Here is a 63,533-nt window from a genome sequence, read left to right on the forward strand (position 1 = left end):
TGGAGGAAAGTGTTTTTCCTATCTGGACAGCTCTGCTAATAACCATCTGATCAGGTGCAGATAGGCTGATTTCACTTGAAAAAATATATAATTAATTCTACTCATATTAAAGATACTTTAAAAATCAATTAATATGCTGTAATACATCTATCTTCAATTTCTTTTCTAATGGTAACTTGTTTTAATTTTATTATTTCTCTCTCTCCTAATTGCTTTTTTCTATCCCAGTAGTTGGACAGCATACACGTTCTTCAGCGTTTTGAACCTCTGGAAAGTATGTATAATCCAGTAATGTTCAGCAATATTTGAATCAGGTTTGAATCAGCAACATTTGAATCAGAATTATCTAATATCCACTTTCTTCTTTAATCAATTTTTAGTGGTTCAAAGAGGAAAGATTGTCCTATAGAAACTAAGAGAATTATTTTGTGTAATTTTATTTATTTGTAAATCAGATAATCATCAGATCTTATATATTATTTGGTCCTACACTTAGTCCTTCTCTCCACCCCCATCATTCACCTTTTATAGATGAGGGGGAAAAAAGAGCAGAAAAACTAAATGACTTAGCAAGAGAAAAGCAGAATCTCGATTTACTGAATTCCAGTCCATGATCCTTGCTTTGGAAGTAGGAAAAATGAGGACAGTCAACATGAAGCTTGTCCTTTATCAGTAAAGCATTCCTGACCCTTAAAGTAACAACTCTACACATTAGTTGGGCTACAGCATAAAGCTTTTAACTCTTCTTGGCCCTTTTTCTATTTGCAAGTTGCAATGATATTGATCATCTTACCACAGTTCACAAACTGACTATTTCATGATGCAAAGTATAATCTCATTAAAATATTTTTATAAGTCAAGTTTTCTGAATACAGGTATTATATAAAACATGATCAGTCTTACTCCGTATGGTTTCCATCTTTGTTGTTATGTGAAAAAAAACATCTTTAAACCATTTTGCCCTGAGCTTAAAATAAATGTTTTAAATTCTAAAGGACTTATATACTTATAAGGGTTATAAAATATTTTGATGTTTGAATCAATTGTGTATGTTTCAAATAAAATTTTTAAAACGCTGTTTTTCTTTATACCCTAAGAAATGCTGCACAAATACTTCTTGAGGACCATTTTCACTACTTCTAATTTAAGATGACTTTCTCATTTTGTTTTTTAATGATGGCAGGTTTTGAAACTAGTTATAGATACCATGCTAAAAACAACCTGGACAAGATAGCTTACATTGTAACTGAAGACAGAGGCAGCCAGCTTTATTCAGAATGATGCTGAGACACATTAGCGGCTGTCCACCTACTATTCCTTCATGAAACAGGATCTAACAACCCCACAGGAATTCCATCTGACACAGACAAAATTCCATTTCACCCCTACTACACAATTAAAGACATTCTAGGTGCCTTACTACTAATCGAGTTGAGGCTCTCAGGTCATTGACTGTATGGACCAGAAGTCATGACAATGCAAGAGACCTTTCAGATGCACCAACTTCTGTTGTCCCTGCCCCAGGCAAGAAGTCAGAGAATGGAAGTCTAATCCATTGTTTCTTCCTGATCCAACTCCTTATCGCATGGCTATGCTCCTTCCAAAACTACAGAGGAGGGGATTTCCTACTGGCTCTGCCAGTCAGAATGGAAGATTGGTGGGGAGGGGGAAACCAAATTATTTCACCTAAGAAAAATCACAAAGGGCTTTTTCTTATGGGTTCATGCTCTTCAATGGTAATTGGTGGGTCAAGCACAGATTAGGGTTGTTTAGTCAGTGACCACAATTCTATCAGTTGTGTCTACTGAATTAGAAATTTACCTATCACCTAGAACAGAAGTCACACACATTTATCTAAATGTCTCTTTGGATCCCTAGATAAGGTGTTGCTAAGCATACACTTATGCTTTTAGAATTAGAAGAGATTTTAGATAACTTTACACTACCCATCACAACCCAGTGTCTTGCTACAGATAAAGAAACAGTGGTTCAGAAAGATTTAAGTGCCTGATGACGGTGTTACGTTCAGCTGGTGGCAGTGCTGGAACTAGAAAGCAGATGTTCTGGGTTACAGTTTGTTACTCTTCTACAACCTGTGCAGCTCTAGGAAAATTGTTTGCTGCAGGGAGAAGAAAAGCAGCTTTAAATAGAGACCAACCAGAATTTTGAATTCTATGTATGTTACCTACTTAAATGTGTACAGTCTACTTAACCTCTTTGGGGCTCAGTGTTCTTATACATAAAATACATATAATAATACCCCACAGAATTACTTTTAAAAGACATATTATGTTAAGTATGAGTGTTTACTAAATATTAATGTATTAATGTAAATATATATTAATTTATACATTTACATTAATTAATATATTTACATTAATACATTAACATTTAGTAAATGCTGATACTTAATAATTATGGGTTTTTTTTAATTTATTTATTTAATTTATTTATTTTTGTCTCTGTTGGGTCTTCGTTGCTGTGCACAGGCTTTCTCTAGTTGCAGCGAGCGGGGGCTACTCTTCGTTGAGGTGTGCAGGCTTCTCATTGCAGTGACTTCTCTTGTTGCAGAGCACGGGCTCTAGGCACGTGGGCTTCAGTAATTGTGGCACACGGGCTCTAGAGCGCAGGCTCAGTAGTTGTGGCGCACGGGCTTAGTTGCTCCTCGGCATGTGGGATCTTCCTGGACCAGGGCTCGAACCCATGTCCCCTGCATTGGCAGGCGGATTCTTAACCACTGCGCCACCAGGGAAGCCCAATAATTAAGTGTTTGGATTGTCTATAGAATGGAGATAATAATAGTACATATCACCTGGATTTTTTTGAAGATTAAATAGTAAATAAATGTAAACTGCTCAGAACAGCACCTGGCACATAGTACAGTGCTCAAAAAATGTCAGTTGTTATTTCCAGGTATTATACTTTATCATTACTGTTTTTGTAATAATAACCTTGTATTTAGCATGAATCTTCACTTCTAATCCTTGATTCTTTTGGATATTCTAGGAATATCCAAAAGATATTTGCTTCATATTCATGGCTTGGTTTTCTTCTCATATCCTGTAAGTGCAGCCTCCTAAGATTAAAGTAAGCCGTGATGTAGTAAAGCTAATCAAAATGACAAGCCTACTCAATTTATGGAACATTTATCCCATGATAGATTTTTTTCTGATTTCTCTAGTTTTACTTGTATTCGTGGTGTGTGTGTGTGTGTGTGTGTGTGTTTAGTTCTGTGAAGTTGTATCACTTGTGTAGATTCCTGTATCCACCACCACAATACAGATACCCAACAGTTCAGCACTACAAAAATTCCCTTTTATAACCACACCCACAATAAAATTAGAAAGGGAACTGGCTGTTTTATAGCAGGTGGTAATCAAGCTTCCTCTGTGTCCTAAAGGAAAATGTGGCCCCATCCTTCAAAGTTCCTCCCTGCAAAGACATTCTTGAAGAGTAGGAGTGAAGTGCCAGAGATCCATGGAGGACTATCTCTCCCAACAACAGTTTCCCTAGTTCTTCAGTGAGTTAAGAAACACATCTAGGTGGTGTGTATGTGTACATGTATAAATGTAGCATCTTCGCCTCTGTCACTGCTTCATTTACAGCTGGAGGTGCAGTGTCCTGGCATCACCACTGGCTTTGTCATGGAACACTGGAACCTGTGAAGGGTGGTGTACAGCATCCAAAAAGAGAAGAAAGAAAATGTGATGTGAGTGCATGGGCCATGCTCCACCTACAGCTGTGGTTCGGATTCTGTTTTTGAGGTAACCTAATGTTAAAATAATGTATTTAGAATTTTCTCTACCTGGGGTAACCAACTTCAGAATGATATTGTTTCAGTCCACTATCTCATGTTAAGTGAATTGAGGTTTATAATATCACTGATAAAATGAATATAGTAGTATGGTGAAAGAGTTAACCAGCTGACATCAAAATATTTTCAAAGATTGCTAATGGATTGCATGGTATTTTTCCAAAATGTGAGCTCTTTTTTTGATGATTTCAGCAGTTGATAAAGGTAAAAAGAGTAATAACTCATTAAAAACCTTATGAGAGAAATAACCTGACCTAATCTATTTTTTTAGTACAGGTAAAACTCATAATAGGTCATATTATAGCATTTTTTCAGTAAAAAAAACCCAACATTGCCTTTATTTCAGTGGCTACAAATAATTCCTTATTGTCTAACAAATTTGACAAAAGAAATTCACAGAAATATTTCCTGGATTTTTTTAAAGATTCCTTTCTGAATGCCTTACAATCCAGCTAAGTTCATCATGTACATCCAGTAAACTTTTCGAGTTCCCATTTTATTTCACCGTATCATCAGGCATTGCTTATGTGATAAAAAGGCCATTGTAGCAAAAAGAAAATGTGGATAAACTGAAGTGTGGGGAGAAAAGAGTGTATTATTCCCATGACCAAGTGACATTAGCACATTTACCCTATAGCACGTGCCAGGGTCCCCCTTTTAGAAGGAGAGTCTTTTTGGTGTCCTAGGATACCTTAAAGAAGACAGTGAATTTAGCCTACAGAAGCTTATGTGATTATATGGATTGTGTGAAGTGCACAGCACCATACATACCTCCTTGCTTTTTCATGTGGCTTCCTGAACTGGAGGAGTTTTCCTCCCAATCCCCAGTCCTCATCCTTTGCTATGTTGAAAAGAATTTAGGAATTAGTTCACATCATACCTCTTGACACAAGTTCCCCCTAATGCTTCATTTAAGGATGAAGAAAGAGCATTGCCTGGTAATTTTAAGATGTTGTCCAGCTTAGCTCTTAACTAGTTGCATAGTACCTAACCTTTCCTAACTCTTAACCCTTTCTTCATTTGAAATTACATAACTTCTATATCCTTTTCATGCACTGTTTTTATGCTATCTCAATATAAACTGCTTCTAATTAGAAGATTAAAACATGTATTTTAACACTTTTCAATCATCACAAAGTCTCATTCTTGTCTTTCTAGGTCAAATCACTCAATGGTGTATCCAACGTGGGCAGTGTTACTCAGAAGTGGAATGGTGTGTTATCTGCAATGAGCGATGCTGACCACTTTGAAGTTCACTTCCCATTAGACCTGGATGTGATGATGAAAGCCATCTTTTCTGGAGCTTGCTTCCTCACGGTAAGTCTGTCACTTTTGAGTTATCTTGAAAATGTTATCCTTTCTGATGGGAAGTAGTACAGGGTGCTGGGAAGGGAATAAATGTGACAACTAGGATATCTCCTGACTCCGCCACTCACTAGGTACATGACTTGTGACAAGATTCAATTGAAAAGGTCAGTCAGTAAATTTTAGTTATTTATTAACCTACACCGAAGCCAAGGGCGTGTCTAGTACATCTGAAATGCTCAATTAATGTTGAATAAATGAATGACAGAATGAATAAAAGTCCTGTTGTTTGTAAGACATTGCTAGGTATTTAAGGAGATTCAAAGATGAACAGAATAGTACTCTATCCCTCAGCAAGTGTAAAGCAAGAATATATAATTAAAGTATGAAACTCACCAAGAGTTATTGATATAAAATAATTAATCAGTTTATACATGTGTGTCATATGATTCTCAAAACTACATCATGAGACAGGTATCAGTTAACTGTCCTTTTTAGAGACAAAGCTGAAATTTCATTAGGAGTTCATAGTAGGCAGATGGGGTGCTGAGGAATCTCTTCCCTCAGATGTAATTGTAAGAAAGGGAGTTGGAAAGAAAGGGAAAAACATGAAAGGTCCTGGAAGAGGGGATGCAGAACAGGTAGAATTTAGCTGATACAAGAGCTGTTGAGCTTATGAGTCTCAAAGTTCCAACAGAAACTTGGTGAGGCAGCCTGCTGTCCTAACCCTGTTTGCCCAGTCCCCCGATAGGCTGGTGGTCATTGTCACTGGTGTGTGTGGCAGAGCAGGGGGAGGTGCTGGGATGACTGTGGCTCATCCACTCTTGAGGTTAAAGCTGTATTCAGTTTACTCAGCCTTGTGTGTATCTTAGAGCGTCTATCCATGTAACATTTTCTGGATTCTACGGAACCAAAATATGTGTGCCCTAACATAACACATTATAAGGCAAATGATTTATGCTGGAAACCTATATATAAGTGTAGCTTTAAAAAAATAAATAGTAAGTTCTAAATGCATTATATAATTAGATAGCTTAATAGTTGCCCATTACATTTTCCTGTGGTTCTTAGTTCTGCTGCTTCTCAACAAAGACCAGTCATGTGAAATCAAATAATTTTTCTATATATAGTTGTTAGGTTTACCTTAAAACTTAATTGCAGGCCAGATGGATATGCATCTGGGTAAATATGGAGGAAAAAAATCCTAATGATGAAATAGGTGGGATACTGTAACCGATTACCTATAACAACAGTGATGCTAATGATGATAAGAGCAGCTAGCCCTTTTTAGTGCTTGCTATATTCTAGGCATGGTTCTGGTTCTAACTACTTTCCATATAGTAATTAATTTAATTCTTATATGTTAGATAAAGTACTATAATAATTCTCATTTTAAAGATGAGAAAACTGAGGTTAGGTATCTTGTTCAAAGTCATCCAGTTAGCTAAATGTCCGAAAGCCACTATCGAAGGTGGTTCCAGAGGCTACACCCTAAACCACTGTGCCATGTGCCTTTTTCATCTCTGTGTGATATTTGGTTTCTTTCTGTGTTAGGAAGAAAAGTAGAGTAAAATGGTGGCATGTTGCCTCTAGAAGCCCATGAGTCTCCAAGCAGGTCTTGTCTGAGGTTACACTCTATGAGCAGTTTGCTTTTCCTTCTGCTGGTGTCCCAGTGGTGCAGCCAATTGAAGACCACTTTTTATGTTATTCTGTCAGTTTGATGCTTCCCAATTTCTGTATGTGTTTTAAATATGAACCCCTAAACAACAAGTGCAAATCTTGATTATGAATTCTCAGTGGACAGTTTTTTCCCTACCTCTGGCACAGGCCAGTGCAGTCAAGCTTTTTATTAATCCTCATTTGCCGGTGGGTAAATTTTTTGTAGTCTATCCTTTATACCGGATTGTGTCCCTTTGAGTGTTCCCACTTTGTTGGGGCATCTCTATTACAATACATTTATTGCTCAGGCCCACTGCCTTGCCACAATTGATGAAATCAAATCACCTTGCTAAGGAAGATTGGCAACTCTTAGGAGCCAAAGAAAATGTCTTTGTAACACTCGAATTTTCAGACTTTTCCTTACTTTTTGCCGCACAGATTTCTCTAACTTCCCTAGGTGTTTGGCTTTGCATGGAAATAGGTTTTAATTATACAGTTGTCCCTTGAACAACAAGGGTTTGAACTGCAGGTCCACTTGTATGCAAATTTTTTCAAGAAATATGTGGTATAGTACTACATGATCCACACTTGGTTGAATCCACGAATGCAGAACTGTAAAGTTATATGTGGGTTTTTGACTGCACAGAGGATCAGTGCTCCCACTGCCTGCATTGTTCAGGGGTCATCTGTACTTTAGTCAGCACATTTAGATTTTCACAGTATCTACTTTGCACATTGCCAGAAATGGAAGTGACAGTTGTGAAAAGGGGACATAGATTTTAGTGCCAAAAACATAGGAAGAATGTTCAAGCTTCAACATAACAATTAAAATAATTTTCTTCTTGTGAATTATTAATTGTTGGCAATGACTAAAAAAGATACTCCTTTGTTTTCTGTTTGAGATGACAAATATGATGTTTCTGCCATATGGAATTTCAAATCATCTGAAAAGGTTTGTTTCTACTACTGTTTTTTAGATAAAACATTATTCAGTTAATATGGTAGCAACTGGGTGGGGGGTGCCTTCAAGATGGCAGAAGAGTAAGACATGGAGATCACCTTCCTCCCCACAAATACATCAGAACTACATCTACATGTGGAACAACTCCTACAGAACACCTACTGAACTCTGGCAGAAGACCTCAGACTTCCCAAAAGCTTTCCTTTTGCCATTTGACCTAGGGTTCTGACTGGTTGTTTTTTGTTTTTTTTGCTTTTTTCTTTTAGTATAGTTTTTACCGCTTGTTATCATTGGTGGATTTGTTTTTTAGTTTGGTTGCTCTATTCTTTTTTTTTAATTACTTTTTAATTTTTAATAATTTTTCCATTTTAATAAATTTATTTTATTTTATTTATTTATTTTTTCTTTCTTTCTTTTTCTCACTTTTCTTCTGAGCCATGTGGCTGACCCTTTTCTTCTGAGCCATGTGGTGCTCAGGACGGGTGTCAGGCCTGAGCCTATGAGGTGGGAGAGCTGCGCTCAGGGCATTGGTCCACCAGAGACCTCCTGGCCCCACGTAATATCATTTGGCGAGAGCTCTCCCAGAGATCTCCATCTCAACACTAAGACCCATCTCCACTCAATGACCAGCAAGCTACAGTGCTGGACACCCTATTCCAAACAACTAGCAAGACAGGAACACAAACCAAACCATTAACAGAGAGGCTGGCTAAATTAATAATAAGTTCACAGACACCCCAAAACACACCACCAGATGCGGTCCTACCCACCAGAAAGACAAGATCTAGCCTCATCCACCAGAACAAAGGCACCAGTCTCCTCCACCAGGAAGCCTACACAACCCACTGGACCAACCCTACCCACTGGGAGCACACATCAAAAACAACAGGAACTACAAACCTGCAGCGTGCGAACATGAGACCCCAAACACAGTAAGTTAAGCAAAATGAGAAGACACAGAAATACACAGCAGATGGAAGATCAAGGTAAAAACCCACCAGACCAAACAAAAGAAGAGGAAATAGGCAGTTAACCTGAAAAAGATTTCAGAGTAATGATACTAAAGATGATCCAAAATCCTGGAAGTAGAATGGAGAAGATACAAGAAACATTCAACAAGGACCTAGAAGAACTAAAGAGCAAACAAACAATGATGAACAATACAATAAATGAAATTTTAAATTCTTTACAAGGAATCAATAGCAGAATTACTGAAGCAGAAGAACGATAAGTGATCTGGAAGATAAATAGGGGAAATAACTGCCACAGAGCAGAATAAAAAAATAAAGAATGAAAAGAATTGAAGACAATCTCAGAGACCTCTGGGACAACATTAAACGCACCAGCATCCGAATTATAGGGGTCCCAGAAGAAGAAGATTAAAAAAAGGGACTGAGAAAATATTTGAAGAGATTATAGTTGAAAACTTCCCTAATATGGGTAAGGAAATAGTCAGTCAGGTCCAGGAAGCACAGAGTCCCATGCAGGATAAATCCTAGGAGAAACATGCCAGGACACATATTAATCAAACTATTAAAAATTAAATTCAAAGAAAAAATATTAAAAACAGCAACAGAAAAGCAACAATTAACATACAAGGGAATCCCTGTAAGGTTAAGAGTTGATCTTTCAGCAGAAACTCTGCAAGCCAGAAGGGACTGGCAGGACATATTTAAAGTGATGAAAGGGAAGAATCTACAACCAAGATTACTCTGTCCAGCAAGGATCGCATTCAGATTCGATGGAGAAATTAAAACCTTTACAGACAACCGAAAGCTAAAAGAATTCAGCACCACCAAACCAACTTTACAACAAATGATAAAGGAACTTCTCTAGGCAGGAAACACAAGAGAAGGAAAAGACCTACAATAACAAACCCAAAACATTTAAGAAAATGGTAATAGGAACATACATATCAATAACTACCTTAAATGTAAATGGATTAAATGCCTCAACCAAAAGACATAGACTGGCTGAATGGATGCAAAAACAAGACCCATATATATGCTGTCTACAAGAGACCCACTTCAGACCTAGGGACACATACAGACTGAAAGTGAGGGGATGGAAAAGGATATTCCATGCAAATGGAAATCAAAAGAAAGCTGGAGTAGCAATTCTCATATCAGACAAAATAGACTTTAAAATAAAGACTATTAGAAGAGACAAAGAAGGACAGTATATAATGATCAAGGGATCAATCCAAGAAGAAGATATAACAATTGTAAATATTTATGCACCCAACAGAGGAGCACCTCAAAACATAAGGCAAATGTTAACATCCATAAAAGGGGAAATCGACAGTAACATAATCATACTAGGGGACGATAACACCCCACTTTCACCAATGGACAGATCATCCAAAATGAAAATAAATAAAGAAACACAAGCTTTAAATGATACATTAAACAAGACGGATTTATTTGATATTTATAGGACATTCCATCCAAAAACAGCAGATTACACTTTCTTCTCAAGTGCTCATGGAACATTCTCCAGGATAGATGATATCTTGGGTCACAAATCAAGCCTTGGTAAATTTAAGAAAATTGAAATTGTATCAAGTATCTTTTCCGACCACAAGGCTATGAGACTAGATATTAATTACAGGAAAAAAAATATGAAAAAAATACAAACACATGGAGGCTAAACAATACACTACTAAATAACCAAGAGACCACTGAAGAAGTCAAAGAGGAAATAGAGAAATGCCTAGTAACAAATGACAATGAAAACATGACAATGCAAAACCTATGGAAAGCAACAAAAGCAGTTCTAAGAGGGAAGTTTATAACAACACAATCCACCTCAAGAAACAGGAAACATCTCAAATAAACAACTTAATCTTACACCTAAAGCAATTAGAGAAAGAAGAACAAAATAACCCCAAAGTTAGCTGAAGGAAAGAAATCATAAAGATCAGATCAGAAATAAATGAAAAAGAAACAAAGGAAATGATAGCAAAATCAATAAAACTAAAAGGTGGTTCTTGAGAAGATAAGCAAAATTGATAAACTATTAGCCAGACTCATCACGGAAAAAAGGGAGAAGACTCAAATCAATAGAGCTAGAAATGAAAAAGAAGTAATAGCTGACACTGCAGAAATACAAAGGATCGTGAGAGATTACCACAAGCCACTATATGCCAATAAAATGGACAACCTGGAAGAAATGGACAAATCTTAGAAAATCAGAGTCATCTGAGACTGAACCAGGAAGAAATAGAAAATATGAACAGACCAATCACAAGCACTGAAATTGAAACTGTGATTAAAAATCTTCCAACAAACAAAAGCCCAGGACCAGATGGCTTCACAGGCGAATTCTGTCAAACATGTAGAGAAGAGCTAACACCTATCCTTCTCAGACTCTTCCAAAATATAGCAGGAGGAACACTCCCAAACTCATTCTACGAGGCAACCATCACCCTGATAGCAAAACCAGGCAAAGATGCTACAAAAAAAGAAAACTACAGAACAATATCACTGATGAACATAGATACAAAAATCCTCAATAAAATACTAGTAAACAGAATTCAACACCACATTAAAAGGATCATACACCATGATCAAGTGGGGTTTATCCCAGGAATGCAAGGATTCTTCAATATGCACAAAATCAATCAATGTGATAAACCATATTAAGAAATTGAAGGAGAAAAACCATATGATCATCTCAAGAGATGCAGAGAAAGCTTGTGACAAAATTCAACACCCATTTATGATAAAAACCCTGTAGAAAGTAGACATAAAGGGAACTTACCTCAACATAATAAAGGCTATATATGACAAACCCACAGCCAACATCATTCTCAATTGTGAAAAACTGAAACCATTTCCACTAAGATCAGGAACAACACAAGGTTGCCCACCCTCACCACTATTATTCAACATAGTTTTGGAAGTTTTAGCCATAGCAGTCAGAGAAGGAAAAGAAATAAAAGGAATCAAAATCTGAAAAGAAGTAAAACTGTCACTGTTTGCAGATTACATGATACTATACATAGAGAATCCTAAAGATGCTACCAGAAAGCTACTAGAGCTAATCAATGAATTTGGTAAAGTAGCAGGATACAAAATTAATGCACAGAAGTCTCTTGCATTCCTATACACTAATGATGAAAAATCTGAAAGAGAAATTAAGGAAACACTCCCATTTACCACTGCAACAAGAAGAATTAAATACCGAGGAATAAACCTACCTAAGGAGACAGAGACCTGTATGCAGAAAACTATAAGACAGTGATGAAAGAAATTAAAGATGGTACAGACAGATGGAGAGATATACCATGTTCTTGGATTGGAAGAATCAACATTGTGAAAATGACTACCCAAGGCAATCTACAGATTCAATGCAATCCCTATCAAACTACCAATGGCATTTTTCACAAAACTAGAACAAAAAATTTCACAATTTGTATGGAAAAACAAAAGACCCAGAATAGCCAAAGCAATCTTGAGAAAGAAAAACAGAGCTGGAGGAGTCAGGCTCCCTGACTTCAGTCTATACTACGAAGCTACAGTAATCAATACAGTATGGTACTGGCACAAAAACAGCAATATAGATCAGTGGAACAGGATAGAAAGCCCAGAGCTAAAACCATGCACATATGGTCACCTTATCGTTGATAAAGGAGGCAAGAATATACAATGGAGAAAGGGCAGCCTCTTCAATATGTGGCACTGGGAAAACTGGACAGCTACATGTAAACGAATGAAAGTAGAACACTCCCTAACACCATACACAAAAAGAAACTCAAAATGGATTAAAAACCTAAATGTAAGGCCAGACACTATAAAACTCTCAGAGGAAAACATAGGCAGAACACTCCATGATGAAAATCACAGCAAGATCATTTTTGACCCACCTCTTAGAGAAATGGAAATAAAACCAAAAATAAGTGGGACCGAATGAAAGTTAAAATTTTTGCACAGCAAAGGAAACCATAAACAAGACGAAAAGACAACCCTCAGAATGGGAGTAAATATTTGCAAACGAAGCAACTGACAAGGGATTAATCTCCAAAATATACAGGCAGCTCAAGCAGCTCAATATCAAAAAAACAAACAACCCAATCCAAAAATGGGCAGAAGACCTAAATAGACATTTCTCCAAGAAGATATACAGATTGTCAACAAACACATGAAAAGATGCTCAACATCACTAATCATTAGAGAAGTGCAAATCAAAACTGCAATGAGGTATCACCTCACACCAGGCAGAATGGCCAGCATCAAAAAATCTACAAAGAATAAATGCTGGGGAGGGTGTGGAGTAAAGGGATCCCTCTTGTGCTGTTGGTGGGAATGTAAATTGATGCAGCCACTATGGAAAACAGTATGGAGGTTCCTCAGAAACCTAAAATAGAACTACCATACGACCCAGCAATCTCACTACTGGACATATACCCTGAGAAAACCATAATTCAGAAAGAGTCATGTACCAAAATGTTCGTTGCAGCTCTATTTATATTAGCCAGGACATGGAAACAACCTAAGTGTCCATTGACAGATGAATGGATAAAGAAGATGGGGTACATATATTCAATGGAATATTACTTGGCCATAAAAAGAAGTGAAATTGAGTTATTTGTAGTGAAGTGGATGGACCTAGAGACTGTCATACAGAGTGAAGTAAGTCTGAAAGAGAAAAACAAATACCATATGCTAACACATATATATGGAATCTAAAAAAAAAGGTTCTGAAGAAACTAGGGGCAGGACAGGAGTAAAGACGCAGACATAGAGAATGAAGTTGAGGATATGGGGAGGGGGAAGGGTAAGCTGGGACGAAGTAAGAGAGTGGCATGGACATATATACACTACCAAATATAAAATAGATAGCTAGTGGGAAGCAGCCACGTAGCACAGGGAGATCAGCTCGGTGCTTTGTGTCCACCTAGAGGGTTTGGATAGGGAGGGTGGGAGGGAGATGCCCGAGGGAGGAGATATGGGGATGTATGTATATGTATAGCTGATTCACTTTGTTATACAGCAGAAACTAACACACCATTGTTAATCAATTATACTCCAATAAAAATGTTTAAAAAATATATATGGTAGCAACTCTTTTATGATCCAGGACACAGAAGAATTTATTTTGGAAGAATTGCTGAAACCATGTTTTTCCTGAAAATTTCAGGAGCATGTTTGCTCAGTTGTCTACACTAACAATCACTGAACATTATTTACTCTTTTTTTGTTAAAAATAAGCAAAACAGATTGAGAAAATAAACAATTTTAGAAACTCTTGCTTATGCAAGTTTAGGCAGATGAGGGATGCCAGAGAAAATAATTAAAATGAAAACATATTTGTCTAGTTTTTTAAAAAATTATTGCTGCTGGAAGCCTTTTCCACCTTCTCCGCTATAAAACTGAATGAAACAAGCCTACAAAATGGGGCAGCACTAACTCATAGCTTTCTTTACTAAAATATACTCATTTTCTTAGCCAAAATTATGTCAGTTCTAATTAGAACATTTTAATGAATAGAAGCAAAGAATTTTAAAGTTAGAAGGAACATTAAGGACTGTCTACATTCTAATGTACAAATAGGAAGCTGAAAAGCTCTAGTTTGTGTATCCAAAGTTACACTGGGAATTAGTAATAGAACCAGAACTATGACTACGCACTCCCCCTTTCTGTCCAGTATTTTTGGAACCACACCAAAAATTTGATTTAAATCATTTCAAGGTACTTTCATAACAATGACATTTTAATTAATAATTATTCTAAATTAATTCTAAATGATTTTTAAGCACATGCAAATAGAGCCCATTTCAATAATCCAGACTGATCTCACAGCAATCCTCTAACTATGAAGGAAGAAGCAAATTACTGTTACAAAAAAAAAAAACTTTAAAAATGTCTATATCATGGATGACATAGAGATTTATTTTATTTCAAACATTGATACACTTGTATCTTTATTGTCATGCCTACCATTCACATCTGAGTTTAATTTCTTTTATTAATATAGCTACTTTTAGATTTTTTTGTAAAAGGATATTTAGCATTTGACAGATTCACTTGTACTGAGGTAGTTTAATTATTGGTGGCACAATATAAGATGAGACCAGACAGAATCAAACTATTACCTTGATTAGGAGAAGGGAAATGTATCTATTTAATGGGCAATGCCCAGATGTGACCTAGCCTTCCTGCTGGCCTGACAAAAGACTTAACTGGGGATGTGGGAATATCTTATTCAGGGGTCTAGCAGATTCATAGTCAGCTATGACCTGGGGACTGCTACACTGTTTCCTTTATTTTTACAACAACTGTAATATTTCCATTTTTTCTTTTTTTTTATGTTTGTATATTTCTCTCTGTTCTGTATGTCTTTGTATGTTTCTGTCTACATGTAATCCATGCCACTAATTTGAGATATGGCTATGGCACCTGTCTGGACATGGATATCAGGGAGAGATTGTGCTGTTTTCTTCGCTGATAGCTTTATAATGTTCTAAGAGAGAACATGTTCATATTTTTTGCATTTCGAGAGGTCACTTTATACTATCACTGTTCTTTGTCAGTGAATAAAATCAATTGAGAGACATAGGAGTGAGAAACATGTTATCTTTATCCTGACAAAGGTGTTGAGAGGGCATGGTTATGTTCTTTGGGAACATAGTAAGTCCCCTACATACGAACCTTCAAGTTGCAAACTTTCAAAGATGTGAACGTGCATCTGGTTCCAGCAAGGAGCCATAACCTGTGCCATCAATGTCAGGCGTGAGTGAAATTGCAGCTTGCCCTCTGTCTCCTATCACTGACAATCCTTCAGCTCTACCATCTCCCACCTCCTCTCCCTCCTCGAGTCAGTAACTCTTCTTGCCTGTTCACTCGATGCCAACCCCTGTATGCCAGCTGTTACACTGTACTACTGTACTTTTCAAGGCACTGTATTGTAAGATTAAAAAGGTTTTCTTTATTTTCTGTGTTTGTTTGTTTTTTATATAGTACTTGTGTGAAAAGTATTATAAACCTATTACAGTACAGTACTATATAGCCAACTGTGTTAGTTGGGTACCTAGGCTAACTTAGTTGGACTTATGAACAAATTGTACTTACGAATGTGCTCTTGGAATGAAACTCGTTCGTATGTAGGGGACTTACTACAATAGACTTGTAGAAGGATGCAGATTGAGATTTACTCTTCTTGTCTCAGGCAGAGCCAAAAATCCACAGTCCTTTCTTATGGAGGCCTGCCACTATAAACTTTACTCCATGGAGGAGCTAGGAATGTATTCTCCCTGCAGACAGGCTGCCTCTCCAAAGAGAGTCAAAGATAAACAGGGCTGAACTCCTACCCAGCTTCTTTCAATCTCACCAGACCAATAAGTCATCCCTATTCCCTGAGGCAAGCAAATGAGGTGACAGAAAAGGTCAGGTGTGTTCTCTAGAGTCACTGTCTCTACATGGAAATTTCAGGAGTGGAGAGTAATTGTGGTAGAGGTGAGCTTGTCCCTTAAGTCTTTTCTCTTTTTTCATAATATCATAACCTGTGATTTCATTGATTTCACATGAAAACTTGGAATAAAGAGAAAATTTCCCATCCTACTATGCAGCTAGGTGTGATGACTTAGCAAAATTTGGGCCTACTAGATGTGAATTGTAGCAACTGTTTTAAAAGATAATTGGCACACACCATTTGCCTCTCTTTGAGTCTTTCCTGATTCCAGGGAACACCTTTCCTCATTTCAGGGAGTATCTTTTCTGGGACACCAGCTGATTTGGGGAATGAAAACCATGAATAGTTGAGCCACAGGGTAGGAAAAGCCTGGGTTCCTAAGAACTCCTTAGGGCTAATAGAGCTAACCTAAAGATATTATATGATTCCTGGACTGCCCAATGGCAGACTTTCATGTAACTTGTATCTTGTTCTGGGTCTCTGTTACTTGCACCTAAACATAATACTAAAAGATACATCTCTTAAAAAAATCAATTAGGTTATTCTATTTTAAATAATTGCTCAGTTAAATTCATCAATTCTTGGACAATTTTTATAATAGTCCATGACACATGATTTTCACTCATGATTTTCAAAAGAAAACACATGTTTTCTAAGTATGTAAATCATGAGTCATGGACTATTATAAAAATTGCCAAGAATTGATGAATTTAACTGAGCAATTAGGTTAATTGATTTTTTGAAATTGTTTTCCTAGGGCATATTCTTGTCAGAGTATAAGCAGACTAGGTTATTTGCAAATAGCTTCCTATAAGGTGGCATGTTGTTATACTTAACTGTAGGTAGGAAGTAATATCCTTCATACTGGTAGTTCCCAGTCCTCCATTTCTCTCCCTTTTTCTTGATTCTTAAATGAACTAAGTCTTTCACCATTTTCCCAAAATGTAAGGAAACCTCCTATGCACTGTGATCAAAACTTAATAAAATATGTAAAATTATTATCTTTTTAACTGGCTTAAGAAACATTTTTGAAGAGATTTGACTATTTAAAATTTATTTATCTGAATCAAGTAGGATGTTCAGTCTTCCTATGTTTCCAGTAAAATGTAATTACTCCTAGTCACATTGTCACATCTAAACTAAAATTCCTGTGGAGTCAGGAACAAGGCAAGATGTCCCCTCTCACCACTCATTTTCAGCATCGTGTTGGAAGTCCTAGCAAATGCAATAAGACAGGAAAAATAAGATCATCTATGTAGAAAATCTGAAAGGATCAACAACAAAAACTCCTGGAACTAATAAGGGATTATAGCAAGGTTGCAGGATACAAGGTTAATAGGCAAAAATCAATCACGTTCCCATACACCACCAATGAACACATGGAATTTGAAATTTGAAACACATTACCATTTACATTAGTACCCCCAATAAATGAAATACTTAGGTATAAATCTACCAAAATGTGTCCAAGACCTATATGAGGAAAACTACAGAACTCTAATAAAAGAAATCAAAGAACTAAATAAATGAAGAGATATTTCAAGTTCTTGGATAGAAAGACTCAATGTTGTCAAGATGTTAGTTCTTCCCAACTTGTGTATAAAATCAATGTGGTCTCAATCAAAATCCAGCAAGTTCTTTTGTGGATATAGGCAAACTGATTCTAAAGTTTATATGGAGAGGCAAAAGACACAAAATAGCCAACATAATTTTGAAAAAAGAAGAACAAAGTTGGAGGACTGACACTACCATACTTCAAGACCTACTGTAAAGTTATAGTAATCAAGAAAGTGTGGCACTGGTGAAAGAACAGACATATAGGTCAGTAGAACAGAATAGAGAGCCCAGGAATAGACCCACATGAATATGGTCAACTGATCTTTGATGATGAAGTGAAGATAGTCTTTTCAACAAATAGTGCCAGAGCAGCTGGACATTCACATGCAAAAATGAATCTAGACACAGACCTTAAACCCTTCACAAAAATTAACTCAAAATGGACCACAGACCTAAATGTAAAGTGCAAAACTATAAAACTCCTAGAAGATAACAGAGGAGAAAATCTAGGTGTCCATGGATTTGGCAATGAATTTTTAGATATAACACCAAAAGCATGATCCATGAGTGAAATAATTGATAGGCTGGACTTCATTAAATTTAAAAACTTCTGCTCTTTGGAAGAGAATGTCAACAGAATGAAAGACAAGCCACAGATTGGGAGAAAATATTTGCAGAAGACATATCTGATAAAGGACTATTACAAAAAATATACAAAGAACTCTTAAAATTCAACAATAAGAAGAAAACCAAAATAAAAAAATGGGCCTAAGACCTTAACAGATGCCTCACCAAAAGAAGATATACAGATGGTAAAATGGCATATGAAAAGGTGCTCCACATCATACGTCATCAGGGAAATGCAAATTAAAACAGCAGTGAGATACTACCATATACCTATTAGAATGGTCAAAATCCAGAATACTGACAACACCAAATGCTGGTGAGGATGTGGAATGACAGGAACTCTCATTAATTGCTAGTGGAAATACAAAGTGGTGCAGCCACTTTTAAAAACACTTCGGCAGTTTATTACAAAACTAAACATTCTTACTGCATGATCCAGCAAACCTGCTCCTTGGTATTTACCCAAAGAAGCTGAAAACATCTCCACCTAAAAACCTGCAATAAAGTATTACATGCAGACAATGGAGTATCATTCAGTGAAAAAAAAAAGACACAGAGGAAACTTAGATGTATAATAACTAAGTGAAGGAAATCAGCCTTGAGACGCTTCTTACTATATGATTTCAACTATGTGATATTCTGGCAAATATCAAAAAAGGCAAAACTATGGAAATAATAAAAAGATCAGTGGTTGCTAGGCAGGGGTTGGAAGGGATGGAGAAATGAACAGGCAGAGCATAGGATTTTTAGGGCAGTGAAACTACTCTGTATGACATTATGACGGTGAATGCATGTCATTATAAATTTGTCCACACCCATAGAATGTAAAACACCACGAGTGAACCCTAATGTAAACTATGGACTTTGTATGATGATGATAATGTCAGTGTAGGTTCATCAGTTTTTACAAATGTACTACTCTGATAGGGGATGTTGATGATGGCAAAGCTATGCATGTGTGGGAACAGTGGGTAAATGGTAAATCTCTACCTTCTGCTTAATATTGCTGTGAACCTAAAGCCGCTCTATAAAGTAGTCTATTAAAAACAAACAAAATTCTTATAGAGGCCTTGTAAATGACATTAATGAGTGAGGAATAATTACCGGGGATTGTTGCAAACTGGAGACCCCATCTAAAGGGGGAAGCTGATTGTTACCATCAGCAGATTGAGTCATCAGAGCATGTGAGAGTAATATGGACAGATTATCAGTCAGGGTAGTCTAGGTTATGCTGTGGTGACAACTCCTAAGTCTTAGTGGCTTATAAGAAAAAAGGTTTGTTCCTTGCTTACCCCATATGTCCAGTGCAAGTTATCAGAACACCTCTGCTCATCAGAGTTTCTCAAGGACATATGCTGGTAAGACTCCATATTGATTCAATCTTTCATAATTGCCAGGGTGTGAGGAGGTGTACAGTGCAACTCACAGACGGGATCTTAAAGTTTCTGCCCAGAAGTGAAGTACCTCACCTGAAGTCACAATTCATTGGTTAGCGCAAGCCATGTAGATACAACCAACTTAAATGAGTAAAAAAAAAAATGCAATCTTTTATACCTGGAAGGAAAGAAAAGAGTTTGTAAATAACGTTAATGACTACCCCACAGATGTTCTGGTTTTTTGTTTTTGTTTTCTTTTTCTTCAGAAGAGCTTATATGAAATCACTTCATATATAAATGTGGGCAAATAGTTACATTTTAAAAACACATCGTTAGGTTGATGATGCTTGTTGGCTTCTAGTTTTTCACTTTTATCAACTAACATCTTAGTAGAAGCTAGGATAAATTTGGCAGCTGAGTAAAGGCAGTGAAAGGCCCTAGGGATAAGGAAAATGAGAAAAATAGAGGGAAGCTTCTTGACTGGACACAGGCAGTGGTATCAAAGCTATACTTTCTCTCACTTCGAAGTTTGCCTGACCTGAATGCTTAAAATTAAAAAGACTAACAAGACCAAGTGTTGGTGAGAGTAGAGAGCAACTGGAACTCTCATAAATTGGTTTGCCATTTTGGAAAGCCATTTGGAAGTAGCTAATAAAACTAGACATATACTTTATTATTCAGCTATTTAACTTTTAGGTATATACTCAAGAAAAGTGAGTGCAAATGTTTACCAAAGGTCATGTACAATAATGTTTCTAGCAGCTATTTTCATAGCACCAAATTCAAAGATCCCAAAATATCCATCAATAGGAGAATAAAGTGTATTGTATTCACACAATGGAGTACCACAGTAATAAAAGGGAGAAACTGCGACGTACAACACAACATGGCAGATGGAAAAATCTCAGAAGGTGTCTGTATTAGGGTTCTCCAGAGAACCAAGAGAATGTATATATGGAATTGGCTCATTGGGTTTTGGAGACTAAGTCCCACAATCTGCAGTTGGGAAGCTGGAGACACAGGTGAGCTAATGGTATAATTCTAGTACAAGTCCAAGGCAGGAGAAAACTGATGTCCCAGCTCAGACAAAGAGAGAGTAAATTCTCCCTTACTCCACGTTCTCTATTCAGGCATCCAGCTGATCAGAAGAGAATCAACCATGTTGGGGAGGGCAATCTGCTTTGCTCAGTCTACTGACTCAAATATTAATGTCATCCAGAAACACCCTCACAGACTCACCCAGAATGTCTAACTCTATATTTGGGCACCCCATGGCCCTGTCAAATTGACACAGAAAACTAACCATCACAAGTCCACTCCTTGTCAATTTGGTATCCATACATATCTCCTTAAACCATACTTAATCTTTGAACACAGATAATAACAAGTTGATAATTCCACCTGACATGATAGGGCTATACTTCCTACAGTTGAAAACACACTGGGACTTCCCTGGTGGCACAGTGATTAAGAATCCACCTGCCAATGTAGGGTACACGGGTTCGAGCCCTGGTCTGGGAAGATCCCACATGCCGCGGTGCAACTAAGCCCATGCGCCACAACTACTGAGCCTGCGCTCTAGAGCCCGTGCTCTGCAACAGGAGAAGCCACTGCAGTGAGAAGCCTGTGCACCACAGCAAAGAGTAGCCCCCGCTCACCACAACTGGAGAAAGCCCGCACACAACAATGAAGACCCAATGCAGCCAAAATTTAATTAATTAATTAATTTAAAAAAGAGAAAAAAGAAAACACACTAACCTCTTCCCTAGAAGAGAAAGTCCTTGGGTGATGTTTACTCTTCTCCTGATATCCAGTAACTTATATACTATGATATAAAATTAATATGTAAATACCATGATAATAAGTCAATATATCTTATGTTACATGATAAGGGAATAGGAGAGGAAAACAAAGATATTTGCTCTACACACAACGTATAACAGAGTAAGGAATACTCAGTTGTAATTCTCAATTCTGTAACAGGTCACATGGTCATAGCTGGCATTTGTAATTGCCTTCTCCCACTATTTATTACCTTTGCCTTCAGACAGCACTTCAGCTGGTTGTGGTTTTCTACCTGGTGGAATTATCCAAACCTTCATTCCTAAATGTCATGGGACATTAGTAGTCCTGTCTGGATTGGGTTATTGTAGTTTTCCATTGACATTAACACAGGGCATAGTAATACCAAGAGATGCCCTAAAGGATCTCCTGTATTCCAGAATATTCTTCCTTACCTCCATTGTTGACTAGCCATCCAATATCCCCTTAGTAATCAGGATCAATCACCTCATCCAGTATAGTTACACCCTTCTTTGCCTGTTGACTCAAAGGCATGAAGAGTCCAAAGTGCCAGGGTGACCGTCTTCACTTTCAGAGTAAAGGAATCACTGTTTTGCCTCCTAGTGTGAGAATTCCTCACTCTGGTACTAAGGCTTCTAGGCCAGCAGAGCATAAGGTCACAGGAACAGGAAACATAAGTTTTGCTAATGGGTGATAGTGGTGCTGCTCCCATTTCCACCCCTAGATTCCTGGATTCCTGAATACTGGCTATCGAAGAAACAGCATTGTACTTTGGTTGCTGATTCAGAGCATATGTAACCTCCTGGAGAACCTTGCCCCAGCCTTGCAAGGCATTGCCACTTACTTGGTGCTGTAGCCAAATCTTCAAAAAGCTGTTTCACCATTATATCAATCCAGCTTCTTCAAGATGGTGAGGAACATGGTAACACCAGTGAATTCCATGAGCATAGGCCCATTGCCACACTTCTTTTGCTGTAATGTGTGTTCCTCAGTCAGAAGGAATGCTGTGTGAAATATCATGGTGAATAAGGCATTCTATAAGTCCACAGATGGTAGTTTTGGCAGAAGTCTTGCATGCAAGGAAGGCAAATTCATATCAGAGTAAGCGTCTATTCCAATAAGAACAAAACGCTGCCCTTCCATGATGTAAGAGTCCAATGCAGTCAACCTACCACCAGATAGCTGGCTGATTACCTCATGGAGTGATGCTATACCGGGGACTCAGTGTTAGTCTCTGCTGCTGGCAAATTGGCTACTCAGCCATGGCCATAGCCCAGTCATCCTTGGGGAGGGGAAGTTCTTGTTGCTGAGCCCATGTTGACCTCTATCCCTGCCACCATGGCCACTTTTTCCATGAATCCAATGGGCAGTGATGTGTGGCTGGGAAAGGAGTTGGCTAGTAGAGCAGAATGTCTCATCCTAGTTGCATGATTATTAAAATCCTCCTCTGCTAAGGTCACCCTTTGATGAGCATTCACATGGGACACAAATAATGTCATGTTTTTTTGTCCATTCAAAGAAGTCTACCCACATACCTCTTTCTCAAATTTCCTTGTCACCAATTTTCCAACCGTGTTCATTCCAAGTCTCTAACCATCTAGCCAAATGGTCATCCAGCCATTGACCATAGCCCATGAATCAGTATCACGCATCTGGCTTTTTATCCTTGCAAGCAAAGTGAACAACCATGTGTCCTGCCCAAAGCTCTGCTAACTGGAAGGATTTTCTTGACCACTGTCCTTCAGGGCTGTCCCAGAAAGGGGCTGTAGTGTTGCAGCTGTCCACGTCCAAGTGGCGCCTGCATATCATGGGGAACCATCTGTAAATCAAGCCTGAGTCTTCTCCTCCTCTGTGAGCTGATGGTAGGTGCAATCTGGGAGAGAGAGAGAGAGAGAGAGAGAGAGAGAGGGCGATGTGGCAGGAGTGGGGACCATGGACATTTGGGCCATTTTTTTCAAAACAACTAGTTACTCATTCTTATACTGTCTGACAGGTAATTCGTATGATTACTACTCATTTAAGGGAGGAGGATTTCTTGGGTGTTCTTCTTTATGTCACCAACCTCCAGGTAAAGCTCTGCTAAAAAATAAGCAAACAAATCTCTTCTTGCTTCTGATTTGTGTGTGTGTGTGTATGCCATTACTTTTAATGAGGTCTAATCATTTTTATGATAAAGTATAATTGTGAAGTATTTTAAGCTATGTGATAGCAAAGTTTTAATAAGTATTAGTTGTACAGTAATAGTAAATAATCTAAAGAAGGGGAAGGCCAATCAAAACAAAAGTGAGCTTGTATTTTGTAAATAAGTTTTTCTAAGTTGTGCATAAAGTAAAAAGCAGGACAACTTTTACCAGATTCCTTTGTTCTTCCCTCTGTTGTAAAATCATATCTAGGTACTGACTCTCCAGTTTTATCATATGTGGTATTTTTATGACACCCTCTTTAAGAATGTGGGAAGGAAATAGGTTTTGAAGGGTAAAAAACTGGGAGCAACAGAAACACAAAATTGAACCAGTAATTATTTTATTACATTTTCTTTTCTTACTGAAAATATGGATGTGTGTTATTTAAGCAATCACTTCCTTAAGAGAAAGAATTGACTTATCACTCTTTGTTAATTTATATAGTGTTCCAGGATATAAAATAATGTAGAGCTTCTCATCTGGTCAAATTGTGGAACAAAACTTGGAATTCTGCCAAATGATCAGGCCGATAGTATTCCAGGCTTCTGACACCATGAGACCACAGTGTCACTGGCTTTCAAAAACACATCCGTGCAGCCCATTTAACTAATGGTTGTCATTTTTGTTTCCTCCTTAGTTTTTGGCACTGTCCTATTTTATTGTACAGGTCATAGACCTCCACATCTGGAACTGATCTAGTTTTTTTTTTTTTTTAACTGAAATAGTGCTAAGTTCATATCCATGCCTCAAAGTTTCATGGGAGTTGGTATTTTGAGGATTATTAGCCAAACCACTTTTCCAATAGCATCTTGATTTCATCCATCCTTAGGGAATTATGAGCAAGTGCTAGATAATTAAATTCAGTCATATTATCAGACATAAAAAATATATAAAATTATGTCATTTTTGCTTCAGAAATCCAAATATGACCAGGGTTTGATTTCCTGGCTCTGTCCTTTTTGGACAAAATCCTCGATGAAGCCTCTGTTAGCCTTGATAAGTAAAGGTAATAATTCCCTCTTTTTAGGATTTTTGTTATGATTAAATAAGCATGTTTTACCATTATTATTTTATTTATATTATTAATACACCCTTGATTCTCACCTATAAACATTTTTATGGCTTTCAGATGATGCATAAGTACTCAAAGTGGGAGATAAATTTCTCAGAAAAATAATGAGAAAGTAAAGTTTTACTAATTCTAAATATTGGATATATCTAATCTAGCATTTTCCACACTGAGGAATTAGATGCTCTCCTACAATACTGGTGTATATTTGTAACGTATTTTTGATTTTTGATACTCAATTCAAATAACAACTATAATTATTTACATGTGTATTTATGTAAATAAGCCATACATTCTACAGATTAGTTTTCCAACAATATTTTCCAAATTTTAGTTTTTGTGAAGACTTGTTGAAGACTTGTTCTAAGTTGAGAATCCATAATTCAGTTTAACTTTTACCTCTCAAAATATGTGATGACTTTCCTTCAGAGTACAGCAAGGAGAATTCGAGAGCATTTATACAATCACAGGATTTATAACTAGAAGAAACTTTAGTATTCTTTAATAGGTAAAATATTGTTTTACAGAGAGTATTATTTTATAGATAAGAAAACTGAGGCTCCAGTATTAGTTAATTAATGTTCACTGACACTGTGGACAGGTGTGAGGTATTACTTTTATACCCACAGTCTTTCACAGGATTTCCAATTCTCTTCCCTTTGTTCAAGGGGACGTAAAAGTGTCCAGGACAATTGTGTTGTCCGTAGGTCCATGGATGAAGTGAGCGGAGGGGGTCATGCACAAGGGCAGCTCCTCCATAGCATCCCTAACACTACACTTCTAGGTCTCATGTGTTCACAATTTCTCTCTCTTTTTTATTTTTAATATCATTTTCACTCCTGTTTCGAATTAGTATGGTCTTCCTTTTTATTTTATTGAACCTTGTACAAAATAGAATATTCTGATTCACATTACATGTAGTGTGTCTCTCTTTTTCATACATATAATTGAGGGTGATGCTTCTCAATACTGTGCTCTCACACAAGGTTCCAGAAAGTAATCCAGTCCAACAGTGGACTGGATTACAATGCTCTGAAACCATTTTATGGGCCACAGTGTAATTCTTCATTATCTTATCTTACCATTAACTTAGATAATTATATAATTTTACTGAATAAGTGCTTTTTTAATGAAATATAGTTGATTTACAAAGTTGTGTTATTTTCAGATGTACAACAAAGTGATTCAGTTATATATATATATATTCTTTTTCAGATTATTTTCCAATATAGGTTATAACAAGATACTGGATATTGTTCCCTGTGTTACACAGTAAGTCCTTGTTGCTTAGCTGTTTTATGTAGAGTTGTGTATCTGTTAATCCCATACTCCTAATTTATTCCTCCTCACCTTCCCTTCCTCTTAGGTAAAAATAAGTTTGTTTTCCAGGTCCATGAGTCTGTTTCTGTTTTGTAAATATATTCCCTTATATTATTCCTTAGACTTCTCATATAAGTGATATCATAAAATATTTGTCTCTCTCTGTCTGACTTACTTCACTCAGTATGAAATTTCCAGGTCCATCCATGTTGCTGCAGGTGGCCATATTTCATTCTTTTTTATGGCTGAGTACTGTTCCATTGGCCATCTGTATGTCTTTTTTGGAGAAATGTCAATTTAGGTCTTCTGCCTGTTTTTTGATTGAGTGTTTTGTTGTTGTTTTACTGAGTTGTATGAGCTGTCTGTATATTTTGGATATTAACCCCTTGTCAGTCGCATCATATGCAAATAGTTTCTCCCATTCTGTAGGTTGTCTTTTCGTTTTGTTGATGGTTTCCTTTGCAGTGCAAAAGATTTTAAGTTTGATTAGGTCCCATTTGTTTATTTTTGCTTTTATTTATTTTGCATTGGGAGACTGATCTAAGAAAGTATTGCTACCATTTATGTCAGAGAATGTTTTGACTTTCTGTCTGATGTTCTGATTGGGTGATTTCCATTATTCTGTCTTTCACATCCCTTATTTGTTCTTCTGCATTATTTAGAATGCTGCTCATTGCTTTTAGCTTGGTTTTTATTTTGGCAATTGAGTTGTCTAATTTTGATTGGTTCCTCTTTATAGTTTCTACTTCCTTGTTACAGTGATCTGCATTTCTATTGATAATCTTTCTTAATTCCTTTACCTTTTTTTTTTTTTTTTTTTTTGCGGTATGCGGGCCTCTCACTGTTGTGGCCTCTCCCATTGCGGAACACAGGCTCCGGACGCGCAGGCTCAGCGGCCACGGCTCACGGGCCCAGCCGCTCCGCGGAATGTGGGACCTTCGCGGACCGGGACACGAACCCGTGTCCCCTGCATCGGCAGGTGGACTCTCAACCACTGCGCCACCAGGGAAGCCCCCTTTAGCATTTTTATTACCTCCTTTTTTGAATGGGGTCTAGTAGACTGGAGAGATCTGTTTCATTGTTTGTTCTTTCAGAGGATTTCTCTTGTTCTTTTAATTGGGAGTAGTTCCTCTGCTTTTTCATTTTACTCAAGTTTCTCTGTCTCTGTGTATTTAGGAGAAACAGTTATATACTGTGGTCATGAAGGGCTGTTTTTATGTGGGAGAGTCACTGTGTAGACTGTGTGAGTCTACTATTTTTGGTGCCAGGGCTGTTTCTGGTATGGATGCCTGCCATAACTTTCCTCAGAGTGTGCTGGCTATTATTCCTTGATAGGGGGTGTGTTTGGTTTTGTAGGGACCAGAGCCTGCACTGGAAGTTGGGTGGGGCCTCCTCTTTGATCTGTGGCTGTCACAACCCTGTCAGGGGCAGGTCTGCTCCCCAGTTGTTGGAGTAGAAGCCCTGAGATTTGGGTTCAATAAAACTCTGTTGCCCTTAGTGTGTGCTCTGTGCCTAAAGAGGTGAGTGCTGAAGCAAGTGAGGCCTGTGTGGTCACAGTGAACCTATGTGCCACCTATGCTGGTGTCCTTGGTTTTTCTCAGAAGTAGCCCAAGGTCACATCCCTTTCTCCATTGTGTTCATCCCAGACCTAGTGTTAGGCTGGCGCAGGGGGCCGGAGTGCTGTGGCTGCAGGAATCAAAGTGGTTGTACTGCTGCCTAGAACCTGACCTGCCTCTGTGGTAGGCATCTCTTAGGGCCCATCCACCCCAGATCCAGCTCCAAGATGCAGTGTGATATAGGTGGGAATGGAATGCTCCTGCTGGGAAAGGAACCACTCCATACTCCTCCCCAGGGGCTGTCCTCCAAGGACTTGCGATTCTGTGATGCCATCCACCACCTGATGTGCAGGCTAACAAACACTGCTGCTGCTGGGCCTGCCCCCTGGACACACCCCTGCTCTGGGAGAGTTAATAATCACTCTGCCCCTGCCCTCAAGTCACAAAGCTTGCAGCCTCTGGAGCCACACCCCACCATGGCATGCTGACAATGAGGCTCCCATGGCATACCCACACCCTGGCCTGCACATGCTAATACTGGAACTCCTATGGCATACCCGCCCCCCACCCTGCATGCACTAGGCAGCCCGGACCACACACCAGGCCCTTCAGACTGTCTGTGTGCAGCTAGACTTAGTCCTCTCCCAGGGTCCATCCACTGAAGCCCTAGTTTCAGTGTCTAGGCACTGCACATACTAGCAGCCCCACCTGGCACACATTTCGGGCTGGGAAGGGCAGGGACATGAAAGCCATCAGCTCCTGTCTCTCTCTGCCCTGATTGCTAGGCAGGCAGATACCATGCCCCTTCAACTCTCTATCTGTCATAGTGAACCTCCCAGCCAACAAAGGGGGTTCCCAGGGCAAGGGAAACTTTTCTCTTTCACAGCTCCCTCCCAGGAGCACCAGTCCCATCCCAATGCCTTTTTTTTCTTCCATCTTGCCCAGTTACATGGGGATCTTTCTTGCAGCTTTGATTGTATAAGAGGTCTTCTGCCAGTTTTCAGTTGATGTTTTGTGAGAATTGTTCCACATGTACAAACATGATGTGTTAGTAAAGGGAAGTGAGCTCCACATCCTTCTATTCCACCATCTTGATCTCTGCCTTTAACAGCTTTTTCCTACTGCATAATTTCTTATACATTGAAATTACATCCATTTATGACAGCACTTATCACAGCTTGAATGTAGGCAGGGCCTATGACTTGCTTCTAAAATAATAGAATATGAAAATGAGATGGGATATCTCTTCCTTGATTAGGTTAATTATATGACAAAAGTCACAAGATGTCACTCTTAGCTGACTAGAGACTTTTCTCTATTGCTGGCTTGAGGAAGCAAGCTGCCAGTTTGTTTGTGAACCCAGGGAAAGGTCCAGGTGGCAAGGAACTGCAGATGGCCTTCAGCTGACAGCCAGCAATAAAATAGACATTTCAGTCACACAGCAGCAAAGAAGTGAGTTATGTCAACAAACTGAAACCTTTGTATCATCAGAAAAGACAGAGAGAGGGGGGCTGAAAGGGTATTAAAAAATAATGGCTGAAAACTCCCTAAATTTGATGAAAGATATAAATTCACAGATGCAAGTAGATGACAGGTATATCTACATAGAAAATCCCAAGAAATCTACATAACAAATTAAGAAAATTTTTTTTCCTACAATTTTTTTTTCTTTAATAGATCTTCATTGGAGTATAATTGCTTCAGAATATTGTTAGTTTCTGTTGTACAACAAAGTGAATCAGCCATATGCATACATATATCCCCATATCCCTTCCCTCTTGAGCCTCCCTCCCACCCTCCCTGTCCACCTCTCAAGGTGGTCACAAATCACTGAGCTGATCTCCCTGTGCTATGCTGCTGCTTCCCAATAGCTAACTAATTTGCATTCAGTAGTGTATATATGTTGATGCTACTCTCACTTCACCCCAGCTTCCCCCTCCCCTCTGTGTCCTCAAGCTCATTCTCTATGTCTTCATCTTTATTCCTGCCCTGTCACTAGGTTCATCATTACAATTTTTCTTTTTAGATTTCATATACATGTGTTAACATATGGTATTTGTTTTTCTCTTTCTGATTCACTTAACTCTATATGACAGGTTCTAGGTCCATCCACCTCAATACAAATAACTTAATTTAGTTACTTTTTACGGCTGAGTAATATTCCATTGTATATATGTGCCACATCTTCTTTATCAATTCATCAGTCCATGTCCTGGCTATTGTAAATACTGCTGCAATGAACATTGTGGTACATGTCTCTTTTTGAATTATGGTTTTCTCAGAGTATATGCCCAGTAGTGGGATTGCTGGGTCATGTGATAGTTCTATTTTTACTTTCTTAAGGAACCTGCGACTATTCTCCATAGTGGTTGTATCAATTCACATTCCCACCAATAGTGCAAGAGGGTTCCCTTTTCACCACACCCTTTCCAGCATTTATTCTTTCTAAATTTGTTTGTTTGTTTGAATTTTATTTTATTTTTTTATACAGCATGTTCTTATTAGTCATCCATTTTATACACATCAGTGTATACATGTCAATCCCAATCGCCCAGTTCATCACACCACTACCCCCACCCACCACTGCTTTCCCCCATTGGTGTCCAGACGTTTGTTCTCTAGATCTGTGTCTCAATTTCTGCCCTGCAAACCAGTTCATCTGTACAATTTTTCTAGGTTTCACATATATGCGTTAATATACGATATTTGTTTTTCTCTTTCTGAATTACTTCAGTTTGTATGACAGTCTCTAGATTCATCCACGTCTCTACAAATGACCCAATTCTGTTCCTTTTTATGGTGGAGTAATATTCCATTGTATATATGTACCACATCTTCTTTATCCATTCGTCTGTCAGTGGGCATTTAGGTTGCTTCCATGACCTGGCTATTGTAAATAGTGCTGCAATGAACATTGGGGTGCATGTGTCTTTTTGAATTATGGTTTTCTCTGGGTATATGCTCAGTAGTGGGATTGCTGGGTCATACGGTAATTCTATTTTTAGCTTTTTAAAGAACTTCAATACTGTTCTCCACAGTGGCTGTATCAATTTACATTCCTACCAACAGTGCAAGAGGGTTTCCTTTTCTCTACACCCTCTCCAGCATTTGTTGCTTGTAGATTTTCCAATGATGCCCATTCTAATTGGTGTGAGGTGATACCTGATTGTAGTTTTGATTTGCATTTCTCTAATAATTAGTGATGTTGAGAAGCTTTTCATGTGCTTCTTGGCCATCTGTATCTTCTATTTGGAGAAATGTCTGTTTAGTTCTTCTGCCCACTTTTTTTGAGGTACACGGGCCTCTCACTGTTGTGGCCTCTACTGCTGTGGAGCACAGGCTCCAGACGTGCAGGCCCAGCAGCCATGGCCCACGGGCCCAGCCGCTCCGCGGCATATGGGATCCTCCCAGACCAGAGCACGAACCCATGTCCCCTGCATCAGCAGGTGGACTCTCAACCACTGCGCCACCAGGGAAGCCCCCCATTTTTTGATTGGATTGTTTTTTTACTATTGAGCTGCATGAGCTGTTTATATATTTTGGAGATCAATCCTTTGTCCATTGATTCGTTTGCAAATATTTTTTCCTATTCGGAGGGTTGTCTTTTCGTCTTGTTGGTAGTTTCCTTTGCTTTGGAAAAGCTTTTAAGTTTCATTAGGTCCCATTTGTTTATTTTTGGTTTTATTTCCATTACTCTAGGAGGTGGATCAAAAAAGATCTTGCTGTGAGTTATGTCAAAGAATGTTCTTCCTATGTTTTCCTCTAAGAGTTTTATGGTGTCCAATCTTACATTTAGGTCTCTAACCCATTTTGAGTTTATTTTTGTGTATGGTGTTACGGAGTGTTCTAATTTCATTCTTTTACATGTAGCTGTCCAGTTTTCCCAGCACCACTTATTGAAGAGACTGTCTTTTCTCCATTGTATATCCTTGCCTCCTTTGCCATAGATTAGTTGACCATAGGTGCGTCGGTTTATCTCTGGGCTTTCTATCCTTTTCCATTGATCTATATTTCTGTTTTTGTGCCAGTACCATATTGTCTTGATTACTGTAGCTTTGTAGTATAGTCTGGAGTCAGGGAGTCTGATTCCTCCAGTTCCATTTTTTTCCCTCAAGACTATTTTGTCTATTCGGGGTCGTTTGTGTCTCCATATAAATTTTAAGATATTTTGTTCTAGTTCTGAAAAAAATGCCATTGGTAATTTGATAGGGATTGCATGGAATCTGTCGATTGCTTTGGGTAGTATAGTCATTTTCACAATATTGATTCTTCCAATCCAAGACCATGGTATATCTCTCCATCTGTTGGTATCATCTTTAATTTCTTTCAAAAGTGTCTTATAGTTTTCTGCATACAGGTCTTTTGTCTCCGTAGGTAGGTTTATTCCTAGGTATTTTATTCTTTTTGTTGCAATGGTAAATGGGAGTGTTTCCTTAATTTCTCTTTCAGATTTTTCATCATTAGTGTATAGGAATGCAAGAGATTTCTGTCCATTAATTTTGTACCCTTCAACTTCACCAAATTCATTGATTAGCTCTAGTAGTTTCTGGTGACATCTTTAGGATTCTCTATGTATAGTATCCTGTCATCTGCAAATAGTGACAGTTTTACTTCTTCTTTCCAATTTGTATTTCTTTTTCTTCTCTGATTGCTGTGGCTAGGACTTGCAAACTATGTTGAATAATAGTGGCAAGAGTGGACATCCTTGTCTTGTTCCTGTTCTTAGAGAAAATGCTTTCAGTTTTTCACCATTGAGAATGATGTCTGCTGTGGGTTTGTCGTATATGGCCTTTATTATGTTGAGGTAGGTTCCCTCTGTGGGTTTGTCATATATAGCCTTTATTATGTTGAGGTAGGTTCTCTCTATGCCCACTTTCTGGAAAGTTTTTTTATCATAAATGGGTGTTGAATTTTGTCAAAAGCTTTTTCTTCATCTATTGAGATGATCATATGGTTTTCCTTCTTCAATTTTTTAATATGGTGTATCACATTGATTGATTTGCATATATTGAAGAATTCTTGCATCCCTGGGATAAATCCCAGTTGATCATGGTGTATGATGCTTTTAATGTGCTGTTGTATTCTGTTTGCTAGTATTTTGTTAAGGATTTTTGCATCTAGGTTCATCAGTGATATTGGCCTGTAGTTTTCTTTCTTTGTGACATCCTTATCTGGTTTTGGTATCAGGGTGATGGTGGCCTTGTAGAATGAGTTTGGGAGTGTTCCTCCCTCTGCTATATTTTGGAAGAGTTTGAGAAGGATAGGTTTTAGCTCTTCTCTAATTGTTTGAAAGAATTCACCTTTGAACCCATCTGGTCCTGGGCTTTTATTTGTTGGAAGATTTTTCATCACAGTTTCAATTTCAGTGCTTGTGATTGGTCTGTTCATATTTTCTATTTCTTCCTGGTTCAGTCTTGGAAGGTTATACCTTTCTAAGAATTTGTCCATTTCTTCCAGGTTGTCCAATTTATTGACATAGGGTTGCTTGTAGTAGTCTCTTAGGATGCTTTGTATTTCTGCAGTGTCTGTTGTAACTTCTCCTTTTTCATTTCTAATTTTATTGATTTGAGACCTCTCCCTCTTTTTCTTGATGAGTCTGGCTAACAGTTTATCAATTTTGTTTATCTTCTCAAAGAACCAGCTTTTAGTTTTATTGATCTTTGCTATTGTTTTCTTTGTTTCTATTTCATTTATTTCTTCTCTGATGTTTATGATTTCTTTCCTTCTGCTAACTTTGGGTTTTGTTTTTCTTTTTTCTCTATTTCCTTTAGATGTAAGGTTAGATTGTTTATTTGAGATTTTTCTTGTTCTTGAGGTCGGCTTGTATAGCTATAAACTTCCCTCTTAGAACTCCTTTTGCTGCATCCCATAGGTTTTTGATCTTCGTGCTTTCATTATCATTTGTCACTAGATATTTTTTGATTTCCTCTTTGATTTCTTCAGTGATCTCTTGGTTATTTAGTAACGTATTGTTTAACCTCCATGTGTTTGTGTTTTTTGCGTTTTTTTCCCCTGTAATTGATTTCTAATCTCATAGCGTTGTGGTCAGAAAAAAATGCTTGATATGATTTCAATTTTCTTAAAGTTACTGAGGCTTGATTTGTGACCCAAGATGTGATCTATCCTGGAGAATGTTCCATGTGCACTTGAGAAGAAAGTGTAATCTGCTGTTTTTGGAAGAATGTCCTATAAATATCAATTAAATTTATCTGGTCTATTGTGTCCTTTAAAGCTTGTGTTTCCTTCTTTATCTTCTGTTTGGAGGATCTGTCCATTGGTGTAAGTTGGTGTTAAAGTCCCCCACTATTATTGTGTTACTGTCGATTTCCTCTTTTATAGCTGTTAGCAGTTGCCTTATGTATTGAGGTGCTTCTGTGTTTGGTGCATATATATTTATAATTGTTATATCTTCCTCTTGGATTGATCCCTTGATCATTATGTAGGGTCCTTCCTTGTCTCTTGTAACATTCTTTATTTTAAAGTCTATTTTATCTGATATGAGTATTGCTACTCCAGCTTTCTTTTTATTTCCATTTGCATGTAATATCTTTTTCCATCCCTTCACTTTCAGTCTGAATGTGTCCCTAGGTCTGAAGTGGGTCTCTTGTAGGCAGTATATATATGGGTCTTGTTTTTGTATCCATTCAGCAAGCCTCTGTCTTTTGGTTGGAGCATTTAATCCATTTATGTTTAAGGTAATTATCGATATGTATGTTTCTATTACCATTTTCTTAATTGTTTTGGGTTTGTTTTTGTAGGTCCTTTTCTTCTCCTGTGTTTCCCACTTAGAGAAGACCCTTTACCATTTGTTGTAAAGCTTGTTTGTTGGCGCTGAATTCTCTTAGCTTTTGCTTGTCTGTAAAGCTTTTGATTTCTCCATCGAATCTGAATGAGATCCTTGCCAGGTAGAGTAATCTTGGTTGTAGTTTCTTCCCTTTCACCATTTTAAGTATATCATGCCACTGCCTTCTGGCTTGTAGAGTTTATGCTGAGAAATCAGCTGTTAACCTTATGGGAGTTCCCTTGTATGTTATTTGTCATTTTCCCTTGCTGCTTTCAATAATTTTTCTTTATCTTTAATTTTTGCCAATTTGATTACTATGTGTCTCGGTGTGTTTCTCCTTGCATTTATCCTGTATGGGACTCTCTGCACTTCCTGGACTTCGGTGGCTATTTCCTTTCCCATGTTAGGGAAGTTTTCAACTATAATCTCTTCAAATATTGTCTCGGGTTCTTTCTCTCCCTATTCTCCTTCTGGAACCCCTATAATGCGAATGTTTTTGCGTTTAATGTTGTCCCAGAGGTCTCTTAGGATGTCTTCATTTCTTTTCATTCTTTTTTCTTTATTTTGTTCCATAGCAGTGAGTTCCACCAATCTGTCTTCCAGGTCACTTAATCCGTTCTTCAGCCTCAGTTATTCTGCTATTGATTCCTTCTAGTGTATTTTTCATTTCTGTTGTGTTGTTCATCTCTGTTTGTTTGTTCTTTAATTCTTCTAGATCTTTGTTAAACATTTCTTGCATTTTATTGATCTTTGCCTCCATTGTTTTTCTGAGGTCCTGGATCATCTTCACTATCATTATTCTGAGTTCTTTTTCTAGAAGGTTTCCTATCTCCACTTCATGTAGTTGTTTTTCTGGGGTTTTATCTTTTTCCTTCCTCTGGTACATAGCCCTCTGCCTTTTCATCTTGTCTATCTTTCTGTGAATGTGGTTTTTGTTCCACAGGCTGCAGGATTGTAGTTATCTAGATTTTTTGATAATGGCCATTCTGACTGTTGTGAGGTGATACCTCATTGTGGTTTTGATTTGCATTTCTCTAATTAGCGATGTTGAGCATCTTTTCATGTGTTTGTTGGCCATCTGTATGTCTTCTTTGGTGAAATGTCTATTTAGTTCTTCTGCCCATTTTTTAATTGGGTTTTTTGCTTTTTGATATTGAGCTCCATGAGCTGGTTGTATATTTTGGAGATTAATCTTTTGTCCGTTGTTTCATCTTCAAATATTTTCTCCCATTCTGAGAATTGTCTTTTCATCTTGTTTATGGTTTTCTTTGCTGTGCAAAAGCTTTTAAGTTTAAATGGGCCCCCATTTGTTTATTTTTGTTTTGATTTCAGTTACTCTAGGAGGTGGGTCAAAAAAAAGATCTTGCTGTTGTTTATGTCAAAGGGTGTTTTTCCTATGTTTTCCTCTAAGAGTTTTATAATATCTGGTCTTACATTTAGGTCTTTAATACATTTGGAGTTTATTTTTGTGTATGGTGTTTGGGAATGTTCTAATTTCATGATTTTACATGTAGCTGTCCAGTTTTCCCAGCACCACTTATTGAAGAGGCTGTCTTTTTTCCATTGTATGTTCTTGCCTCCTTTGTTCTAAATTAAGTGACCATATGTGCATGGGTTTATCCTGGGCTTTCTATCCTGTACCATAGATCTATATTTCTGTTTTTGTGCTAGTACCATTGTGTCTTGATTACTGTAGGCTTGTAGTATAGTTTGAGGTCTGGGAGCCGGATTCCTCCAGCTCTGTTTTTTTCCTCAAGATTGCTTTGGCTATTCGGGGTCTTTTCCATTTCCATACAAATTGCGAAATTTTTTCTTCTAATTCTGTGAAGAATGCCATTGGTAATTTGATCGAAATTGCACTGAATCTGTAGATTGCTTTGGATAGTAGAGTCATTTTCACAATATGGATTCTTCCAATCCAAGAACATGGTATATTTCTCCATCTGTTTATGTCAACTTTTATTTCTTTCATCAGTGTTTTATAGTTTTCTGAGTACAAATCTTTCGCCTCCTTAGGTAGGTTTATTCCTAGGTATTTTATACTTTTTGTTGCGATGGTAAATGGGATTGTTTCCATAATTTCCCTTTCTGATTTTTTGTTGTCAGTGTATAGGAATGCAAGAGATTTCTGTCCATTAATTTTGTATCCTGAAACCTTACCAAATTCATTGATTAATTCTAGTAGTGTTCTGGTGGCATCTTTAGGATTTTCTATGTATAGTATCATGTCATCTGCAAACAGTGACAGTTTTACTACTTATTTTCCAATCTGTATTCCTTTCATTTCTTTTTCTTCTCTGATTGCATGGCTAGGACTTCCAAAACTATGTTGAATAATAGTGGCGACAGTGGACATCCTTGTCTTGCTCCTTATCTGAGTGGAAATGATTTCAGTTTTTCAACTTTGAGTATGATGTTTCCTGTTGGCTTGTCATATATGGCCTTTATTATGTTGAGGTAGTTTCTCTCTATGTCCATTTTCTACAGAGTTTTTATTGTACATGGGTGTTGAATTTTATCAAAAGCTTTTTCTGAATCTACTGAGATGATCGTATGGTTTTTACTCCTTGTTAATATGGTGTATCACATTGATTGATTTGTGTATATTGAAGAATCCTTGCATCCCTGGGGTAAATCCCACTTGATCATGGTGTATGATCCTTTTAATATGTTGTTGGATTCTGTTTGCTATTATTTTGTTTAGGATTGCATCTATGTCCATCAGTGATATTGGTCTATAATTTTCTTTCTTTATGATATCTTTTTCTTGTTTTTGTATCAGGGTGATGTGATCTCATAGAATGAATTTGGGAGTGTTCGTCCCTCTGCAATTTTTTGGAAGAATTTGAGAAAGATCTGTGTTAGCTCTTCTCTAAATGTTTAATAAAATTCACTTCTGAAGCCATCTGGTCCTGGACTTTTGCTTGTTGGAATATTTTTAATTACAGTTTCAATTTCATTACTGTTGATACGTCTGTTTATATTTTCTAATCCTTCCTGGTTCAGTCTTGGAAAATTATACCTCTCCAAGAATTTGTCCATTTCTTCATGGTTGTCCATTTTATTGGCATATAGTTGTTTGTAGTAGTCTCTTATAATCCTTTGTATTTCTGCAGTGCCAGTTGTGATTTCTTATTTTCATTTCTAATTTTATTGATTTGCGTCCTCTCCCTTTTTTTCTTGATGAGTCTGGCTAATGTTTTATCAATTTTGTTTATCTTCTCAGATAACCAGCTTTTAGTTTTATTGTTCTTTGCTATTGTTTTCTTTGTTTCTCTTTCATTTATTTCTTCTCTGATCTTTATGATTTCTTTCCTTGTACTGACTTTGGGTTTTGTTTGTTCTTCTTTCTCTAATTCTTCTAGGTATAGGGTTAGATTGTTTATTTGAGATTTTTCTTGTTTCTTCAGGTGAGATTGAATTGCTGTAATCTTCCCTCTTAGAACTGCTTTTGCTGTGTCCCATAGTTTGGGTTGTTGTATTTTCATTTGTTTCTGTGTATTTAGAAATTTCTCCTTTGATTTCTTCAGTGGTCTCTTGGTTATTTAGAAGTGCACTGTTTAGACTCCATGTATTTGTGGGTTTTACAGTGTTTTTCCTGTAACTGATTTCCAATCTCATAGAGTTGTGGTCAGAAAAGATACTTGACATGATATCAATTTTCTTATATTTTCCGGGGCTTGATTTGTGACCCAAGATGTGATCTATCCTGAAGAATGTTCCGTGTGCACTTGAGAAGAAAATGTATTCTGCCACTTTCGGGTGGAATGTTCTATAAATATCAGTTAAATCTATCTGGTCTGTTGTGTCATTTAAAGCTTGTGTTTCCTTCTTTATTTTCTGTTTGGATGATCTGTCCATTGGTGTAAGTGAAGTGTTAAAGTCCCCCACTATTACTGTGTTACTGTCGATTTCCTCTTTTATAGCTGTTAGCAGTTGCCTTATGTAGTGAGGTGTTCCTGTGTTGGGTGCATAAATATTTATAATTGTTATATCTTCTTCTTGGATTGATCCCTTGATCATTATGTAGCATCCTTCCTTATCTCTTGTGACAGTCTTTATTTTAAAGTCTATTTTATCTGATACAAATATTGCTACTCCAGCTTTGTTTTCATTTCCATTTGCATGGAATAGCTTTTTCCATCCCTTCACTTCCAGTCTGTATGTGTCCCTAGGTCTGAAGTGGGTCTCTTTTAGACAGCATATATATGGGTCTTGTTTTTGTATCCATTCAGCCAGTCTGTGTGTTTTGGTTGGGGCATTTAAACCATTTACATTCAAGGTTATTATCGATATGTATGTTCCTATTACCATTTTCTTAATTGTTTTGGGTTTGTTTTTATGGGCCTTTTTCTTCTCTTGTGTTTCCCACCTAGAGAAGCTTCTTTAGCATTTGTTGTGAAGATCGTTTGGTGGTGCTGAATTCTCTTAGCTTTGCTTATCTGGAAAGCTTTTGATTTCTCTGCCGAATTTGAATGAGATCCTTGCTGGGTAGAGTAATCTTGGTTGTAGGTTTTTCTCTTTCATCACTTTAAGTATATCCTGCCACTCCTTTCTGGCCTGCAGAGTTTCTGCTGAAAAATCAGCTGATAACCTTATGGGGATTCCTTTGCATGTTATTTTTTGTTTTTCCCTTGCTGCTTTAATATTTTTCCCTAAATTTAATTTTTGTTAGTTTGATTAACATGCATCTTGGTGTGTGTTTCTCCTAGGGTTTTTCCTGTATGGGACTCTCTGTGCTTCCTGGACTTGGGTGACTATTTCCTTTTCCATCTTAGGGAAGTTTTCCACTATAATCTCTTCAAATATTTCCTCAGACCCTTTCTTTTTGTCTTCTTCTTCTGGGTCCCCTATAATTTGAATGTTGGTGTGTTTAATGTTGTCCCAGAGGTCTCTGAGATTGCCTTCAGTTCTTTTCATTCTGTTTTTCTTTATTCTGCTCCTCAGCAGTTATTTCCACCATTTTGTCTTCCAGCTCATTTATTCGTTCTTCTGCCTCAGTTATTCTGTTATTTCCTTCTAATGTATTTTTCATTTCAGTTATTGTGTTGTTCATTTCTGTTTGTTTGTTCTTTAGTTCTTCTAGGTCTTTGTTAAACACTTCTTGTATCTTTTCAGTCATGCCTCCATTCTATTCTCAAGATTCTGGATCATCTTTACTATCATTACTCTGAATTCTTTTTCAGGTAGATTGCCTATTTCCTCTTCATTTATTTCGTCTTGTAGGTTTTTACCTTGCTCCTTCATCTGTGACATGTTTTTTTGACATCTCATTTTTTTTTTCTTTTTTGTGAGTGGGATAGTGTTCCTGTTTTATGGTTGTTTGGTGTGAGGCTTCCAACACGAGTTTGTAGGCTGTTGGGTAGAGCTGGGTCTTGGTGCTGACATGAGGACCTCCAGGAGACCTCACTCCAATGAATATTCCCTTGGGTCTGAGGTTCTCTGTTAGTCCACTGGCTTGGACTCAGAGCTCCCACCTCAGGAGCTTTGGCTGGACCTCTTGCTTGTGAGCCAAAATCCCACAAGCTGCGTGGGGTGGCAAAAATAAAAAAGAAGAAGAATAATAATGAAGTAAAAAATAAAATTAGACTAGGAAACTAATAGCTATGTTAGAAAAAATATAAAAATAAAAATATAGATGAAATAACAACCAGAAGGTAAAACAGAACCAGAATAGTAAAAAAGAGAACAAAAAAAGAAAAAGTGGAAAAGGCCTTGGCTGTGGAGAGCAAGGCCTAAGCAGGGGCGAGGTTTGGGTGGTGGGTGGGGCCTATGCTTAGGCCCCACGGGGCTGGAAATGGCTCTGGGGGTTTGGGGATGGGGCTTAGGCCCAACAGAACAGAAGGGGCCCAGGCGTGCCTCCCACCTCTGATCTCAGAGGGTGGGGCACTCCACCTGGGTGCCCAGCAGACTTCCTGGGCTCGAGTGGGCAGGGCATACAGCCTCCTGCTCCTCTGGTCCTGGGGTTCCCCTCCAACCTGCCTCTCCTGATCTCCCTGGCCTCCCTTCTATTCCCCCAGTAACCACATGGCCTGGAGTGGGCTTTGGAGGGCAGGGGATCAGCCTTGGAGCTTAGCAGGCTTCCTGAGCCTGAGAGGTGGGGAAAATGCCCTCTGCTCCTCTCTGGCTCCTCTGGTTCCAGAGGGCCTCTCCCACCTGCCTCTCCTGTTCTCTCCCGGCCTCCCTCCTACGCCCCCAGGACCAACCCAGCCCAGAGGGGACCTCTGAGGGCATAGGACCCAGCCCAAGAGCTGGGCAGACTTCCCTGGCTAATTGGGCAGGGGAAACTCTGACCATGCTCCCCCCCAATCCAAGCTCCTGAGGGTCTCCCCAGGCATGGGAACCCCTACCTCTCTCAGCCACCCCTCAGGGGCTCCAGTCCTGTCTGCCCTCCACTTCTCCTCCCCCATCAGTCCCCCCATGTCCTTCCTACAAGTTCGCTTGGGGGTTCTTCCCATCTCCTTAAGCGCTAGGGTCCCCCGCCAGCATCTGGCAGGCACCCTAGTTGTGGGGAGATGCGAAGTCCGTGTCTTCCCACACCACCATCTTGACTCTGTCCCCAGTCCTACCATTTCTACTGAACTTTGTACTGGAGCTATAAGCTGATTGCAGTAAGGCAATGAAAATACTTAAAAGGCCTAAAGTTCAAAAATAAACAAAACTCTCTCTATTGGTAGATGACATAATTTTTAACATAGTAAAAACTAAGGAAACTATAATAAAGATACTAAAAATAATAAATGAGCTAGCAAGCTCACAGATTATAATTAAAAATCAATTGTATTTTCATACACTAACAGGAAAAAAATTTGGTAAATGAAATTACAGAAATAATTCCATTTATAATGGCATCAAAAATCATAAAATATTTAGAAATTTAACAAAGGCTATGAAAGACATTCACACTGGAAACTACTATACATTGATGGAAGATAATAAAGGAGACCTAAATAAATGGAATCAATTTACTGGGTTTTATTGGTTTGAAGACCTGAAATTGTTAAGGCATCAATTCACTCCACAGCGATCTATAGATTTAGGGCAATCCTAACACAATCACGATAATAATAATAATATTATATATTAATTATATATATAATATTACATATTAATAATATAATCAGTCTAGGACTGATAAACAAATTACAGAATAGAGAGTAACAGAATAGAGTTCAGAAATACAATCATATATTAATGGTAGTTTTGACAGAGGTGCCCCTGAACTCCAAAAGGGATAGGAATGTCTTCAACAAATGATCCAGAAAAGGTGGATATCCATATGGGAATAATTAATTTCAAACACTATCTAATGCCATACAGAAAAATTAACTCAAGCTGTAACATAAACTAAAATATAGTAGGTAAATCTGTAAAGCTTTAGAAAAATAATCATAGCATAATATCTTTGAAATGTGGATTTAAGCAAAAGTTTTGTAGACAAAACTAAGAAAGCAATAACTATAGTAGAAAAAATGTAAGTTAGACTTTATGAAAAGTAAAAACTTCTGTCATCAAAAGACATTAAAAAAATTAATAGGTAACCCAAAGACAGGGAAGAAACTTTACAAACATATCTGACAAAAGACTGCTATGTACAATATATATATTTTAAAACCCTATAACTCAATAATTAACAGACAAAAGAAAATCTATTAAATATGAGAAAAATATTTCAACAGAAATTTGACAAAAGGAGAGATATAAATGACCAATAAGCACATGAAAAACTGCTCAGTATTGCTTGTGACAGGAAGATGTCTAATACATTCACATGAAGATTTCTACACATCTCATCAGAATGGTTAAAATGAAAAAGAATGACCTAACTAAATGTTGGGAAGAATGTGAAGCACTTGTAACTCTCATACATTTTTAACTGGTGTGTAATATCGTACAACCAAATTGGAAAAAGCTCTGGCAATTTTTTATGAAACTAAGCATATGTTTATATTTTGACACTGTAATTCAAATCCTACGTGTTTATTCAAGAGAAATAAAAACACATGTTCACAAAAACACTTGTATAAAAATATTCATAGCAGTCTTTATTTGTAATAGCCAAAGCCTGGAAATAGCTCATGATTCCATTGAGGACAATGGATAAAGAAGGTGGGATCCAGATGGTGGAGTTGGAGGACATTGAGTTCACCTTCCCTCATCATGAACACGTACATCAAAACTACAACTACATAGGGAACAACTCTCTCTGAAATTGACCTGAAGACTAGCAGAACATCTCTTATACCACCAAGGCTATAAAGAAAGATCCACATGGAGTCTGGTAGGTAGGGAAGAGGAGCGCTCTAGTCTGGACCCACACCCCTAGCTGGGGACCCAGAAGATAGGGAGATATCACAGGCTTGGGAAGTCCCTCTGGGGAGTGAGGTGTTCAAGTCACATAATAGGCACCCCAGCCCTGGGGTCTGACATTAGGAAGATGAGCCCTCTTAGCTGGTTTGAAAATCACTGAGGCTTGGGACTTCCCTGGTGGTGCAGTGGTTAAGAATCTGCCTGCCAGTGCAGTGGACATGGGTTTGAGTCCTGGTCTGGGAAGATCTCACATGCTGCAGAGCAACTAAGCGTGTGCACCACAACAACTGAAGCCCATGCACCTACAGCCTGTGCTCCACAACAAGAAAAGCCACCACAATGAGAAGCACGTGCACCACAATGAAGAGTAGCTCCCACACACCGCAACGAGAGAAAGCTCGTGCACAGCAATGAAGACCCAATGCAGCCAAGTAATAATAAATAAATAAATAAATTTTAAAAAAAGAAAAAAGAAAATCAGTGAAGCTTACCAGAGGGCTGTAAGAAACTGAGACTCTGCCCTTCAAGAGTATACACACAAACTTGCTTACTCCCAGTCACAGCATGGTGACAGCCAATTGAAAACTGCCTGGTGTTCTGGCTGGCTTGCCAGGACCACCACTAGCATACCCCCCAGCTCTCACTGGGCTCCTGCTCGGGCCCCTTTTGCTCTGATGCTGCTCCCAACTAAGACAGAGGCAGCCATTGCAAATGAGGATGTGCACACTAAGAGGGAACATAGCTGGCTTGGGCCCTGGCACTGCCTTTGACCAGGACAGAGGCAGCCATTGCAGATATACGCATGTGTGCACACATTTAGGAGGACATAAAACCAGCTCCAGGGAGAAGACCAGCATTTCTGGCACAAACATCCATGTTTACACTTGGGAGGGAATGAAACCTACTCAGTAGTATGGCCCCAACCTCTCTGGCCCCACCCAAGCCTAAAACTAGGGCACGCACACTGGGGGAAAATGTCAAACAAGCACAGAAGTACAGCTCCAAGTCCTTGGGCCTTGGTGACACCCCCAACCAAGATGGAGACTGCCATCACACCCATGAGAGACCCAACTCCCTCACAGCTCCTGCCCACCCCTTGGGTCCTACCCTTACCCCTGATAAGGTGGTGACTGCCATTGAGCATAGGAGGAGCCCTGACTCATACTTGGCTCTAGCTCTAGATCCTCCCACTCCAGCCCTACATCCCACCAATGCATTGCTTGCCACTGTACCCCTGGAGAAGACATAGCCTGTGCTCACTTCAGATCCATCTCTCCCACCAAAGCCAGTGGGCACACACAAACTGCATAGGGATGCTCCCACACAGGACACGCCTTTAATACTGGGATAGGTAACTGTTTCATCTAATCTACAAAGACAGAGAAAGTTAAACAAAATGAAAAGACAAATATGTTTCAAAAGAAAAAAGGGAAAAAAATCTCTGAAAAAACCCTAATGACACAGACACAAATAATTTACTTGATAAAGTGTTCAAAGCAATAGTAATAAGAATGCTAACTGAACTTGGGAAAAGGTGACCATAGTGAAAATGTCAACAAAGAACAAGAAAATGTAAAGAAGAACCAATCAGAGCTAAAAACAAAAATAATAATAACAGAAATGAAAAGTACACTAGAAGGAATTAGCAGATTCAGTGATACATAAGTAATCTGGAAGACAGAATAATGGAAATTACCCAATCAGAATACCAAAAAGGAATGCAAATTTTAAAATATGAGGATAGGGCTTCCCTGGTGGTGCAGTGGTTGAGAATCTGCCTGCCAATGCAGAGGACACGGGTTCGAGCCCTGGGCTGGGAAGATCCCACATGCTGCGGAGCAACTAGGCCCGTGAGCCACAACTACTGAGCCTGCACATCTGGAGCTTGTGCTCAGCAACAAGAGAGACTGTGACAGTGAGAGGCCCGCACACCACGATGAAGAGTGGCCCCCGCTCGCCACGACTAGAGAAAGCCCATGCACAGAAGTGAAGACCCAACACAGCCAAAAATAAATAGATAAATAAATAAATTATAAAATATGAGGATAGTTTAATGGACTTCTAACATAACATCAAGCATACTAATATTTGCATTACAAAGGTCCTAGAAGGAGAAGAGAGAGAGAAAGGGGTAGAAAATTTGTTTGATAAAATTATGACTGAAAAATTCCCTAAGCTGGAGAAGGTAAGAGACATCTGGGAATAAGAAGCACAGAGTCCCAAACAAGATGAACCCCAATAGACCCACACCAAGACATGTCATAATTAAAATGGTGAAAGTTAGATATAAAGAGAGAAATTTAAGGCAACAAGAGAAAAAGAGTTACATATAAGGGTATCAGCTGATTTTTCTACAGAAACAGAAGTTTATAGCAATACAGGCCTTCCTCAAGAAACAACAAAAATCTCAAATAAATAACCTAACCTACCATCTAAAGCAATTACAAAAATAAGAAAAATAAATCCTAAAGTCAGCAGAAGGAAGGAAATAATAAAAGTCAGAACATAAATAAATTTCATAGAAACAAAAAAATAGAAAAGGTCAATGAAACCAAGAGCTGCGTTTTGAAAAGATAAATAAAATTGATAAGCCTTTAGTTACACTCATTAAGAAAAGAACAGGCCCAAATAAACAAAGTAAGAAATGAAAGAGGAGAAATTACAATTGATATCACAGAAATAAAAGCAATCATAAGAGAATAATATGCCAAAAAATTGGACAACCTAGAAGAAATGGATATATTCCTAGAAACATACAATCTTCCAAGACTGAATCAAGAAGAAATAGATAATTTGAACAGACAGATTATTAGAATTAAAATTGAATCAGCAATCATAAAACTCCCCCAAAACAAAAGCTTAGGACCAGACCACTTCAGAGGGGAATTCTACTAAACATAAAGAAGTGTTAATACCTATCTGTCTCAAACTATTCCAAAAATTTCAAAAGGAGGGAACATTCGAAAACTCATTATATGAGGCCACCATTACCCTGATACGAAAACCAGACAAAGACACTACAAAACAAGAAAATTACAGGCCAATATCTCTAATGAATATAGATGCAAAAATCCTCCACAAAATATTAGCAAACTGAATTCAGCTATATTTTATAAAAGGATCATACACTATCAAGTGGGATTTATTCCAGGGAAGCAAGCATGGTTCAATATTCACAAATCAATCAATGTGATGCACCACATTAACAAAAGCAGGATAAAAATCACATGATCATCTCAGTAGATGCAGAAAAAGCATTTTACAAAATTCAGCATCTATTCATGACAAAAACTCTCATCAAAGTGGGCATAGAGGGAACGCATCTCAACATAATAAAGGCCATCTATGACAAACCCACTGCTAACATCATACTCACTAGTGAAAACTAAAAGCTTTTCCTCTAAAATCAGGAACAAGACAAGGATCCACATTCTTGCTGTTTCTATTTAACATGTTATTGTAAGTCTATCCACAACAATAAGACAAGAAAAAGAAATAAAAGGTATCCAAGTTGGAGTGGAAAAAGTAAAACTTTCACTATTTATAGATGACATAACACTACATGTAAAAAACCCTAACGTCTCCACACACAAAAAACTATTAGAACTAATAAATGAATTCAGTAAAGTTGCAGCATACAAGATTAATTACAGAAATCCCTGCTTTTCTATACACTAATAATGAAATATTAAAATTTTAATTTTAAAATTGCATCAAAAAGAATAAAACACCTAGGAATAAACTTAACCAAGGAGGTGAAAGGCCTGTACTCTGAAAACTATAAAACATTTATGAAGCAAACTGAAGATGATAAAAAGAAATGGAAAGATATTCCATGCTCTTGGATTGGAAGAATTAATATTATTAAAATGGCCATACTTCTCAAAGCAATCTATAGATTTAATGCAAACCCTATCAAAATACCTATGACATTATTCACAGAACTATAAAAAGTAATTCTAAACTTTTTGGAACCACAAAGAACCCTAAATAACCAAAGCAATCTTGAGAAAAACGGACAAAGCCAGAGGTATCATGCTCCCTGACTTCTGACATACTACAAAGCTACAGTAATCAAAACAGCATGGCATTTGCAGAAAAACAGACATATAGATCAATAGAACAGAACAGAGAGCCCAGAAATAAACCTATGCTCATGTGGTCAATTAATCTATGACAAAGGAGGCAAAAATATTCAATAAGGAAAAGATAGTCTCTTCAATATGTAGTGTTGGGAAAATTGGACAGCTACATGTAAAAGAATGAAATTAGAACTTTTTCTTACAATATATACAAACATAAACTCAAAATGGATTGAAGACCTAAATTTGAGACCAGAAACCAAAAAACTCCAAGAAGAAAACATAGGCAGTACTTTCTTTGACAGAAATTCTAGCAATATTTTTTGGATCTGTCTCCTCAGGCAAGGGAATCAAAAGCAAAAATAAACAAATGGGACCAAATCAAACTTAAAAGCTTTTGCACATCAGAGGAAACCATCAACAAAATGAAAAGACAACCTACTGAATGGGAGAAGATGTTTGCAAATGATATATCTGCTAGGGTGTTAATATCTAAAATATATAAAGGCTCATACAACACAATATCAAAAAACAAACAAAAACCTGACCAAAAACTGAGCAGAAAACCTGAAGAGACATTTTTCCAAAAAAGACACACAGATAGCCAACAGGCACATGAAAAGATGGTCATCATCACTAATAATCAGAGAAATGTAAGTCAAAACCACAATATCACCTCACACCTGTCAGAATGGCTATCATCAAAATGTCTACAAATAACAAGTGTTGGCAAGGATATGGAGAAAAGGGAACACTTGTGAACTATTGGTGGGAATGTAAACTGGTAGAGCCACTATGGAAAACAGTATGGAGTTTCCTCAAAAAATTAAAAACATAACTACCATATGATCCAGCAATACCACTTCTGGATATTGTATTCAAAGGAAACAAAAACAGTAACACTAATGTTCATAGCAGCATTATTTACAATTGCCAAGATATGGAAGCAACCTAAGTTTCCATCAACAGAGGAATGAATAAAGAAGATGTGGTATAGGGAGTTCCCTGGCGGTCCAGTGGTTGGGACTCAGTGCTCTCACTGTGGTGGCCCAGGTTCGACCCCTGGTCTGGGAACTAGGATCCCACAAGCCACGCGATGCAACTGAAAAAAAAAAAAAAAGGAAGAAGAAGGAGTTGTGGTATATATATACATATAAACAATGAAATATTACTCAGCCATAAAAGGAATGAAGTTTTTCCATTTGCATTGCAATAACATAGATGGATCTGGAAGGTGTTATGCTTAGTGAAGTACGTCAGAGAGAGACAAATAGTGTATATTTTAACTTATATGTTGAATCTAAAAAAAAAAATGAATATAACAGAACAAAAACAGATTCACAGTTACAGAGAACAAACTAGTGGTTACCAGTGGGGAGATGGGTAGGTGAGGGGCACGATGGGGAAGGGGATTAAGAGGTACAAACCGGGCTTCCCTGGTGGCGCAGTGGTTGAGAGTCCGCTTGCCGATGCAGGGGACACGGGTTCGTGCCCCGGTCCGGGAAGATCCCACATGCCGCGGAGCGGCTGGGCCCGTGAGCCATGGCCGCTGAGCCTGCGCGTCCGGAGCCTGTGCTCCGCAACGGGAGAGGCCACAACAGTGAGAGGCCCGCGCACCGCAAAAAAAAAAAAAAAAAGGTACAAACCACTAAATATAAAATAAATAAGCTACAAGGATATAATGTACAGCACAGGGAATATGGCCAATATTTTATAGTAACTTTAAATGGAGTATAATCTATAAAAATATCAAATCACTATTTCGTACACCGGAAACATAAAATAAATAAACTATACTTCAATAAAAAATATTTTAAAATAAATAAGTAAAAGGATCTGGGTCAGAAAAAAAGGATAAGGAATAAAGAAATTGTAATATATTCATAAACGGAAAACTTCATAGCAATAAAATGAATGAACTACTGGTATATACAACAGCATGGACTAGTCTCATAAATATTCTGCTGAGCGAAAAAAGCTGCACACCTAGAGTACATACTGATTCCGTTTATAGCATCTATAAACAGGCAAAAATTTCTATGGTAAGAAAAAGATCAGAACAGTTGTTGCCTATAATGAGTGGAGTGGGGGTTTGCTTGAAAGGGGCATGAGGAAGCTTTCTGGACTGCGGCTAGTATTTAACATCTTGATAATGGGTTAGGTTACCATGTGGCACTCCAAGCAACTGCACTTTCTCTGAGGCCCTTGAGGCCAGCCCTGGCCAGCGGGCAGTATCACTTTACATATTGAAGCAAGCTAAATATTTTCCATTTCTGTCTGGTACTGGAAATTATTGGTTTACAGTGTTGCAGATGCAGATGTGAGTCCTAGCTCTGTCACATATCACCTGTTGGATTTGGGGCAAGTTATTTTCAGTTTCCTCTCCGAAATGTGGCCATGCAAATTAAATTTCCATTGCGAGTTCCAGCATCGCATATGAATTACACATGTGAATTTTATTCTAGTGAATTTACAAATAACTGAATGTATTATAAACGTTATAAAAATTAGTGACTTTAAAATCTTGCTATTAATGTTAGAAACAAGAATTACATTAATTAAAACAATCTTTTGCTTTTCTCCCCCACAATCCTTGGGGTCCCTTTTCCCAGTTGTGAGCTATCAGTCATAAGTAAAGGTCATTTTAAAATCAGAAAGGCTTATTATTTAAACAAAGTTATATATTTAGGATTAAGAACATAATATCGTGGGCACTATATAGTCTACATATGGTATTCTTCATTGTAATCTTTTGCCATGACTTTTTGGTGTTCATAAGTAGAATAATTTACATAGTGCTTAACAATTCTAAAAATGTGTTTACTTACATTTTATCTTTTACTCTTGTACTGAAAAACAGGAGTGCTGGTTCTTGACTGTGGACCTGTCTCTGTGGGTGGCCAGGCCACTTCCTTCACCGTCTCCAGGTGCTAGAAACCTGGCTTTTTCCAGTACATCTTTAAAAAACTGACACCAAAGCTCAAAGCATCTGTTCCCCAAAGACATATCACTGGTACGCACTCCCCATTAAAAACAGAAAACAGGGGCTTCCCTGGTGGCGCAGTGGTTGAGAGTCCGCCTGCCGATGCAGGGGACACGGGTTCGTGCCCCGGTCCGGGAAGATCCCACATGCCCCGGAGCGGCTGGGCCCGTGAGCCATGGCCGCTGAGCCTGCACGTCCGGAGCCTGTGCTCCGCAACGGGAGAGGCCACAACAGTGAGAGACCCGCGTACTGCAAAAAAGAAAAAAAAAAGAAAGAAAACAGTAGGAGGCAAAGTACCTCTGCCAGCACCCAGCCCTATGCCCCAAACACATCTCTCCAGGAAATTGTAAAAGCAGGGGTCTCTTGCTCGTGCTGGCACTCACCTGTGAGTTCCTGCCTGCATTATGTGGTTCTTGCTGCTGTGTGCCCTGAGCCTTTGCAAGATAACCTTTAAGTCATTGTGGGACAAATAGGGGCAGGAATTATTCATCTCATTTTACAGTAAGGAACACAAAGTCAGATGGATAAAGTGAAATGCTCAAGGTCACATATCTTGATTGATGTGGCATTTGACCTTCCTATGCCGGGATAAGTCATCAGTGATGTAGGCTTCTTGATAATAATAGCTAACATATTATTTACTCTATACCAGATCCTCTCACAGGCACTTTATACTTATTGACACATTTCATCCTACAACAAACCTCTAGGACAGGGACCAATATTACCCCATTTTTACAGAGGGAGAAACTGAGGCAAGAGAAAGTTTGGTGTCTTCCTCAAGGTCTTAACTGATAGTAAGTTGCAAAGCTGTAGTTCAAATCTACACGGTCTGGGTTGCAGAGTCCACACTCTTATTCTGGCTCTGAAACCCTTTCCCAGGGCTGGAGCTGTCCAACCATAGCTCTTCCTGGGCCTCATAACCAGCTTATTCTGAGGAAAAGGAAAAGAAAGATCTCCTTGTCAGAGGTCAGGCTTGTGTTCAGGGCAGCCCCAGGAGGGCAGGACAGGGTTTGTGGCCCACGTCACTGGTTAGGGCAGGGTGTAAGACCAAAGGCAGCAGACATGTAGAGAGCTGATTTGATAGGTCAGTAGTCTTCACCCATTCAGACTCATTCAACACTTGATGACACCTATTTTTTCATGTCTCCCATTAGGCATTCCAAGTCATGCAGGACACTAACAAATACTCTTTGTGCAGGGCTGCCCTATGTCCTGCAGGAAGTTCAACATCTCTGGTCCCTGTCCTTTCAATGCCAGTAATGTCCCTATCAAAGTGACAGCCATAAATGCTCCCTCACATACTCTCCCACTCCCAACATGAACTCTGAGACGTGGTTCATTCTGTGCTGAGAATCACCCGTGTATATCTGTGCAAAGCCTTCAGGGATGATCTAGACTCAGGAGCCATAGGCAACTCATCTGCACCTCTCTGGGGTATATATACCTCATATCTTTATGTACCTGGCCTAGAAGCAATTCCCAATTCCTGAGGATGCCCTAAATTTCTCCTCAACAAGATCTCTACTTTTTCTTCACCTCTTGTTTCACAAGCGATGTATATCAAGATATTCTGGGCTCATTCCTGTTGTTAGAGCTTCATTGAAGACAGAGTCCCAAGAAACAAAAATTGGAAGCAAAATGTTTGCATGACCCTCTTACAGGAAATAGTTAACTGGCTGGAGTGTTGGGGTGGGCTATAACCATGCATAGATTTTTAAAGAACAGCTAAGACAGGAGCACCCCGGGAGGTAACCAAAATGAGAGAGCTGGTGAGCAGCTCTATGCCAAAGTTCTTGAAGACTGTCAGAAACCAGAGACAAAATATAAATGCCAAATCTCCAGGGCAGAAGCAAGCGTTACATGAGAAAAAGGATCAAAAAGTCAGGAAACAGATGGAGATGGAATTTAAGAGTGAGCAGGCCAGGAACATAAGAGTAGGGATGGTCTGGGATGACAGCCAGACTATTGTGTGTTTTGGGCTCATTATTTGCTTGGTGGTGATTGTTGCACAACTCTCTGAATATACCAAAAAATACTGAACAGTACATTTTGAAAGGGTAAATGTTATTGTATGTGAATTATATCTAAATAAATCTGTTTTTTAAAAAGTATATGATTGAAATAGATTTTAAAAAATCAAGAAGAAAGAATGTGGCAGGAAACTGTTTACCTAGTAATCCTAAAATCCTTAGATGTTAACACAAAATCTTTTGTGGATACATGGAACTGAAGGTGAAATGGCACCTCTAGCCAGGGCTTCTAGCAGTCACAAGTCACGACATCACAGATCTAAGAGAGCAGCAGAGGATTATGTGCACTAGTTTTCTTCATCTGAAAAGCAGGATGTTATCACCCTCTGGTATGTGAAAGTAAGGAGTTAATTTTCTACTGTGCGGTATTCAGAGTTATTAGGAATATCAAATAAGTATTAAAAATCATATTTTTATGCAGTGAATGATATGATTCATATAAAATGCTTTCTTTAAATCATCTAAAATATGTTCTTATTCTACAATTATTTTAAAACACATATGTGGTGTAGTTGATATCTCTCCATTGGTTTTTATTTTTTTCTTACCTGTATGAAACTCAGTCATGTCTCAGTGTACTAAAGCCAATCATTTAAGACTTGGCTCAGGTCTAGCAGAGCGCAAATAAATATTAAAATGTAAAATAAACACATAATGGGTATTATTAGATCATGTTTAGCTCATGTCTAATTTTGCAGTAGATTGTATCATATTTGTTCTTGTGTCCAAGAACATTTTAAGTTTGTTGAAAACCTCTGCAGAGTAAAGGAATGGGAATGTGTAAACATGGTTAAATAAAACAATGATTGTAACTTCCTCTTTGGATGTGTACCAGAGAAATGGAGAAAAAATTACAACTGTCATCGAAACGTTTAACAAGTAGGTATTCAGTGTACTGTTAATTTGTTTTCAAGATGCATTTTCAAATGTTCTTGAATCTTAATATAATTAAAATTAGATGAAAATCAGAAAAATAGAACAAACAATATGTCTTTGGCCAAAATGCCTGTGCTATTTTCCATTTAGTTGGCACTCTCTAAGAGACTATTCAAGAATTCTAGTAAAAGATACAGTGCATTTGTCCAGTAAAAGTATGTATTGAATCCAATCACATGCCAACTACTGTGCTAAGAACTGGGGTTGTACAGGTGCCAACTTGTACACAATCTTTGCCCCCATTGGGCTGTTAGTCTGCTGGGAAGGCAATACATGAACCTACAAAGCTAATTGTAACATATTGTGTGAGGTTGATGATAGAGAGAGGCATTGGGAAGTCCATAGAAAGAGTATTTAACACAATGGGGTGAAAAAAGAATAGCAAGAAGACTTACAAAGACTTTGGGAGTAAGGCCTGAGCCAAGTCTTACATAGGAATTACCCAGGTAAAGAGCAGATATGGGAGCTCACAACAGGAAAGGTTTCCAGAACAAAGGGATGAAATTAAACAAGGAGCAGAAATGACAAATAGCATAGTGAATGGGGAGTTTGCTAGCAACTGGATTATGATAAACACAGTGTTGGGAAGTGATGGGAGAGAGGGTGACAGAGGCAGAGGGGCCATGTGTGCACTCTAAGAGGTTGGGCTTTATCCTGAATGTGTTAATAAGGGACTGAAAGATTTCGACAGTTGACTAATGTGGTTTGAATTGTATTTTGGTTACATCTTTATGACTGTGTATAGAAAGCAGTACGTTAGTGGTACTAAGGAAGAAAAGAGGAAAATTATTTGAGAAATATTTGGGGTGTAATATCTATACACATAGAGCATTGATTAGAAGTGAGTTAGTGAAAGAGATTTTTTTATCTATGTCATTGGTACATCTTTTTATTTTTTCATTGCAGTATGGTTGATTTACAATATTATAATAGTTTCAAGAATACAGCATAGTGATTCAGTATTTTAACAGATTGTACTCCATTAAAAATTATTATAAGATAATGGCTATAATTCTCTGTGCTATGCAATGTATCCTTGTTGCTTATCTGTTTTATACATAGTAGTTTGTATCTTTTAATCCCATACCTCTAGCTTTCCCCTTGCCCCTTCCCTCTCCCCACTGATAACCACAAGTTTGTCTTCTATATTCATGACTCCTTCTGTTTTGCTATACACATCCCTCGTATTATTTTTAGATTCCACATATAAGTGTTATCATACAGTATTGTGTCTTTCTCTGTCTGACATTTCATTAAGCATAATATTCTCTAGGTCCACCCACATTGCTGCAAATGGCAAAATTTCATATATACACACATATGCACCACATCTTCTTAATCCATTTGTCTGTTTATGGATACTTGGGTTGCTTCCATATCTCAGCTATTGTAAATAGTGCTGAAATGAACGTTGGAGTGCATGTGTATTTTCGAATAAGTGTTTTCATTTTTTTCTGTATATATACCAAGGAGTGAAATTGTTGGATCAGTTCTATATTTGTCTTTTTGAGAAACCTCCATACTGTTTTCCATATTGGCTGCACCTATTTACATTTTCACTAACAGTGGACAAGGGTTGCCTTTTTTCCACATCCTTGTCAACACTTGTTCTTTGTAGACTTTTTGATGATAGCCATTATGAGAGATGTGAGGTGATATCTAATTGTTGTTTTGGTTTGCATTTCTCTAATAATTACTGATATTGAGCAACTTTTCATGTGCCTGTTAATCATTAGTATGTCTTTTTTGGAAAAATGTCTATCCAGGTCATTGCCCAATTTTATGATTGGATTGTTTCTTTTTTTCACATTGAGTTGTTTGAGCTGTTTATATATTTTGGATATTAACCCCTTGTTGGTCATATCATTTGCAAATATTTTCTCCCATTCTGGAAGTTGTCTTTTCATATTGTCATTTGTTTCCTTTGCTGTGCAAAAGCATTTAAGTTTAATTAGGTCCCATTTGTTTATTTTTGCTTTTATTTCTTTTTCCTTAGGAGACAGATCCAAAAAAAATATTGCTATAATTTATGTCTAAAAATGTCTTTCCTGTGTCCTCATCTAGGATTTTTATGGTTTCATGTCTTACATTTAAGTCTTTACTCCATTTTGCGTTTATTTTTGTATATGGTGTGAGGAAATGTTCTAATCTCATTGTTTTACACATAACTGTCCAATTTTCCCAGTGCCACTTATTAAAGAGACTGTCTTTTCTCCATTGCATATTCTTGCCTCATTTATCATTGATTAATTGACCATAGGGTGCATGGGCTATTTCTGGGCTCTCTATTCTGTTTCATTGATCTATTTGTCTGTTTTTGTGCCAATACCATGCTGTTTTGATTACTGTAGCATTGTCATATAGTCTGACATCTGGAAATGTGATGCCTCTGGCTTTGTTCATTTTCTCAGGATTGCTTTGGCAATTTGGGGTCTTTTGTGGTGCCATATGAATTTTACGATTATTTGTTCTAGTTCTGTTATTATAATGTCATGGGTATTTTGATAGGGATTGCATTAAATCTGTAGACTGCTTTGGGAAGTATGGCCATTTTAATATTAATTCTTCCAATCCAAGAGCATGGAATATCTTTCCATTTCTTTTTATCATCTTCAGTGTTATTCATCAATGTTTTATTGTTTTCAGAGTATAGGCTTTTCACCTCCTTGATTACGTTTATTCCTAGGTATTTTATTCTTTTTGTTGCAGTTTCAAACGGGATTGTTTTTTTCACTTTCTCTTTCTGTCTTTCACTGTTAGTGTATAGAAAAGTCATAAATTCTGTATATTAATCTTGTATCATACAACTTTACTGAATTAATTTATTGGTTCTAATAGCTTTTTGTTGGAGGCTTTAGAGTTTTCTCTTTTTTTCCAGTTTCATATTTATTTATTATTTTTAAATTTATTTTTATTTATTTTTTGCCTGCGTTGGGTCTTCGTTGCTACACGTGGGCTTTCTCTAGTTGTGGTGAGCAGGGGCTACTCCTCATTGCAATGTGTGGGCTTCTCATTGCAGTGGCTTCTCTTGTTGTGGACCACAGGCTGTAGGCACACGGGCTTCAGTAGTTGTGGCACACGGGCTCAGCAGCTGCGGGTCATGGGCTCTAGAGCACAGGCTCAGCAGTGTGGCACACAGACCCAGTTGCTCCGCACCATGAGGGATCTTCCCAGACCATGGCTCGAGCCTTTGTCCCCTCACCGGCAGGTGGATTCTTAACCACTGTGTCACCAGGGAAGTCCCCTAGAGTTCTCTATATAAAGTATCATGACATCTGCAAATAGTAATGGTTTTCCTTCTTTCCTTCCAATTTGGATGTCTTTTATTTCTTTCTCTTGTCTTATTGTTGTGGATAGGACTTTCAATACTATGTTAAATAGAAGTGGTGAGAGTGGACCTCCTTGTCATGTTCCTGAATTTAGAGGAAACACTTTCAGCTTTTCACTGTTGAGTATGATGTTAGCTGAGGGCTTGTTATAAATGGCCTTTATTATGTTGAGCTATGTTCCTTCTCTTCCCACTTTGATAAGAGTTTTTATCATGAATGGATGTTGAATTTTGTAAAATGCTTTTTCTGCCTCTACTGAGATGATCATGTGATTTTTATCCTGCTTTTGTTAATGTGGTGCATCACATTGATTGATTTGTGAATATTGAACCATTCTTGCGTTCTTGGAACAAAACCAACTTGATCGTGATGTATGATCCTTTTTATATATTATTGGATTCTTTTTGTTGAGGAGTTTTGCATCTATATTCATCTAAGATATTGGCCTGTGATTTTGTTTTGTAGTGTCTTTTTCTGGGTTTGTTATCAGGGTAGTACTGGACTCAGAGAATGAATTTGGTATCATTCCATCCTCTTCAATTTGGGGGAGTATTTTGAGAAGAATAGGTATTACTTCTTTATATGTTTGGGAGGATTCCCCAGTGAAGCCATCCAGTCCTGGACTTTTGCTTGCTGAGTCTTTTTTTCTTTTAATTACAAATTTAATTTCACTAATAGTGATCAGTCTGTTCAAATTGTCTGTTGCTTCTTGACTCAGTTTTAGCCAGTTGTATGTTTCTAGAAATTTCTTAATTTCTTCTAGGTTGTCCAATTTGTTGGCATATAACTGTTTGTAGTAATCTCTTATGATTTTTTTTGTATCTCTGTGGTATCGGTTGTTATTTCTTCTTTTTCCTTTCTTATTTTGTTATTTGGGTCCTCTCTCTTTTCTTCTTGGTGAGCCTGGCCAGAGGATTATCACTTTTGTTTACGTTTACAAAAAAATCAGCTCTTGATTTCATTGATCTTTTCTGTTTTTTAAAAATCTCCATTTCATTTATTTCCTCTCTGATCTTTATTGTTTCCTTCCTTCTGCTGAAGTTGAGCTTTGTTTGTTCTTCTTTTTCTAATTCTTTCAAGAGGTAGGTTAGAGTACTTATTTGAGATTTTTCTTGTTTGTTGAGGAATCCCTGTATCACTATGAACTTTCCTTTTAAAACTGCTTCTGCTGCATCCTATAGATTTTAGAGTGTTGTGTTTCCATTTTCATTTGTCTTGAGGTATTTTCTGATTTCCTGTTTGATTTTACTGTTGACCCTGTGGTTTTTTAGTATCATGTTTACTCTCCACGTGTTTGTTCTTTTTCCATTTTTCTTCCTGTAATTGATTTCTAGTTTCATACCATTGTGATCAGAAAAATGCTTGAAATAATTTGTCTTCTTAAATTTGTTGAGATTTGTTTTGTGGCATAGCGTGTGATCTGTCCTGTACAACAATCCAAGTACACTTGAAAAGAATGTGTATTCTGCTTGTTTTGGATGGAATGTCCTGTAGATATTTATTGTGCATTTAAGACCACTCTTTCATTATTGATGTTCTGTCTGAATTATCTGTCCATTGATGTAACTAGGATGTTAAAGTCCCACACTGTTATTGTATTATTGTATATTTCTCCTTTCATGTCTGTTGATATCTCCTTTATATATTTAGGTGCTTCTGTACTGGGTGCATATATGTTTACAAATGTTATATCCTCTTCTTATATTGATCACTTTATCGTTATATAATGCACTTCTTCATCTTTTTTTATAGCCTTTGTGTTAAAGTCTGTTTTGTCTGATATGAGTCTTGTACCTTCCCTTTCTTCTTATTTCTGTTTGCATGATATATCTTTTTCTATCCCTCCATTTTCAGTCTGTGTGTGTCTTTAGCTCTGAAGTTAATATCTTTCAGGAAGCTTATATGTGGATCTTGTTTTTTATTCAATCCACCACCACATGTCTTTTGATTTGAGCATTTAATCATTGACATGTAAAGTAATTATTGATACGTATGTACTTAATGCCATTTTATTACTTTCCAGTTGTTTTTGTTGTTCTTCTCTGTTTATTTATTCTTTCTGTTTCTTCCCTTGTGGTTCTACTAGTATGATTGTGTTCCTCTCTTTTTAGTTTTTGTGAATCTATTGTAGGTTTTTGACTTGCATTTACCTTAGGGTTCATATATGTTGACCTATATTTACTTGTTTTAAACTGTTAGTCTCATAAGTTCAAGCACATTCAGGAAGATCACATTTTTTACTCATCTCCCCCACATTTTGTGTTTTTGATCTCATATTTTACATCTTCATTTTTATCCCTTAACTTTTAATCTTCATACTGGCTTATTTAAGTGGTTGATCCTCAGTCATGACTATATATTTGCCTTTCCTAGTGGGATTTTCCATTTCCTATAGGTTCTTGCTTCTTTTCCACTTAGAGAAGATGCATTAACCTTTCCTTTAGGGTAGGTTTAGTATTGATGAACTCTTTTGTTTTTCTTTTTCTGAGAAGTTCGTTATCTCTCCTTCCATTCTAAATAATAATATTGCTGGGTAGAGCATCCTAGATTGCACGTTTTTCCCTTTTACCACTCTGAATATATCATGCTACTCCCTTCTTTCCTGCCAAGTTTCTGCAGAGAAATCAGCTGATAGCCTTATGGGGATTTCCTTGTATATGACTCTTTGTTTTTGTCTTGCTGCCTTTAAAATTCTCTTTAACATTTGCTGTTTTACTTATGATGTGTTTTGATGTGGGTCTGCCTGGGTTCATCTTGTTTGGGACCCTCTATGATTCCTGTATCTGTGTATCTGTTTCCTTCTTCAGGTTTGGGAAGTGTTCGGCTATACTTTACTCAAATACATTTTCATTCCCCTTCTTTCTCTTCTTCTGGGAGAATGTTGAGTGTGAATTTTGAGTTGTGAATATTGGTATGATTAATGTTATCCCAGAGATCTCTAAATTGCTTTTATTTCTTAAAATTTGTTTTTCTTTTTGCTGTACTGATTGGGTGATTTCCATTATTCTATCCTCCAGATGACTTATGCATTCTTCTGTATCACTTAGTCTGCTGTTCATTCCTTCTAATGTGTTTTTATTTCAGCTACTGAATTCTTCATTTCTGATTAAGTCTTTTTTATTTTCTAGTTCCTCATTAAAGTGTTCAATGTTTATATCAATTCTTTTCCCTAATCCAGTTAATGTTTTTTTATTACCAATGCTTTGAATTCTTTATCTGGTAAATTGTTTATTTCTGTTTCATTATTTATTTTTTCAGATGTTTTTCTCTTGCTCTTTCAAATGTGATTAGCTCCTCTGCCTTTTCATTTTGCTTAACTTTCTCTGCCTCTATGAATTTAGGTGAAACAGGTAAGTATTGCAGTCTTGAAGAGGTGATCTTATGTGGGAGCATCCCTATACAGGCTGAATGTGCCCAGTGCCTTTGGTGGGAGAGCTTATTTGATGAGGACTCTAGGAACATCTTTTCTCAGGGAGTGCTGGCAGCTATCACATTTTTGGGAAGTGGGGCTGGAGCTGGAGAGTCTAGAGTTGGCACCAGGTATGACTCAGGTCTTCCCATCTGCTCAGTGGCCAGCACCACCCTATTGGAGGCAGAGTCTGATCCCAAGTTGCTAGAGCAGAAGTCCTGTGGGTTGGGCCCAAGCTTGCTCTGTTCCCTTTAAGTGTGTGTTTTTCCTTCTCCCTGTACCAGGACCCTTGTCCTGGAGAGGGGGAGTGTTGAAGCAAGTGGGGCCCATGTGCAGACAGAGTACCAGTGCTCTGCCTGTGCAAGAACCTGCAGCTCTGCTCGAATGCAGCCTTGGATGCAAGCCCCCTTTGTCCCCCACAGACTCTGAGTGCCCCAGCCTCTGCCATCCCTGCCCTGTTGTGGAACTGCTCCACAGGGCAGGTGGGGCCTGCATGGATTCTTGGCATGTATACAAGGTAAGCTATGGTGGAGTAGCCACCATCAGAGATCTGGGCTGCTTCTGAGGCACTGCTTGAGCAAACACAAACAATGGCAACCACCACCCCATGCAGTTGCTGTCCCTGGACCAAGTCACTTCTGCATCCCATGGTCATGTATTTTACTGGGTTGTGGCCACCCTAGATCCAGTGCCATTCTGTGACATGAGTGAGTAGGGCCACAGCACTCACTCAGTCTGGGCTGGAACACATGACATGGTGGTTGCAGGAAACCTGGCAGGCAGTAGAGAAGACCTCTCTCTGCCCTGCCTAAAGGTCTAGCCAGCATGTGCAGACTCCTCATGAATGGAGTCCAGGCTTCCCACAACTCTTCCATTTGTCCCAGTGTCCTCCAACCAGCCAAGGAGTCTTGTCTCCCCTGTGTAGGACCCTAGGACTAGAGCTACCAATCTGTGGCTCAACTTTCTCACTTCCCAAGGTGGGTATCTGCCCATGTAATGTCTCTTTTCCTCTGATCCCCTCCCAGGGGCACAGATCCCAACCCAATCAATTTTCTTCCCTTCCTACTCAATTACATGTGTATATTTCTTACAGCCTTTGTTGTATGGAAGTTCTTCTACCAGTTTCCCATTAGTTTTCAGTGAGAATTATTCATAATGTAGATGTATCTTTGATGTGTTCATGGGGGGAGGTGAGCTCCATGTTCTCTTACTCTGCCTTCTTGATTCGAACCCTGAAAGATAGAGAAATTTTGAGAAAAACTGGTTTCTGGCTAAGTGGATTGTGGTACTACCAGTTAAGACAGGGAGCGTACAAGAAGATGCCTAAGGTAAAATCAGTTTGTTTTAAATCTGTTGAATTTGGGATGCCACTGTCATACCCAGATAGAAACATCCAGTAGGGAACTGAGTTTGTGAATCTGTAGCTGAGGACAGAGATATCTGTGGGAAGTAGAGTTTGGGGAATTTTGTATATGTGGGTAATCATTGAAAACATTTTAAAAGATTAGATTATCCATCTCATTTTAGCAAATAAGGATTTGCTACATAATGTATCCTATGCAACAGGACATTTAAGGTTTATGTGGGAAATATAAGTTGTGAAAGAGACAAATATCTGCAAAAGTATGAGAACCAGAAGGATGTAATATCAGGGAGCAGAGAGCCATGGAGGATAAATAAATAAAAGCTAAATTGTTTCCACTGAATTTGGAAATACAGAAGTCATTGGTGAACTATGCCAGAATCACTTCCACAGAGAGTTGATAAAGCAAGCCAGATTGCAAGTAATTGAGAAATAAATGGAAAATAAGATAGTAGAAATGCTTTTAGACTCTATAGTGGATATAGGGAAAAGTAGAGACAACAGATGACTTTTTCGGATGGGAGGGATAAGCCTAAATTTTGTCTAAGGGAAAGAAAACAAAAAAGAAAGAAAGTAGTTGAAGATACAGGAGGTAGACATTTCAAAGGGATAGGAGTGGAAAATTCAGAGGAATTGCCAGGAAGAAGAAAAGGAGATAAGAGGAAGACAGATGGTTTCTGTTTCATGTTATCAATCCAGAAAGGAAATATCTATATGCTCAGGGTCCAGAGGTTGGCAGTGCATCGACACAGGTTGGTTAGTTAAGATGGATTTGGCTAGACCAGGCTACCACACCTAAATTTCACATATTCCCAGACTGGAATTGTTTTGTATTCAGTAAGTGCAATATTCAAATTAAGAATGAATTTAATTTTCTCTTCTATCCTGCACTTGTGTGTGTTTGAGTATGTGTTTCTTCTCTTCTGTATTGTTTGAGTCTTCATAATATATATATGGATCATTTTCACAATCAGAAAAATGTTAAGAATGTTGCTATCATGAACATAACAAGAATCAATGGGCTAGAGAAATTGAAGGAAAACATCTGACTAAATTCAATGGGAGGGGAATGGACAGAGTTCCTTTCTTGTTACATTAACTCAGAAGGCACTAGACCCACAGGTATCATACTTAGAAAAAATAAATACAAACATTGAAAGCAAACTAATTCTACATATTGACTAGAAATTACCAGACTTATTTTTTAAATGCTTTATTATTCATTTTTAGAACCTGTAAACAAACCCATTTCTGGTAGTCTTATGTCCCTAAGATATAAGTCATCACAGTATAATTATATTAGGAAGAAATATACTATGAGGTTTAAACAAGCCTACAAATAGATTAGCAAAACTTTTAATAATTATGTTTGTGAGTATATATAATTGAGTTGCTGACAAATAAATCAGATTTGAAAGCTAATGGACATGGTTGGCAAAATCATTCTTCATATTGAATCACTGGAAAAAATATTCAATGGCCCTGTTACTGTGAATTATATACTAAATTATAATGCATTTCCAATATTTTCCTTGTACGTTCACGGACATTTATTTTTCCCCTCTATATTGAAAGATCATTTTAGTCAATTATTTGAAAGTTAGAAATTGTCAGGTATTATTAATATATTAATTTTTAATGTATTGATTTTTAAAAATATTGATTCTTCTCATCCAAAAACATTGCTTACATATCCTATATTTTACAGATTTCATTAAAATTTCAGTCTTTTTCATGAAGGCCCTATCGATTTTTTTGTTAAATTTATTCTTAAATTTCAAAGTTGTCTCCACTGTGCATAGTATTTTTTTTTAACTCTTTCCTTTTTAAGGACGGATGGAGATGATATTGCTTGAGAGAGGCAGAAAATAAATGTAATAAATGCATTCATAGATATAAGAAGTTAAAATAAGTATATTCCATAGTACTTGAAAAAGATAGAGGGTACAACAGTTACAAAGATCCTGAGGTAGGAGTGTGACTGATATTCAGGAATCAGAATGATGCCAGTGACTGAAGTAAAAGCAAGAGAGTGAGAGAGCAATGGGAGATGATGTCAGAGTTGCCAGATCACGTAGGTCATTGGCTTCTACTCTGAGAAGACTGATAGAATAAAAGCAAGCAAGTCATATGGTAGTTCTATTTGTAGTTTTTTAAGGAACCTCCATACTGTTCTCCACAGTGGCTGTACCCATTCACATTCCCACCAGCAGTGCACGAGGGTTCCCTTTTCTCCACACCCTCTCCGGCATTTATTGTTTCTAGATTTTTTGATGATGGCCATTCTGACCGGTGTGAGATGATATCTCATTGTAGTTTTGATTTGCATTTCACTAATGATTAATGATGTTGAACATTCTTTCATGTGTTTGTTGGCAGTCTGTATATCTTCTTTGGAGAAATGTCTATTTAGGTCTTCTACCCATTTTTGGATTGTGTTGTTGTTTTTTTGTTATTGAGCTGCATGAGCTGCTTGTAAATTTTGGAGATTAATCCTTTGTCAGTTGCTTCATTTGAAAATATTTTCTCCCATTCTGAGGGTTGTCTTTCAGTTTTGTTTATGGTCTCCTTTCCTGTGCAAAAGCGTTGAAGTTTCATTAGGTCCCATTTGTTTATTTTTGTTTTTATTTCCATTTCTCTAGGAGGTGGGTCAAAAAGAATC

The 63,533-nt window shown here is 37.8% G+C and overlaps 1 long non-coding RNA gene across 1 annotated transcript; it reads left to right on the top strand.

The window, feature by feature from the left end:
* The first annotated feature begins 243 nt into the window (after positions 1 to 243).
* LOC141278536 (uncharacterized) lies at positions 244 to 23,566 on the top strand. The gene is made up of 5 exons (XR_012331320.1): positions 244 to 274; positions 3,606 to 3,764; positions 4,973 to 5,131; positions 7,681 to 7,730; positions 23,508 to 23,566. It is a non-coding gene; the product is annotated as an uncharacterized lncRNA (long non-coding RNA).
* The last annotated feature ends 39,967 nt before the right edge of the window (positions 23,567 to 63,533 follow it).

Source organism: Tursiops truncatus, chromosome 4 (genome assembly GCF_011762595.2).
Source record: "Tursiops truncatus isolate mTurTru1 chromosome 4, mTurTru1.mat.Y, whole genome shotgun sequence".
In the NCBI taxonomy this organism is placed as follows: Eukaryota; Metazoa; Chordata; class Mammalia; order Artiodactyla; family Delphinidae; genus Tursiops; species Tursiops truncatus.